General features: G+C 35.9%; 3 protein-coding genes across 3 annotated transcripts; 1 reads left to right on the top strand and 2 right to left on the bottom strand.

The window, feature by feature from the left end:
* Positions 1 to 25,846: 25,846 nt before the first annotated feature.
* Positions 25,847 to 28,457, bottom strand: LOC103446992 (pentatricopeptide repeat-containing protein At5g09450, mitochondrial). The gene is made up of 2 exons (XM_008386165.4): positions 28,037 to 28,457; positions 25,847 to 26,860 (listed from the first exon to the last, which is right to left on the bottom strand). The coding sequence occupies exons 1-2, from the start codon at positions 28,334 to 28,336 to the stop codon at positions 25,958 to 25,960; spliced, it is 1,203 nt and encodes a 400-aa protein (XP_008384387.2). The 5' UTR covers positions 28,337 to 28,457; the 3' UTR covers positions 25,847 to 25,957.
* Positions 28,458 to 29,071: 614 nt separating this feature from the next.
* LOC103446991 (2-oxoglutarate-dependent dioxygenase 19-like) lies at positions 29,072 to 30,943 on the bottom strand. The gene is made up of 2 exons (XM_008386164.4): positions 30,446 to 30,943; positions 29,072 to 30,209 (listed from the first exon to the last, which is right to left on the bottom strand). The coding sequence occupies exons 1-2, from the start codon at positions 30,704 to 30,706 to the stop codon at positions 29,391 to 29,393; spliced, it is 1,080 nt and encodes a 359-aa protein (XP_008384386.2). The 5' UTR covers positions 30,707 to 30,943; the 3' UTR covers positions 29,072 to 29,390.
* Positions 30,944 to 32,834: 1,891 nt separating this feature from the next.
* On the top strand, positions 32,835 to 33,347 carry LOC139188523 (uncharacterized). Its single transcript, XM_070806108.1, has one exon. It carries the CDS (start codon positions 32,835 to 32,837, stop codon positions 33,345 to 33,347), a length of 513 nt encoding a protein of 170 aa, XP_070662209.1.
* Positions 33,348 to 63,004: the final 29,657 nt, after the last annotated feature.

The raw sequence follows: 63,004 nt of genomic DNA, 5'->3' as shown, positions 1-63,004 counted from the left end.
CAATTAACAATTAAAGGCGGAATCATGCTTGCATGCACTCAAAAACAAAACATTACCATGAAATTCAAAGCCTAGTAGATTGGTGAACCAATAATCAACTCGTAACTTAGTGAGTTGAAATTATTACCTTTGTAGATTCCTCTTTGCATAAGCAAAGGCTAATCACCCAAAGAGATAGGGCCTTCATTCCTTGCTTCTTAGATCCATGGATTTGGATGGAAAATTAGGTTTCTCCAAGTTCCCAAAATAGGGAACCTCTAAGTCTCTTCACCAAGGTTTGATTGTAGAAGAAATGAGTGACCTTGGAGTAGTAGGATTGCTAGATGTACCCTCCAAGGTGTTGGCCTCTTTAGAGAGAAAATGGAGAGACAATTCTCACCAATTTTCCCCCAAAATAAACCCTTTTATCACTTAATGAATATTTAGTTATAAAGTCCTTTATATAGTCACTTCTTTAAGTGACCTAAACAACCAAAACCCTAATTCATCACCATATGGCCGGCCACCTAAGGAATTTTGGGCTTTTGGGCTTTAATGAATCTTTATTCATTAAATTGTCATACAACTTAAGTTAATGGGCTTGACGTTCGAAGCCCATTGGGCCTTAAGGTCCAAAACTATCCCGAGGTCTTTAACGAACTTATTCGTTTGATTAATTAACATATTAATTAATCCTTGCCATAAATAAATGATTAAACCATTTAATCATTCTTACTCATTTCCGTTTAATCTTCAATCTCCACCTTTTATGGTGTGCGATCCATTAGGTTCCTTTTAGCGAGGTAGTGGGCGATTAAAACCATTTTACATCGATTGTGAATTGAAACTATTTTCAATTCTCCCTTTAGTGATTACACACGTTTAGGGCTTCCACAAACCATGAGTGACACCTAGCAGCATATCATGGTTACCCAAGCTAATCAGAAGAGGATAGAGAACCTATTCAGTTTGGGATTACAAATGCAATACGGTCCTTCTCTAATCTAATACTCTTGACCACATTGTTTGGTATGATAATTTATTTATTCATGTCTACTATCCAATGTGATTCGTGTGCTTATATGATTTCCTTGAATGTGATTTGGAACGCATTCCCTAATCTCATTCATACTCTGGCCAGAGATTCCAAATCATATCATAGAGTATTCTCCCTCAACTGTTTGAAGGTTAGAGATCCCTTGTTGCGCATTCACTTGTCTCCATAGCTAAGTGGCTTAACCCCAACGATGCCGTGGACACCCCGAGGTGGTGACTTTGACATAATCAAAGATCAAGGACTTAACCACAAGACAACTGTGATGCCTCAGATCAAAGGACTATTTTGCATTATCCCAACCATGAGTTCTCATGTGACATGGAATATAAGAACTCTTCGTTGATCACGTTCAGTGAACTCATTCTCTATTGAGCACCTACGTACTTGTCTTGATGTCACACACACCAATGACTCGAGACTAGTCACTCTCCCTGAGAGAAGACACAGTACGTACCGATCTTAACGGACTGTCAATGCCCAATTGGCAATCCTATGATCAGGAACATTTAGGATGTGTCTACAAAAGAATGGTCTCATTAATCTAACTTCATTAGATTGCATTCTCCCAATCACATATTCCTTGGACTTTATCGTTTAAGCATATAACCTTTATATGAGACGGCTCAAACAATAATCTTTGCCCTTTATATGTAAACTAGATTAGTTTAACATGTGAAATGTCCGTAAAGTATCATCATATGATTGGCTTTAGGGCACATTTCCAACACTAATTCCATTGTTCCAATCTGCTTCTTACTTACGAAGATAATGTATTTTCCTGTATATTGTTTTCCCAAAATTTGGATCAAAGTTATAGAATGCTAGGTTATGAGAATCATCTTTGTTCTCGGGCCGAAAAGATACGAAAAGAAATCAGTTGTTGCTGGGTTTGTGCTGTAGGAGGAGCAAGGGAGTGCAATAAGAGGAATGGGATGGGGAAGATGCTGCAATCAGCAAAGATGGGGAAGAAAAAGGGTTGGCGAGGGTGGGGGAAAGGGAAGGCCTGCATCTCTAGGCCTTTTTTTTATTTGTTTAGTTTTTTAATTTTAATTTTAATTTTAAATTTTTAAATTTTTTTTAATATTTATGTGGGCTCATATTGACACATGGCGTCTAGTCATTGTCCACATGGACACCACGTCATCAGTTAACGACTGACTTAATAGCCAACTTAACAGATGTATGAAACTATCCAAAAATTAAGACTTGAGGTATGACTCTGAGATGAAAAAAACTTAATGTACCAAATATTGAAAACCACGAACCTTCAGGGTAGTAAACTGAGATTAACTCTTTAAAAAATGAATAATACTTGGCTACTCAAATATAAGTAGGAATTCCTACTCAAAATTTCTCAAAATTGTTTGTCGTCAATTTATAGAACTTCGTGTTTATAATCAAAACTATTCATATTATAAATCACTCTATAAAGATCGCTTCTGCAAAAAAAAATCAATAAAACTAAGCTTGTTTAGTCATCAAACTGTTTAAAAACAAATGAACGGAATTGGTAAAAGCATTATGAACCGTCTATGTATTTGGTACTATAGATTGACTAAACGACCTTATTTTTAATTTTTTTTTTGCAAAAATGATGTTTATAATGTGATTCAGAGTATGAACGGTTCTGATCATAAACACAAAGCTATGTGATTAAAATACTAAGAGTTTTGATTAGGAGTTCCTACTCATCTTTGAGTAGCCAAATATTGTTCTTAAAAAATATATTACTTTTGCAATCCCCTCACTTATTGTTAATGTACCTTCACCTGTTCATTCTCATCATTGAAAAATCTTATCGCAAAAATCATTTGATTTGAACATCGTTTATCCATCCATGCGTTGCAAATTCATCTACGGTTTAGCTAACAAGTAACATCCTCATGATATCGTCCATTTGTTTTATGCTCATGAATGCCTAAACACATCTCCAAATTGAATGATTTTTTGCATATTTGATTTCTATAGGATGATAAAGAAAATGAATGGTTCTTATTATAATGTTTTAGGTAAAGATATGTTAATCATAAGTGGGGGGACAAGTAGGTTCCCAATAGAACTTGAGGGGCACACAAGCATTGCCCTTAAAAAAGGGCTTTTGACTACTTTTGATATTTAATTGCTGAAATAATTCGTTTTTAGCAAGTCATTGATATTTCATCATTGTGTCGTTGATACAAGGTCAATATGTTGTCGAAATATAATCGATATGTTGTAGGTATTTGATTTTAATCATTTTAGTAACAAAAAATGTATCTAATTGTAATTGCCCTAAAAATGAGAATTTAGGCTAAAATCAATGAAATCTTGAGTATCCAGGCATATATCAAGAGTCAAATTTTTTCTGGGACCAAGTCAATGGATTATGTTTATTATTTGGGTATAGGTCAACAAGTAATGCCCAATAATTTAAAACTCTTCTCATTAAATGAAAAATAGCTTTGTACTTCAAAGTTTTATCTCTAAACACTCATCTATTTTATTTAAAAGAAAAAAAAAACCTTTTTTTATTTGAGAGAAACAATTATTTATGTTTGGACACCCATAAAATTTTGGAACAAACAACATAATAACCAATTGAAATTACGGTATTACCAATCAAATACGAACATGTAAAGACAAAATAAAAAATCAAATACGAACATGTTGAGGAGTGAGATGTGACCTAACGGGGTAATAAATATTTTATTAATAATTTCAAATAATAACCTTCTCGCCACTTCCTCTCTTTGCTACACGTTCACCAGAAAAAATCATTTCGTCCCTTCCTTCTTCCTCTTCCCTCCCTAGCTATTTCCTTTATTCCGTCTCATCTTCGTCGCTGGCGCTCCACCGGTGACTGATTACTAATCAGAAACTACATCAATCTCATCTTATTCATTCGTTTTTAAAGCCTACTTCATCCCATCAATAAAATTAATATTTATTTGCATAAAAATGAGAATATGACAAGTTAGATTAGAGATATTCTGTTATTATCTCAATAATTTTCGAATGTATGATAGAAATGTAATTTTCTATTGTAATTAGTTCAAGACTTTTACATTATGCTTGAATGAGGGAAATAAACTTGAAATTTAGGTAAAAGTCAGAATTTATAAATTAACATGCACTAATTCCTTTGTTTGGGTTCATAAACATAATAATGTTCTTCTATACTTGTAAGTGAGAGGTCTTAGGTTCGATTATCGCTAAAGGTGAATTTGAACCATAATATTGCTAGTTCATTGTAAAACTAAGCTCACCCCTTTTCTTTTAATGTAGATAATATCGATTGTTCAAAAAACAAATATCTCCATCCAATGTAACGCAAATAGAAATAATACAAGCAAGTATTAAAAATAATACAAGCAAGCAAGTTAGCTGCCGTAAACCATAGTAGGCCTAGGTGTTTGCCCTTTCTCGGTCAAACGTAAAATTCCTTTGGTCTCTCTTTTGTTCTTTCGTCTCTTCTACACTCTTGTCATGGCTTCTTTCAATCGTACTCATGAGCAGCACCATTCCCTGCAGCTTTCTCTTCTGCAGCCTCATGCCCAATGGACCAATTTCCTGCCCTTCTTTCCGCAACAGCAGGCCCCTCCTGCCTCGCGTCCCTCACGGCCCTAACACGTCGCACCACACCACTGCTACTTAAAATGTCGTACCCAGTGCATAAGGCTCTCGCTTTACGCAGGGTCTGGGAGAGGTGAATGTCGGCTAGCCTTACCCCCATTTATGGAGAGGCTGCTCCCAAGTCTCGAACCCGAGACCTACCGTTCATGGGCGAAGGCACTTGCCATCGCACCAAGTGCGACCTCTTACACCACTGCTACTTGCGGGTGTTTAGTGTGCTCATCAATCTGATCCTAATTATTATTTTGATGCTGGTGCCACTCATCATATGACGGACCAATCCTCTACACTTTCTGCTCCTCAATCTTATTGATGTGTGCATATTTTCATATATTTTTATCATATACTTCCTTTGGATTTTGTATATATGAATGGGTTAAATGCACTAATTTATATTGTTTTAATTTATTTGCATTCAATATTTGAAGTTATGCAGAAATGATGTGAAAAATGAGCTTTTTGGGCGTGTAGAGTAATTTCAATGAAGCACGAGGCTAACTAGTTGCTCGAAGACATGTGCATTAGAACAAGAAGATGAAACCGAGCGGTTTTGGAATCAAATAGACATGGGAATGCTATTCAATAGACTTTAAGAAAGAACTTAATTTCTAGTTTTTATTATTTTCGTTTATTTTTCATTTTCTTTAATAAGGTTTTAAAGTCCATTATGCTTAGGAGTTTAGTGGGGTTTTAATTGGATTTCAAATTAGCCTTTAATACCCTTGCCATGGGTTTTATATTAAGGAAAACTAATGAAAAGGGCTTGAAAACTTTGAGTTTTAATAATAAGGACAAAATAAAGGGTAAAGTGAATAGTACCAGGATTGACTTTTTAGTGTAAAAATGTGGTTTTTCGTTAAAGTGAACAGTACCGAGTACTTTTCGTTAAAGTTCCCATATTAAGGAGATCCATTCTCCTTGTGGAGAGTCAGCCAACAACTAGAAAGAAAAAAAAGCACAATTCTACATAGGGGTTGCGGTAAGGAAGGGAAAAAGGAAGAGCTTTTCTAGGGCTACGATGTAGCCTAATCATGAATACTTAATTGCCTTGTGGCATTGTTATTATCAAGTTTTTCATCTTTATTGAGCATCTTTTGCTATTCGTAATGCGCTTATTTTTATTTAGATGCTTGATCACCATCTAGGTTTAAATTATGTTGATTTGATGTAAGCTAGAGTAGATGCCATACTTGACTTGGGTTTAGCTTCTTGCAATTGATACCATAAACACCTATTTATAGATGCCATACAATTATGGTTTGTGTGATTTTCCAATGATTTCCATAGAGCTTAATAGGTTCTTACTTGTTTAAATCCATCTAGATGTCATAGAGGATTAACATGTAAGAATACTTTTGATATAACCAGATGCCATGGCCATCGAATAATTTAGGGAAAATCGATCATCAATATTGGGGAACTACTTGAGTATAACATATTAAGGGAATTAAGTAGAATTGGTTACGGTGAATTCGGATGCCCTAGGTCTTCTTTTCTGATGTTTTCAATTTATAATTTACATGCATTTTATTTTCAAGATTTATTTTATTTTAGTTTAATTTTGAAGTTTCTTATCTTTTCCATTAAAACTTCTCCACTATGCGTTGTTTCAATTTAGTTAGTAAGATTTTAGAATCAATTCGATCTCTGTGGGACGATATCCATGCTTATGAGCTATACTGTCATTTGATTTGTATACTTGCGAGTACTAAAATTCGAGACTTAATGAGTTTGATTTTGGTTATCTAATTTTCGCAAAAAGTTTTTGGCACCGTTGCTGGGGATCAAATTTGATTCTATTCCTTACTTATTTGGATTGTTACATTTTTTTAGTTGGATTAGCTTTAATGTTTTTTTTTAGTTTTTTTTTAATAATAAATTATTTTCCTCAATCTCTTGTTTAGCTTACCCATGATTTTGTATTTTTGCAAAAATTGGAATCACTTAGCTTTGATGCCACTACAAAATTCAAGTTTGGGGGTGGATTCCATGTACATCTTCACTTGCATGTCTCTTTTAAACACAGGAAATTTCTTTGTCCAAGAGCTTTATTGATTAATTTTTCTTTATGTACCTTTGTTGTCTATTTTCTTTACTCTTCTCTTCATTTTTTTAGTCTTCTTCGTTTTAGTTCTAGAAAAATAAAATAAATAAATACATAAAAGATATAAACTTCTGAAAAATCCAAAAACATTTTATTTTTCTTTGAGTCTTGTTCTTGTTGGCTGCTTCCCATTTCATACAGTGATGATATTCAGTTTTTATTTCCTCATAACTTTTAAGACATTTAATGTAACATCCCACATCGCCCAGGGGAGTGGATCATGTAAGCCTTATATGTATATTCTCATCTCTACCTAGCACGAGGCCTTTTGGGAGCTCACTGGCTTCGGGTTCCATCAGAACTCCGAAGTTAAGCGAGTTCGTGCGAGAGCAATCTCATGATGGGTGACCCACTGGGAAGTTCTCGTGTGAGTTCCCAGAAACAAAATCGTGAGGGTGTGGTCGGGGCCCAAAGCAGACAATATCATGCTACGGTGGAGTCGAGCCCGGGATGTGGTGGGAGCCTGGGCTGGGATGTGACAGTTTGGTATCAAAGTCAATCCCTGGCCGGAAGTGTGCTGACGAGGATGTCGGCCCCTGATGCGAGAATTTCTTGACACACAAATTAAACCCTCTTTTTGACAATTGTAGTATAGATGTAAGTAGGGTATCGTTCTAGGCCGGGGATTAGGAGGGATTGCTAATCTATTCTAAATTAATTTAAAAATATTAAATAAGACTCAAGGACACAAAATTAGGCTAAAAACTCTAATAACTCGAAACACACTTAAAATGACTCAAAATAATGAAAACAATTAAATTAAACACTAGGAACTGAAATGGACGGAAATTAAATTAAAAGACTAACAATAAAGAAAACTAACTAAATAATATAATTTAATAATGGATGGGTGTTTGGTTTTGACTAGAAGTAAATTAAACTTAATTAAATTACAGAATTGACAAAAACATAAAATTAAGGTAAAATGATAAATGACGGACTAGCTAGAGGGTTCTTCTCCACACATGACACATATGCAACCTAAATTAATTTTCAGTTGTTCTTTCAATAAATTGTGAATCTCAATACTCCAGATTAACCGTGAACAGCACTTTTTTAATCTTCAAGTTTTCCTTAAGTTATTGAATTGGACGGAAAAACGCATACAACAATTCAAAACATTCTTCAAAAGTCCCCTACGTGAAAAGCACAATAGCGATACAATCAAAGATCATTAAACTTTGTGAAAACTATAAGCATTGACGAGGCATTCGTAACTATGAAAAGCATGATACTCTTGCCAAGAATTTACTTAACGTGATTGTGACTAGCAACCTTTACTACTTGTGAAAATAAGTTCATAACGATTAGGTAAAATTCACTTATATTCTAGCATCAAATTCATGCATGTAAATTAAGCGTGCACTCTCAACCAACATACACAAATCAGTTTTTATACGAACGGATAAGTAAATTGAAATCACAACTTATGAAATCACAACCGAAGTAATCAATTCATATTACAAATATATTCATGGTTTCGAATTAACCTCTAACCAACATAAATTTAATTACACATTATTAAAAACATAAATAAAAGAGAAGTTTGGAAAGATTAAACCGAAAGATGATGATCTGCTGCGTTCGTGCCCACGCTGCCCTTGCTGCAATTTCTTTCCTGTCCGTGGCCTTCTGTTTTTCTCATTGTCGCGCTGCCAAGGGCAGCTGCTTTTATTTTCTTCTCTGGCGCACACGCTGCAAGGGCAGCTTCTCTCTCTCTCGCACCAGCTGCCAAATGGCAGCTCTCCTCCCTGTACGTGTTACTTCTCTCCCCTGCGTCTCTGCGAGCTGCCCAAAGGGCAGCTCCCTCCTCCCGCTCCAAGACCCCCCCCCTTCTGTCCCGTACCTGCCTTCCTCTATTTTATTTTTTTTTCTCTCTTGCAGACTCCTTTTTAGCTTTTCAAATGACGCTGCCTTTCCGTCCCTCCAGCTGCCAAAGGCAGCTATCTTTTTTTTCTTTATTCCCCGCGCCTTCTTTTCTGATCTGCCAGTCTCTCTCCCCTTCTTTGGATTCTTTTTCCGTCCCCAGTGTGGACTCCTCCATTTCCTTTCTTTTTATTTTCTTTCTTTTTCTTTTCTTCTTTGCCGTTCCTTTCTTCTTCTACAAAACATGAATCATGATGATGTTTCAAACATCATCATGACTTGTTATTATTATTATATATATTTTTTTTTTTAATTTTATTTAAAAGCTGATCTACACAGACAGTTTTGACGAATTTATTACATAAAATTTCACTTGTTCTATTTTTATTTTCTTTGCATAACAAATCCTATAAACACAAAAATAACGTAAATAGCTCAAAAATATAAGGAACTAACTAAGAAAAGACGAGTGAATTCGAAGTAAAAATATATATAAATATCATCCGATCAAATACCCCCACACTTAACTTTTGCTAGTCCTCGAGCAAAACAAAGAAAACAAGAACAAGAAGTAACAAGAAAAACATTAGTTTCTCCCTATCTGACCCTCATAGAATTTCATTTAAGAAAACAAATCATCAAGAACCATAGCTAGCATCAAGGAACTAATCCAAGTTCATCTTCCTTATTCAAATATTAGCAGTAGTCTTCAAATCATCCTTGAAGTGTAGTGTGTGAGATAGCCATGCTAATGCAATTTCAAGTTTTTATTTTTAAAATCATCATATGCAAACTAGTGACCTTCTCACGGGATATGCACTCAATCACACATGTGTTTAGTTTTAATGTGTTTCGCTCAAAGAAACAAATGTGAAATTTCTACCATAAGCTTGCATAAAGATCACTTCTCCACAGTCATAATTGCAAAACTTAAATCAAGAGGACTTTTATTGGATGTAATGAGGCTTAGGGATAGGGTTATTGAAATGAAAGAATAGGAAAACACAAGTTCCAAGCTATATTGCAAGCAATTCTTTTGTTTAGATTTATAAGAACTCAATTTTTCCATCGATTCTTCTAGCACCTCCAACCATACCCTTAAAATGAAACTTTTAAAAAAAACTTTTTATTTTCTTCCTTTTTTTTTTCTTCGTATACAATCTTTCTTTTTCTTTTTCTTTTCTCTCTTTTTTTTTTTTTTTTTTTTTTTTTTTTTTTTTTTTTTTTTTAATACAAACATGAAATACCCCCACACTTAATCTTTTGCTAAACATCTTCACAGTACTTCACAAACGTTTCTCATAAAACAATCTCACATTGCTCACTAGCTTGCTTGGAAAGGGTAAGGAAAAATGTTTCAGGTATAAGGGTAGACATATCTGGTGATAAGAAATAAAAGGCTCAACATACATGGCTCAAATTGGCAATCTAATGATATCATTTTTCTTTGGGAAACATGGTTATTTGGGCCATAGTGGTAAACCTAATGCCTCTATCATTTCCAAGTTCATGCAATCAATGACAAACATTTCGAAAGATCGTTACGCAAGTTCTAGAGATGTATCTCACATAAGTTCATCACACATGAAAGAATATGAGTGTATGAAAAATGCACACACTTTCAATAGGCTCAAAAACTCACATAGGAATTATATATGGTCACTAAATTCACATATGAAGCTTTAATTCATACTTTAGTTTCACATCAACAAGGCTATGTGCATTTGGTTTTTCAAAGATGGTCAAACATGTACAAAACTAACAAGAGAATTAGGAATTTCACAAAACACATGTTAACTAAGTTCTTGATGATCATGGTTCAAATTTGATCCAATTATATCATTGGGTCGGGAAACTAACAAAAATCTAATTCAAAACAATAAGGGAAACAAGACAATATTTTTGGATTTTTAAATTTTCCGAAATTTTTTTAATTTAAAATTTTTTTTTTTTTAAAAGAAAACAAAACTAATTAAGAACACAAAAAACAACAACACAGAGACAAATGAAATTCTGGAGATTTCTACCCCCACACTTAAACTTGACATTGTCCCCAATGTCAGAAAACACTATAATGCAAATAAAAATAAAATAAATAAATAATAAGAAACAAAATAAAACAATTGGACTGAAAACTTCCCTAATTTGCAGTAAAATCAAGCGATGACCCCCAAGCTAAAATTCTGCAATCAACTTCAAGGGTGGAAATAACCAAAAGTTCCTGCAAAGAAAAGGAAAAATTCAGTTAAGTACGCAAGAAAATTAATTAAAAAAAAATTGCAAACGAAAAATTGAAAATTAAGATAAAAGATAATGAATAAAACTAATAAGTAATCATTGGTCGTGCTTGTTGACTTTCCACAGCTTTCCTCTTGAACGGGGTGACACTTAGCTTTTTACTATTTGATGATATTGTACGGCGGAGCTTTGCTCTTTGGGAATATTGCAGTTCCTTATTTGTTCTCCAAGCAGATGTGGCAGCTTCTCTTGTTCTTCATCTCAGACTCCTTCTGCTGGGATGATTGTGCAAGCTGCATTCTTCTCTGCTTGTTTCCTCTGCATGGCGGGCAGGCACGAGGGAGAGGTGTTGGTCTGTTTCTTTCTTCAATCTTTCCAAGTGCCCACCTCTTGCTCTCTTTCTCCTTGTCCTTAGTTGAGGATGAATCAGCACGTTGTCTCCACATGCTTCGAGGAATCATCTTCACTTCCCTTATACGTGAGAGACGAAGCGGAAACATAAGATGATGAGTACTCGAGAGCAGGTGCTGGCTGGAGAAAGGACAGGGAGAAAGCATGATATGAGATACTCTTGCTTTCAACCTTCATGATATGAAATACTTTTGCTTTGAATGGGTTGTTCGCAGAAGTATCCCAAGGAATGAGGAACACAGAGTAACTTAGGAGGATTCTTTGGGAATGCATTTTCGGAGATGAAGAAGTGTTGAGAGGGTGTGCTGAGAGAGTGTGCTTTTGCTGTGGAAGGCGAAGGTAGAAACTTATAGGACTTGTCTTCACAACCGGAACTGTTATCTCACTTAGTGTCGGCAGCCGGTGGATGGATGAATAGTACAAATTACGCGCTTTCTGACAAAGCTGCCCGTAATTTCCGCAAAGCAGATTCCTCATTGATATCTGGAATCGGCGCTTCGAGCTCTGAGCAACGTCGATTGTAGAGGTAGCACGTGACACGTGCGGATAAATCTGGAAAAGAAGATTTGCCCGTGGGTTGAAGCCCAGCTTTTGAGAAAGCTAGCGTGTCTTTGACTGTTGAATTTCCCTCTTCGATTTCTGAATTGGTGCTTCGACAAACTGCCCGAGAATTTCGCAAAGCAATTTACGTGTGACAAGTGACGACACGTCTGGACAAATTGATCTTTTGAAATCCGGGGTTCGGCTCGTGGTTTCTGAGCAAGCCTAGCCTTTAAGAAATGAAACGCCTCTTTTGAGAAAAGAATCCGGCTTTTGAGAAAGGAGCCCCGACTCTTCGATTTGCGAGAGGACGCTTCTCTGAGGAGCGCCTCTCCGATTTCTTCTTTTTATAGAGGCGTTAATCTTGTTCCACAACACACTTGATCACCCTCCTGTAAACACTCCCTTCTTGCACTTGTTTAATCTTGATCAGTCCGACTCTTCTTTCTCAACACCTTCAGAAAATGGCAGGCCCTTCTGATCGACGTTTTGACTTGAACATTCGTGAAGAGGCAGCTCCGCCTTCACCAGACAACATATGGCGCCCTTCTTTCATATCCCCTACCGGTCCTCTTACCGTGGGGGATTCGGTGATGAAAAATGACATGACTGCTGCGGTGGTGGCCCGGAACCTTGTCACCCCTAGAGATAACAGACTGCTCGCTAGGCGGTCTGATGAATTGGCGGTTAAGGAGTCTCTGGCTCTTAGCGTGCAGTGTGCCGGTTCCGTGTCCAACATGGCCCAACGCCTATTTGCCCGAACCCGTCATGTTGAATCGTTGGTGGCTGAAATACAGAGTCTCAAAGAGGAGATTAAAGGACTCAAGCATGAAAATAAACAATTGCACAAGCTTGCACACAATTATGCCACTAGCATGAAGAGAAAGATTGACCAGATGCAGGACACCGATGGTCAAATTTTACTTGATCATCGGAGGTTTGTGGGTTTGTTCCAACCGCATCTGCCTTCGTCTTCTGGAGCGGCACCGCGTAGTGAAGCTCCAACTGATCAACCTCTGCCGCCTCCTCCTTCTGTGGCCCCGCCGACTGCTGAAGCCCCGCCTACTACTGAAGCACCACCCGACCAATGAATACTATTAGTTTACATCATTGTAAAATATTTGTACTTTTTTTTTTTTTTTATGTTTTTTTTTTTTTTTTTTTTTTTTTTTTTTTTTTTTTGCATTTATTTTAAATTTTATCTTTTTTTTTTTTTTTTTTTTTTTTTTTAATGTGTAAATTAATGTAAAGAGACTTTGGTTAACCTTCCCCACACTTAAACTAAATAACACAAACTCACAGAAATCAACCAATTAACACAACTAACTAAACAAAACAAAATGAAAGCAGTAAAGATAAGGGTGGAAGAATGCAAAGCTGATTGGGTTAGTGATTCCAAAGTCTCCCTTCGTTGAATGCTTGGGTTGCCTCCCAAGAAGCGCTTGATTTAACGTCTTTAGCCGGACGCATCTTTCCTTTAAATTTCCCTCGGCTCCATTTGAACCTAAAATCAAAGAAAGAAAAATAAATCAAATATCAAAAGTAAAATACACAAACACCAATATAAACATAAACAAAAACAAAAATAAAAGGATTAGCAAAGTTGCTAATCCCCGGCAACGGCGCCAAAATTTGATGCGAGAATTTCTTGACACACAAATTAAACCCTCTTTTTGACAATTGTAGTATAGATGTAAGTAGGGTATCGTTCTAGGCCGGGGATTAGGAGGGATTGCTAATCTATTCTAAATTAATTTAAAAATATTAAATAAGACTCAAGGACACAAAATTAGGCTAAAAACTCTAATAACTCGAAACACACTTAAAATGACTCAAAATAATGAAAACAATTAAATTAAACACTAGGAACTGAAATGGACGGAAATTAAATTAAAAGACTAACAATAAAGAAAACTAACTAAATAATATAATTTAATAATGGATGGGTGTTTGGTTTTGACTAGAAGTAAATTAAACTTAATTAAATTACAGAATTGACAAAAACATAAAATTAAGGTAAAATGATAAATGACGGACTAGCTAGAGGGTTCTTCTCCACACATGACACATATGCAACCTAAATTAATTTTCAGTTGTTCTTTCAATAAATTGTGAATCTCAATACTCCAGATTAACCGTGAACAGCACTTTTTTAATCTTCAAGTTTTCCTTAAGTTATTGAATTGGACGGAAAAACGCATACAACAATTCAAAACATTCTTCAAAAGTCCCCTACGTGAAAAGCACAATAGCGATACAATCAAAGATCATTAAACTTTGTGAAAACTATAAGCATTGACGAGGCATTCGTAACTATGAAAAGCATGATACTCTTGCCAAGAATTTACTTAACGTGATTGTGACTAGCAACCTTTACTACTTGTGAAAATAAGTTCATAACGATTAGGTAAAATTCACTTATATTCTAGCATCAAATTCATGCATGTAAATTAAGCGTGCACTCTCAACCAACATACACAAATCAGTTTTTATACGAACGGATAAGTAAATTGAAATCACAACTTATGAAATCACAACCGAAGTAATCAATTCATATTACAAATATATTCATGGTTTCGAATTAACCTCTAACCAACATAAATTTAATTACACATTATTAAAAACATAAATAAAAGAGAAGTTTGGAAAGATTAAACCGAAAGATGATGATCTGCTGCGTTCGTGCCCACGCTGCCCTTGCTGCAATTTCTTTCCTGTCCGTGGCCTTCTGTTTTTCTCATTGTCGCGCTGCCAAGGGCAGCTGCTTTTATTTTCTTCTCTGGCGCACACGCTGCAAGGGCAGCTTCTCTCTCTCTCGCACCAGCTGCCAAATGGCAGCTCTCCTCCCTGTACGTGTTACTTCTCTCCCCTGCGTCTCTGCGAGCTGCCCAAAGGGCAGCTCCCTCCTCCCGCTCCAAGACCCCCCCCTTCTGTCCCGTACCTGCCTTCCTCTATTTTATTTTTTTTTCTCTCTTGCAGACTCCTTTTTAGCTTTTCAAATGACGCTGCCTTTCCGTCCCTCCAGCTGCCAAAGGCAGCTATCTTTTTTTTCTTTATTCCCCGCGCCTTCTTTTCTGATCTGCCAGTCTCTCTCCCCTTCTTTGGATTCTTTTTCCGTCCCCAGTGTGGACTCCTCCATTTCCTTTCTTTTTATTTTCTTTCTTTTTCTTTTCTTCTTTGCCGTTCCTTTCTTCTTCTACAAAACATGAATCATGATGATGTTTCAAACATCATCATGACTTGTTATTATTATTATATATATATTTTTTTTTAATTTTATTTAAAAGCTGATCTACACAGACAGTTTTGACGAATTTATTACATAAAATTTCACTTGTTCTATTTTTATTTTCTTTGCATAACAAATCCTATAAACACAAAAATAACGTAAATAGCTCAAAAATATAAGGAACTAACTAAGAAAAGACGAGTGAATTCGAAGTAAAAATATATATAAATATCATCCGATCAGCCCCTAATAGGGATGGATTGTAACATCCTACATCGCCTAGGGGAGTGGATCATGTAAGTCTTATATGTATATTTTCATCTCTACCTAACATGAGGCCTTTTGGAAGCTCACTGGCTTCGGGTTCCATCGGAACTCCAAAGTTAAGCAAGTTCGCGCGAGAGCAATCCCATGATGAGTGACTCACTAAGAAGTTCTCGTGTGAGTTCCTAGAAACAAAATCGTGAGGGCGTGGTCGGGGCCCAAAGCAGATAATATAGTGCTACGGCGGAGTCGAGCCCGGGATGTGATGGGGGCTTGGGCCGGGATGTGACATTTAAGTTTGACATTAGTTCTTTACATTATCTTTGTTTTAACCATATTTTTTATGAGCATGTCTTGGAAAATATATAAGCACATAGCCTTGTTGGTGTGAAACTAGAGCATGATTTAAAGTTTCATATGTAAATCTAGTGAGTTTATGTAACCCTTGTGAGCCTATTATAAATTGAACCACTATGCATCAATCTCATTTATTCTTGTGTGTATGATTTCATTTTTACATGTATCTGTAGAACTTGCTTTATACCTCTTGTTGCATTCATCAATTCACATAACAAACTTGGAAGTGATTTAGGCATTTGTTTCTTTCGTTTGAGCCTTTCTAGCCAACCGTTATAATTATTTTTTCTATTTAGCCCGTTGAGCCTTTTCTTGTTCTTTAACCTAAATTGTCCCTATCTAGCTTCAAGAAAAAAAATCATATCCATCTAAAGGCTTGTAGAGTAATTCTTTAAGAGGAGAGAGTTCAAAGTTTTGGGGGCTAAATATTGCTATGGACTAGGAAAAGAACAAAAAATGTTGATGATTGCTGTAAAAGAAGAAAACAGGAAAAAAAGAAAAAACAATCAACTGCTTGTTACGAAAAAAAGGGCGTTCCAAAGATCAAATCAAATGAAAAATATTTCAAGTTTTGTGCCATTTTGATGAGCTTCATGAGTTTAAGCATTAATCTCTCAAATTCAATTCTAAAGCTCTACAAGCTATTTGCACTTTATGTTTTTCCATAACCTTTCTTTCATTAGACTATCATCCTTAATCCCATTACAATCGTAATAAAGTTATTTTGATCCAAGGAATTACTTGATATTGATAGCGAGTTAGGTGGACAAGCAAGCATATGGTGGCATGTTTTGTGAGATCAATTGAGTGAAACACGTTAACCCACAAATATGAGTGATGAGTGTGTATGTCTTGTGAGAAGCTCACTTGTTTGCATATGATGATTTTAAGAAGTTTAGAATTGCATTGGCATGGCTATTACACATACTACACTCCGAGTTGGTTTATTAAAATTTGGTTAACTCTTGGATAATGTCTTGAACTATTATTGTTTATTTCTTGAAAGTTATCTCACGGTGGGGTTTTCTCTAAGATTAAAATTTAGAAGCTAGCTATTAATTTATTTTTTATTTTTTGAGTCTTTGTGTTTTCTTTAGTTTTGCTCGAGGACGAGTAAAGTCTAAGTTTGGGGGTATTTGATGTGTGCATATTTTCACATATTTTTATCATATACTTCCTTTGGATTTTGTATATATCAATGGGCTAAATGCACTAATTTATATTGTTTTAATTTATAGGCATTCAATACTGAAGTTATGCAGAAATGAAGTGAAAAATGAGATTTTTTGGTGTGTAGAGTAATTCCAGTGGAGCACGAGGCTAACTAGCTGCGCGAAGACATATGCATTACAACAAGAAGATGAAACCAAGTGGTTTTGGAATCAAATGGACATGGAAATGCTACTCAATGGACTTTAAGAGAGAACTTGATTTCCAATTTTTATTATTTCCGTTTATTTTTCATCCTTTTCTTTAAGGAGTTTAGTGGGGTTTTAATTGGATTTCAAATTAGCCTTTAATGCCCTTACCGTGAGTTTTATATTAAGGAGATCCATTCTCCTTGTGGAGAGTCAGCCAACAACTAGAAAAAAGAAAGAAAGAAAAAAAGCACAATTCTACATAGGGGCTGCGGCAAGGAACGGAAGAAGGAAGAGCTTTTCTAGTTTCTATTCTTTTCTAGGGCTACATCATGAATACTTAATTGCATTGTGGCATTGTTATTATTAAGTTTTTCATCTTTATTGAGTATTTTTTGTTATTCGTAATGCGCTTATTTTTATTTAGATGCTTGATCACCATCTAGGTTTAAATTATGTTGATTTGATGCAAGTTACAGTTGATGCCACACTTGACTTGAGTTTAGCTTCTTGCAATTGATACCATAAACACCTATTTGTAGGTGCCATACAATTACGGTTTGTGTGATTTTCCAATGATTTCCATAAAGCTTAATGAGTTCTTACTTGTTTAAATTCATCTAGATGCCATAGAGGGTTAACATGTAAGGATACTTTTGATGTAATCAGATGCCATGGCCGTCGAATAATTTAGGGAAAATTGATCATCAATATTGGGGAACTACTTGAGCATAACATATTAAGGGAATTGAGTAGAATTGGTTACGGTGAATTCGGATGCCCTAGGTCTTCTTTTCTTATGCTTTCAATTTTTAATTTACATGCATTTTATTTTCAAGCTTTATTTTATTTTAGTTTAATTTCGAAGTTTCATATATTTTCCATTAAAGCTTCTCTACTATGAGTTGTTTCAATTTAGTTAGTAAGATTTTAGAATAAATTTGATCTCTATGGGAAGATATCCGTGTTTATATGCTATACTGTCATTTGATTTGTATACTTGCGAGCACTAAAATTTGAGACTTAATGAGTTTAATTTTGGTTATCTAATTTTCGCAACACTTATCCCAGTTCAAGTAATTATTATTTGTGTAATGGTGATTTGATGAATATTACCCCCGTTGGTACAATTCCTCTGACTCTTGGTCCTACTAAATTCCATCTCCGTAATGTTTTCCTCATTCTGAACTTCGCAAAAATCTTCTTTCTGTTGGCCTTTAACCCCAAAAAATCTAGTTTTTTCCCTTTTTTTCTTCTAGTTTCTACCAAATTTATGACTTTGATTTCTTATTTTTCAAGGCCGTGTGGATGGATTTTATCCGTTGACCCTGACTTCTACCACCTCCTCCATTCCCAAGCGTTCGCTGCTATCTGTTCTTCCAACTAGCATCAACAGCTCAATCACCCTTCGTCTCCTGTCATGTCTAGTCTATGTTCTAGTCTAGGTTGATGTTAAAGTTGATAAAAATCCTTTTGCAAGGGCTGTGCCCTTAAGAAGTCTACTCAACTTCCGTTTTACTCTAATAATACTCGTTCTTCGTCCTTGTTCTATATTGTTCATTCTAATGTGCGGATATCTCATGTTACTTCTGTTAGTGGGTTTTGGATATATCCTATGAAATGAAAATCTAAAGTGTTCGATCATTTTAAGAGTTATGTTGCTATGGTTTGTAACATTTTTTACCGTAAGATTATGGTTTATCAAAGTGACAATGGTACAGAGTATGTTAATCAATCTTTTTCTAATTTCTATCATGTATTGAGTATTGGACATTACTCTTGCCTTCATACTCCTCAACAAAATGGGCTTATTGAACATAAACATCGTCACATTTCAACATTAATCTAGGTCTTTATTACATAAGGCTGGTCTGCCACACATTTTGTGGGTCGAGACTGCTCTTACATTTATAGGGAAGGTAATCGAGTTACTTGCAAATCATGGTTCCTCTTCTACTGGTCTTGTTTGGTGGGATTCTCCTCCTGATTTTATTTTTCCATATTATCAGCGTGATTATGCAGGGCTTCCATACTACTGCTTTAGATAGATGATCTTTTGTTGGTCCTGTTATATTTTGTGTTGGTTGTTTAAGGTTTTGTTTGTTATGAGTGTTATTATTATCAAAGTTAACTTTATATCCCCCTTGAAGGTTTGTATTTTTCTTCTTTTTTTAATAATGATACATTATTGTTACTTCCCATGATAGCAATATTGAAGTAATATTGACTTTGTGGTTTTAACCGGAAAAATAAAAATAAAAAATCATCCTACCTCTGTTCTTAGTTGGAACCATGGAAGAAAATATCGATAATATCGGCGATATTATCGTTTTTTTCGTGCACCGATATTTTAGGTGGTATCCAAGGGGTTTTCGGCAAAATTTCGCGATATTATCGCGAAATGTCAGAAATGTGCAAGTCGGAGACGAACGCCGGAGCTTCTACAGCTCCGGCCGACTGTAAAACAACCCCCTAGACTCCGATCTAGGTATGAACATGAAATAGAAGACGAGAGGAACGTTTTTATAACGTCCGTTTGCCGTGAAACGGCCGGAGGTGTTCGGAAAGTTCGTCGACACCCACGGCCTCGCCGGAGATGGGTTTCCATGTTCCCGAGTCGAATTCATCCCAAAAACCTTGCAAAAAGAAGAGATAGAACTTCAATTTGACATCTAACCTTCGATCTAGAACATAAAAAGAAAAACCCCAAGCTTACCTAACCGGAGAAATTGAAGGAACTCGCCGGAGCAGGTGCGATGGTGTGCGTGTGGGTGTCGGTGCAGAGAGAAAGGAGAGGTGTATGTGGGTCTCGGTCCAGAGAGAAAGGAGAGGTGTATGTGGGTCTCGGTGCAGAGAGAAAGGAGAGGGAGGAGCAGAAGGCCGTGGTGTGTGTGTGGGTGTCGGTACAGAGAGAAAGGAGAGGTGTATGTGGGTCTCGGTAATATGGAACTCTATTTGCTGAAAGGTAATATGGCATCAAACTTCACTCAACTTTTTCTTTGGTAAATGGCTCTAGTCAACTTTTATTGTGACTTGTGAGGATGGAAGCAATAAAGCAACGATCAGATGTGGGGTGCATTCTTGTCGCTAATTGCAGTGAAAAGTAAAGGGAAATTTGGAAGAACTGTGGTACCTTGGTGGAAAGCGACTAGGATATGGTGCATCAAAGGTGGTAATCAAACATGCAAATTGCAAAGAGTCATGCTCACGTATCATGAAAAAGCTATTTATCATAAGAAAAAATGTGTCCACTTGTGTATTCTTGAATTTTAATAGTAGACTGTAAATGACACAAGAAATCGATATGACAAAGAAATTGACGAACATTATGTTCTAACAAACATTAAAATTTCATCATGACAATCAAATGAGGACTTAAAAAATAAACAGTTCGAATCGTTCAAGTTCACTATATAATGAGTCCCATAACTAGTTTCCTTTCTTTAGGAACCGGATCCCCTTGGGACCCAAATGAACTGAGTCCAAAGATCAAATGATCCGAGCCATTGAAATTCGATCAAACGGCTGCAATTTTTATAACTTTTAGAGGACCCCTTGTTTGTAGTCGTTTGATCAAATTTCAATGACTCGGATCATTTGATGAGTGGGCTCAGTTTCTTTGGATCCCGAAGGGATCTAGTTCCCATTTTTTAAAACATAGAAATCCTTTCGAATTAAGACTCTGATATAAGTGAATTTAAAAGTAAAAACATAGAAATCCTTTCGAATTAAAACATAGAAATCCTTTCGAATTAAGACTCTGATATGAGTGAAGTTTGATGCCATATTACTCTTCACAATACACTCACTCTACACATAGAGATGATGAAGATAGTGAAAATTTTGAACCTCATAGGAACTCTATGTGGTACTAAGTCACTCATGTATCTTATCATTCAATGTATAAAGTGTAAAATATTGTACTAATTCATTATATATAAATGATTATGGTGTGTTTAGACTTCTTTCATTAATTACTACATATTTTCTATACTCACAATGTTTGTCAACTCGCTATATAATCAACTTGATAATGTTAAATCCATCATGCAATGTATTTCCTTCCAATTTTTTTTGATAAACTAATAGATAATTGACTAAATAAACATCTTGCAAAGTTTCAATAAAAATTTCCAAGTTTTTCTTACAATTTCCGTGGTTTCCATGTAATTTTTATCGATATCGATATTATCCCGATATTTCCATCGATATTTCCGTGTTTTCGGACTACCGATATTTCCGATATTACCGATATTTTCTTCCTTGGTTGGAACTCTCTTTATTTCGTCATCTTTGGTCACCCACCTACCTACTCTCATCTTCGTGTCTATGGCTCTGCTTTCCCCACCTTGAACCATATGTCAGCGGCAAACTGATTAGATAGTCGGTCTAAACCGTATCCTTTTAGGTTATAGTCAAGGAAGAAAATATCGGTAATATCGGAAATATCGGTAGTCCGAAAACACGGAAATATCGATGGAAATATCGGGATAATATCGATATCGATAAAAATTACATGGAAACCACGGAAATTGTAAGAAAAACTTGGAAATTTTTATTGAAACTTTGCAGGATGTTTATGTAGTCAATTATCTATTAGTTTATCACAAAAAATTGGAAGGAAATGCATTGCATGATGGATTTAACTGATTTAAGTTGATTATATAGCGAGCTGGCAAACATTGTAAGTGTAGAAAATATGTAGTAATTAATGAAATAAGTTTAAACACACCATAATCATTTATATATAATGAATTAGTACAATATTTTACACTTTATACATTGTATGGTAAGATACATGAGTGACTTAGTATCACATAGAGTGAACGTGGTGAGTAGTTCAAAAGTAGATACTTGAAAAGAAATTAATCAAATTTTAGTATGATGTAATTATTTGGACTTGATTTAAAATAGAAATTTATCATATATAATATATGTAACTGAAAAAAAAATAATCAAATTTTAATATGATGTAATTATTTGGACTTGATTTAAAATAGAAATTTATCATATAGAATATATGTAACTGAAAAAAAAATAATCAAATTTTAATATGATGTAATTATTTGGACTTGATTTAAAATAGAAATTTATCATATAGAATATATGTAACTGAAAAAAAATTAATCAAATTTTAATATGATGTAATTATTTGGACTTGATTTCTCTTTATACATATATTCTTCTTCCTATTTTCTAGTATTTCAGTTTAGTAAGTGATTTTAAATTTCGGAGACGAAATTCTTTTAAGAGGGGTAGATTATTACACCCACCCCAATTTAAATTGTATTTTCACTAAGTTTGAGTTTATCTTGCTTTTAAAATTATTTTTAGATCTTAATAGGTGTGCCCAGGGGGCCCACCTTGCTTATGTGTCCCCGTCTCTCTTTTCTCTCAGATCTCTCTTTTCCCTCACTCTCTCATCTCTACCGTGCTCTCTCTCTGCACTCTCTGCACTCTCTCCTTCTCCCCGTGAACCAACCCACACGCCACACCCTCACTTCCACACCACTTCAACGGCGACACCTCCTTATCGCTCTCTGCACTCTCTGCACTCTCTCCTTCTCCCCGTGAACAACCCTCATTCTCCCTCTTCGCCCTCTCTGCACTCTCTGCACTATCTGCATCTCTGCACTCTCTCCTTCTCCCCGTGAACAACCCACACCCTCACTTCCACACCACATCAACGGCGACACCACCTCATCGCCATCTCCGTCTCTACGTCTCTGTCTCTGCCTCGGTCTCTCCGTCTCCGTCTCTCCGTCTCCGTCTCTGCCTCGGTCTCTCCGTCTCCGTCTCTCCCTCGGTCTCTCTGTCTCCATCTCTGCCTCGGTCTCTCCGTCTCCGTCTCTCCCTCGGTCTCTCCGTCTTCGTCTCTCCCTCGATCTGGATCCTTCTTCTTCGATCTGGTTTATGGATCCTTCTTCTTCGATCTGGTTTCTGGATCCATCTTCTTCGATCTGGTTTCTGGATCCCTTTCTCACCTCCCGGCGGCGGCGACGACGACGAATATCGCGATAATATCGCTAATATCGGTAATATCGCGATATTAGCGATATTATCGCGATATTTTAAAGATATTTTATTTTTACTAAAAAAAATATCGCCGGGTCAAAAAAACCATATTATCGGCGATATTTCGCCGATAATATCGATATTTAATTCCTTGGTTATAGTCCTCAGCACAAGGATTATCGGTGTCTTAGTCCTCAAACAAGTTGTTTCTATGTATCACGTCATATTATTTTTTAATGAAAGTTCTTTTTCTTAATAGTAATTTGCAGGTACTGCGCTCTTCGGAGTGTTGTCAATGATTTGCTATGTGTGCATGGCAACTCTGCTCTTTGATTAGGAAGTCACTTGAAAAGTGGTTCATTTTTTTTCTTCGTGGCCATACATTTTCATCGTTCAATGCATTTTTATTGATTTAGACAAGTTTTGTAACCAATTTATTCTTTTCATCGTAAATATATCATTTTACAAAATACATGTACAATATCTGATGCAAGCTGGCAACTCGATGATAATTAATTAATTGAAGTTGGATCAATCATCATGCATATATTGGAAAAGAGTTACAAAATCTTATTTGTATATATTACAACTGCTGTCTAATATTCTCATTTTAAGGACATTTGAGGCTCTTTTTTATATGAGTCATCAAATTAATTTTATGGTAAATTAAGTTATCAATTTAAATACTTTATGTTATACTGAAACACAATAATTCTACAAAGTGATTAAATTCTTCCTTACCGTCTCTCTCCTCCACATCCCTTTTCTTCTCCATCTCTCTCGATTGTTCACTACCCTGCTCTCCTCCTGAGTTTTTTCTTTTTCCTTTTCTTGTATGAAAAAAAGGAGAGGGATATGTTTCAAAATTTTCACGGTTGTAAAAAAATTTCATACAAAAAAGAGTTCAAGCGTTCAAGAAGAAATGTGATCCCAATATTCGAAACCATAGATTCTCAATTTTTTTAGGTTCTTTGTAACTAACTGGATTTGAATATTATTGATAAAAGATGAAATTAGATGTGTAAAGTTATTAGGGTTTTATGCAATTAAATTTGCTGGATTTAGATATTGATGAAGAGACTAGTTTTTTGTTTTATTTTATTAGTTAGTATTTTGTTTCTGTGTAACATAAATTATTTAAATTGATAGCTTAATTTATCGTACGATTAATATGAGACTCATATGAAAAAAGACATCACAGGTCCTCAAAATGAGGACTTTTGGAGAGCAGCTCTATTGTGTGTGCCACAGAACAAAATATTCATACTATTGAAGCGGTTCGTCTACAACTTGAAAAAACCTTCCTTGAAATGGATTCACCATCTTAAAGTTTTGATCTAGTAAGAACATCACAGGTCCTCAAAATGAATCCATTTCGTACAAGTTGATCTCCTAAAACCTTTCCCATTTTGTTGCGAAAAGATAGCTTGAAGCTCGGAACTCAAAAAGGATGCTACTCTCGCTTCAGTCCCGAGGGCAAAGGCAGCTAAATCTTTGCTAGCAATAGGTAAATGCAATTTTTATATATCATATATCTATATATGGATTAGGATCTGGGACATAAGTTTTTGACGTACATTTGTGAGTCTCACTTCGTAATGTATTTCAATAATTTAACTGTTTATCCTTTATGTCTTACATCGAAGTTCATATCTACAAAAAAATTATTCAAATCTGAAATCATTACTGTAGGATTAAATTTAGTGTTTTTTTGCAGAACCTTATTTGTCTAGGTTTTTCACTACAGTTAAATGTCTTAATGATATTGTATTTGTCTTATTTTTTGGAATGATGATCTATGAATGACATACTCAAATATATACAATCACGATCATTGAAAAACATTACGAAGTGAGTTCTACAAAGTATGTGTCAAAATGTATGCGTCCCCCAACCATATGTATATATATATGGCCAGGATCTGGAGACACAAATTTTTCACACAAAAATGAATAAGTAACACAGCAATTGTCAAAGTATGTGTGCTTGAATTCTGAAATGCATAGCCTCAAACTGGAGTAGACTAACTGTTAACATGATCATAACCAAAATACAGGGCATGTGTTATTTGATTTAAACTTAAGCTGCCTTTCCCACAAGATAGCAGCAACAATATCAAATGGGAAATGATAAAAAGTTCCTAATTCCTTGTAAAAACTAATTATCATATACCTAAAAGTAAGTATTAATTCAAGTAGTCATACTTCAGTATGGCCACTACCAACATCACCGATATTATCTTTACTTAATTACTTATTACTAGGCGTGGAGTTTTATCATAAAAGGGCTCAATGATATTAAGGATCGAATTTCTCATACATTAATTGTATATTTTATTATCATATACCTGATATGAGATTCCATTCTCCAACAATCTACACAAATTGTTTCTTGATCAAGGAGCACATGGATGCAACCACATAATAAGAAGATAGAAAGAAAACACTAGCTGAAACATGAGGTTACTTATGAATGTTTTGTTAATTAACTCTCTACAAGCTGGTACTCTAGAATGGCTTCAAGTGCTACAAACTCACTTTTGTAGGACAACTTTTCCAGTTTTGTACGGCTGTTATTGCTTATGTTCTATAAACATCCGGCATAATTAACACAATGCTTACATCTCTAGGGAATATATGAGAATTAAAAGCATTATATAGATAATATTTAACATATTGATCTTACCTGACTTGCAATGATGTACAAAGAACTCGGTGTGCGCTGCAATGAACGAACGATGGGAAGGATAAACACAAACTTCAATTTTCCATAACACAATATACTTGAGACTAAACATAGAAACAAAACAGCAGAAATATCAACCCAGGTGAATACTGGCATATTATTCAGTCATTTGATAAAATGATCCAGACATCATAAATTGTTGCATATACGTTCCACTATCTCCACCAAAACTCTTTTTTTTCCTACTCTAACGAATTTGCAGGATCACAGTTCTTCTGAATCAGAAGCATCTCGAAGTTGTGGGCCTTTTCAGTCAACCCAATGTCTGTGAAAGCTTTGAAAACCCTACTGCAGGCAGTAACAGAAAAATCTGTAGTAGTTGATTGCCTCCACCGATCAATAACTTCTCCTACTTCTTTTAAGTGGCCAAGCATTAGGTATGAAGAAAGAATGCAAATATAGTTTCTACTTGTCATCTTTTGCCCAGTCATTATCAAGGATTTCCATATCTGATCAATCCTTTCCTTATTTCCTAAACCAGCATGCAGAATAATAAGGAAGTCATACGTGATCCATTCTCTTTGTGTGATTACTTTCTCAGCTTCAACTACTAGAGTGCTGGACTCTGCATTCACAAGATGCCCAACGCTAACATATATATTTGCCAGGTTAATGTATCTCTCCCATCCTTCGCCAAAACCAGGATCATGTCTCATTTCATCTAAAATCTGTCGAAGTTGATCAATCTTTAGAGTTGCAGCACATGAACTAATCCAAAGATTGTATGTGAAGATATCCGGTGCAACCTTGTGGCATTTCAGATCTTCCACAACTATAGAGACCTTCTCTACTTGCCCCACTGACATGTACATAGTCATCATCTCATTGTATGTAAGGGCACTCAGGGACAGGTGAGATTCCTTTATCCTCTCATAGAGGTTCTCAGCCTTTTCAGTCAATTTTGCCCCAGCATATGAGTGGAGGAGAGCAGTACAGGTTTCACTTGTTTTTGCAGTAAGAGGTAGACCTTCAAAGTATCGTTCCGCAGCATCGATGCCAAAAACTTTTGTCATCAAGACAATGCGGACTGCATAGTCAGAATCTGATAGCTCAAATTCATTATGGCTGACCATCCACTCGGATATCTGCAAGCTTGTACAAAACACAAAACAGAATCCACTGAAACAGAGAACTGAAAGAGCCATATGAAGATTACATTTTGTTGTGTTCCCAATTTCATTCTTGTTTTGAAAACAAGAAATATGTTTACTTTTAGACATTTTTAAACCAGAAAAAAAAAGTGAAAACATGCTGGCTCGTTTGGTATGTAAGATTGGATTGGAATGGATAACTCCATAACTTCAAGGTATATTGAGGTGAGAAACGAAAACACTATGACCAACTAGAGGGTAGAAGATGGATTACTCATTAAGCAAACTTATCCATTTCAATTCTCTCCAAAATTGTAGGATTAGAAGGGATGAGTTTTCTTCATGTCTAATCCTCTTCTAATCCCCTCCTAATGAAAAATCATTTAATTCTACCATCAGTATGCCTTAAATGTAAGGGCTTATCCATTCCAATCCAATCCTACATACAAAACGAGCCTACTGGGTACACTTAGAAGCTGTAGAAGGATACCTATTGCAAGTGAAATAAAGTTAAAACCTTAGTAAGCACAAGTCTAGTGCCGACAAGCTCAACTAGAACCAATGAAAAGTTAGTGCACACTGCACATACATTTCATTTTAACATTATAAAAACTTATAGGAATTTAAACGGGTTGGGTTTGCTATCCGTTTTTAAATGCTCATGCACACAATACTTGGATTAAGCAATTTACATGACATCATTTAAACCCTTTGCCAAAAGCCAACCCTTCATATTGCAAAGGTAATATTTATTAGGAATTTACTGAAACGATGAAAATACAAATCCTAATTGCTAAAATGTTCAGTTTTCAGGATTTTGTCAATACGTTGTTAATATTTGATTGGTATGTGGTCATTGTTTGATTTTGATCATTTCAGCAATGGAAACTTGTAAAATCTCCTATTCTATTCCAAGCCTTCGACTTTCCTTCGTTTTCTAGCTAACCAAACACAAAATATCAAACAGTGAAAAAAGGGAAAGGGGGCAATTGGCTCTAATAATCAGAAATCAAACCCCAATTGCTGAACTAAACCAAATATTGACAACATATCGATCAAATATCGGCCACAAAGTAATCACATCATACTGAAAACCCCATCATTTCAGCAATTGCGATTTGAAAAATGAACATTTTGGCCAATTTCCCACATATAAAAAGAGAATCCAACCTCGAGGGCGTGCTTGTAACGGTGAGACTTGCTGAGGTCCTTCGATATCTGGCGGAGGTCCGAAATGGAAATTGGGTTGCCTTCAGAGACCCATCTCTGAAGAACGTTGGTGGCGCTTCGCTTGGGCTGCCTGAGCTTGAAGACTCTGCTCTTCAGGTTGTCACTTTCCTCAGAATCTTGGACAAACTCAGCATTCACAGCACCTGCTCCTCCTGACGACAACAATCTACCAACACCAAGACTAACACTGCTGACACCGCTGCTCCGTCTGAGAGTGCGCAAGAGTGACCGAGACGCCATTGACGCTTGAGCTTCAGCCTACACTCTAGTTTCTGCTAATCAACCTCTCTAGTTCGGCACACACGCACAACACAACTGATTCTTTTCGGCCGAAGATTTTGGGCCTTCCGGGGTGGGCCTCACTATAAACTGGCAACACCTATACTTATATTTGAGTGAATTTCGGTAACAAGAGGCTCATTGTAAAACTTAGCGAGGTGTATTCAATTGAAAATTTGAGAGATTTTAATGGATTTATAAATTCATGAATTTTTATAGAGTTTTATTAATTTGTAGAGATTTCATACGAAATTTTGATTTAATTCCCTCGAAATCTCATGGGGAGAAGTGAGATTTGTAGATGCTTAAAATACACTACGAAATCTCTTCAATTCTCTCTAATTCCTGAACTTTTTCAAATTCTTTAAAATCAATTTTTAATTGAATACACCTAGAATGTTATAAACTTCTTTAAAATCCTAATTGAATACACCCGGATTTCTAAGGATTTTAATAAACAATATTAAAATTCTAATTGAATACATCTTGAATTTCTGAGAATCACTTAAAATCCGGATTGAATACCTAGATTCATTAAAAGAATTAAAATCCCTCAAAATCTCAATTGAATACACTCCCTTAGTTCCACTTCCTCATCTTTTAGTGTAAATACTATCGTTTGTTAAAAAATAAATAAAAAGGACAAGTATTATTCAGAGTGAATACTAAGGACAAATTAAGGGCAAACAAGTGGAATTTCTAAGCTATAAACATATATAAAATCTTATTAAACTCCGGTATATCGTTGGGGTACATAAACGAGACTGATGTATTTTAAGGTCTCACTGATTTACACATTACCTAGCTGGGAATCTTTAGGCTATCAGAAATCAATTAATATGATGAATTTGTAACCGAAACAAGACAAAGACCTGCATAGCAAGAAACGTTGGACAACAACTCTGCAAGCTACCCTGACAGAGAATCAAGGCTCTCACAGGAGCGTATATTATTCTATTCGACAAAAAGAAAAGAGAGAAACGCAGGCAAGCCGGCCGCCATGCATGTACTTTCTTCAATTGTCCTTGACCCGCAGGTGATCCAAGCAAGGCATCATGTAGGCAGCGGGGCTTGCCTGGAGTTCCATGAATTTCTCATATGTCATTCCAATGTACTTCGCTTTTTCGCCTTCCTTTTCTAGCAACTCCGGGATTGGGAGAGCAGGCGTGTCCAGTGCCGGTCCATGTGGTACGGCGATCGATATCCTAGTAGCTGTGTTGTTCACAGTTGCCCGATGCCATATGCTCTTGTACTTGTCGTTCGTCAGAATTTGCATTTGATCACCGACGTTAACAATAAAAGCACCCGGTGCGGCATTCACCAAGACCCACTGATCATTGTGCTTGACTTCAAGGCCACACATATCATTTTGAATCAGCAGCGTCACCAGTCCATGATCTGTATGAGGAGGAATACCGATTGCCAGGTCAGGCTGTGGGCAAGCCGGGTAGTAGTTCGCTGCAAGAATTTGGCAGCCGCGATCCCAGTTCATGGCGTTGGTAATGTAATCGGCCTCCAATCCCAAACTCTCTGATATTCCATTCAATATTTCGGTTGCCACTGCACGGGTTCTTTTGCTGAACTCTAATGAAACTTCACTGTACCCAGCAGGTTTGTAGAGTGAGTTGAATTTGGGGTGTGCGATGACCTTGAGATAATCCCTCCAAAGACGAACTTTGTCAATTGCAACGTTGAAGCTGGTGCCGCACTTGATTGGGTCCAACAGGTTCTTTGTATGGAACTCCTTCTTCTCCTCCTCCGGCAGCTCAAAAAATCTTTGGCACGCGTCGATCATTTCTTTCATCAGGCTCTCTGGTACACCGTGGTTGATCACCTAAAGGACATCAAGCGCATGAAAATATTAATTCATGTTTCACTATTATTAGCAATAACCATATTTTGTTTTTCAAATTTCATTTTTTATAAATTGAAATCTGACAACTTGTATTAACTATTTTAGTTTCTATAACAATAAAAACTACGTAGTAATAGTTATTAAACTACTATTCTAGTAATTAATTTTACACATATTCAGCATACATAATTAATTAATTGCACGTGTGAATATACCTGAAAAAAGCCCCATTCTTGGCAAGCTCTTCCTAGCTTCTGGATCATTTGTGCCCGTTCATCTGGGGAGGCAGAGGTGAGAAGAACAAAATCAATGATGGGGATTGAGTGTTCAGGGTCGTTTGCATCTCCCTTATCGTTGGGATCCATGATGAAGGCGTACTCGGAAGGTACATAAGTGAGAGCATCTGAGTCGGCTAAGGTTTTGATGCTTGCTACCTTGGGTTCTGATGCATCCACTGAAGTCACGGTAGGTGCCATTGGTGGAGGGAGAGAGAAAGAAGCTGAGAATTCTGGACTTTGATTTGTATATCCAGAAGGAAAGTTAATTGTTTGAGTGTTGTGGAGAAATATGGAAAAGGGAGTTGGTATTAATAGAGCAGGATGGCAGGCCCATGAGGTGGAGGTTTTTGAATAAGTTGGTCAGCGCTGACTTAAGTTTCAAATTTGTTGTCCAGCAACAATAAAATATATATTTGTAGTTAAACTTACAAGTATATGCAATAAATTAATTCTAGGAGTGTTGAAAATATTTGTGGGTTAATGAATGCCCACACAGTAGTGTTGAAAATATTTATGGATAGTAGTGTTGAAAATATTTGTGGGTTAATGAATGCACACACAGTAGTGTTGAAAATATTTGTGGACGGTAGTGTTGAAAATATTTGTGGGTGAAATGAAAGTAGTGTTGAAAATATTTGTGGGTGAAAATATTTGTGGGTTAATGAATGCACACACAGTAGTGTTGAAAATATTTGTGGACGGTAGTGTTGAAAATATTTGTGGGTGAAATGAAAGTAGTGTTGAAAATATTTGTGGGTGAAAATATTTGTGGGTTAATGAATGCCCACACAGTAATGTGGACTTGGGAAATGAATGTGGATTGTATGCTGTAAATTTTAAGATATAATTATTATGTTTTTTTTGGAGTTGCTCTATAAATAGATAGCTCTGTGTGCTATCAAAATATACTGAAGAAGAAAAGATCAATAACATCAGTATCTATCCCTCCCTATTTTAATTGTCATCCCCTTGTGTTATAGTTACAGTGTAATATTTTACACTTACTTTGCTCATGTCACTAGTAAAGGTTATCTCTCTAACTTTTGCCTATTTATAACACGTTATTAGCACGACTCTCTAACCATTTCTTATTTCTCTTCGCTGAAAGAAAAAAAAAAGTTTCCTCTAAGGATTTTACTATTCTTCTTCTTCATCTGCCTTAACTACTGGACATACCCTCACGAAGAACTGTTTGCACCATGCCTGCTTCTAGTTCTCAACCTAATAGTTACTAATATCTTGATTTCTTGTTTGGTGTAGCTCCTGACTACTAACCCAGTGTTTATTTATGTTAATTTTACTGCAATCCAAGATGGTGCGGTTCAATCGCCCATCTTGAACTACAAATTTAATCTTACTGCAATTCAAGATCGTGCTGTATCATCGCCTATCTTGGCTGTAGATCTAATTTTACTGCAAATTTTAGATGGAGCGGTATAATCGCTCACCCTACCCTGCATATTTAAATTTACCCGCTGTTTAATTTTATTGCAATTTTAGGTGGTGTGGTATAATCGCCCACCCTGCTCTGCATATTTAAATTTTCCTGCTACTTGAGTGGTGCGGAATAATCGTTCATCCTATGTTATGAGAATGGTGCGGTACAATCGCCTTCCTCATTCATCATGTAAATCTCGAGCCAGAAGTTTCGAGTGTTTATCATTTTGGCCTGAAAATGAAAATGAAAAATTTGTAAGAACCAAAAGTTCTAACACTACATTCCCCCAAATACATATTATTGCAAGCTCTTACACATCTCAGTTTTCTTTTAGAAAAGAAAATTACGAACTTGGCAAAGCTTGATTTTGTTGCTCTGGACATTACTAGGAAGAACTACCTTACCTAGGTAGTGGATATCAAGATCCATTTAGAGGTAGAGAATCTTGGAGAAACAATTAAGGAGGAAAACAATGCATCTTCTCAAGATTGGGTGAAGGCCATGATCTTTATCCGTCGCCACCTTGATGAATGACTAAAGAGCGAATACCTAATGGTTGAAGATCCGTTAGCTCTCTGGAAGGCATTGAGAAACATATATAATCACCAGAAAACATTGATTCTTCCAAAAGCTCGTTATGAGTGGACTCACCTAAGAATCCAGGATTTTAAGACAGTGGCTGAGTACAAGTCTGTGATGTTCAAAATTAGCTCCCAGATGAAACTCTGTGGGGAAACTATCACTGAGGAAGATATGCTAGAAAAGACTTTCAACACCTTTCATGCCTCAAACGTGCTCCTGCAGCAGCAGTATAGAGAGTGAGGCTTCACTGAATACAACCAGCTGATATCTGTGCTCTTGGTAGCTGAACAAAACAATGAGCTCCTGATGAAAAATCATCAGTCCCAACCTACTGGATCTGGACTATTCCCAAAAGTGAATGTTGTTTCCCTCGAAGTGAACGCCACATCCTCTGATGGCAATAATCATAAACGAGGACGTGGCCACAGACGAGGACGATGGAACGGGAAAGGCAAGAATCATGGTGTCCAGTTTCACAACCAGGTTCCAAGGCATAATTTAGGCCCGAGCTTCAAAAACGTAAATCGCCACAAAGGCAAAGCTCATATGAACATTGCTCCCAGAAACTCCGAAGTAGCCTGCCACAGGTGTGGTGGTAATGGGCACTGGGCGCATACTTGTCGTACCCCAAAACATCTGGTGGATCTATATCAAGCCTCCATCAAGGAGAAAGGTGTCGAGACCAATTTTCTCAACCAAGTTAAACCAATGGATATACCTGATCTAGTGTGCGACTTATCAGGGCAGTTGAACACAACTCACCTAGATGTCTCAGACTCCATTGCGGAAATGGGAAATGAAGTGTACCGGTCTGACTGAATCATTTATGTTTGATGTACTAAACTTGTAGTTTAAAACTAGCATTTCAAATTCAATAAAAGTGGCATATAAATTTCCTGTTATAAATTGCTTTTAACCATGATTCCCTTTACTCATAAAGCATGGATAAAAACTATAGTCATTCTCAAAACATGAGAAATGGTGGAGATATTTGTCTTGCAGACAGCGCAACCACACATACAATACTTTGAGATCGAAAGTATTTCTCAAGATTGATGCTTACAAAAGTAAGAGTAACAACAATATCAGGCTAATCAGATGTAATTGAAGGCTCAAAGGCCAGATTATGTTACCAAATGGAGCAATATTGTCCATACAGAATGCGTTGTACGCTACTCGATCTACTCGAAATTTGTTGAGTTTTAAAGACATATGTTTAAATAAATACCACATTGAAACAAAAAGTGCAAAAAATGTGGAGTATTTATGCATTACCTCCAATGATATCCAGAAGTGTATCTTAGAGAAGTTGCATGGTTTGACGAGTGGATTGTATTATACATACATAAGGACAGTTGAATCACATACTATCATGAACCAGAAGTTCATTGATTCAAAAGTTTACATGCTTTGGCATGACCGTCTAGGCCGTCCAGGATCTACCATGATGCATAGAATCATTACCAACTCTAATGGACATCCATTATTGACCAGACATATTGCTATCTCAAATGATAACACATGCAAGGCTTGTTCTCAAGAGAAGTTGGTAATTAGATCATCACAACTAAAGGTTGATGCTGAATCCCCATCATTTCTACAAAGAATCTAAGCGGATACTTGTGGGCCTATTCAACCATCTTGTGGACCATTTCAATATTTTATGGTTTTGGTTGATGCATCTACCTGATGGTCATATATTTGTCTCTTATTTACTTGGAATGTTTCTTTTGTGAGACTCATTGCTTAGATAATTAAGTTGTGAGCACAGTTCCCAGATTACCCTATAAAGTCATTCCAACTTGATAACTCTAGTGAATTTACATCTCAAACCTTTGATGATTACTGCATGACATTAGGCATTGATGTTGAACTCCCTATTCCTCATGTCCATACTCAAAATGGTCTAGTAGAGGCATTTATCAAGCAGCTTCAATTAATAGCTCGCATTCTGCTCATGAAAACAAAATTGCTAGTTTCTGCATGGGGACATGCCATCTTACATGTTGCATCATTGGTTCGATTGAGGCTTATAGCCAACCACCAATACTCCTCAGTACAACTCGTGTTTGGGTATCAGCCAAACATTTCACATTTACGAGTTTTTGGTTGTGCTGTTTATGTGCCTATTGCACCACCACAACGCACTAAAATGGGACCTCAGCGCAGACTGGGAATTTATGTGGGTTTTGATTCACCGTCTATCTTTAGATATTTGGAACCCTTGACAAGTGATATGTTTACATCTCGTTTTGCTGATTATCACTTTGATGAGACAGTCTTCCCGCCGTTAAAGGGAGAAAAGACTGTTCCAGAAGAACAGCAAGAGTTGACATGGGATGTTCCCATCTTATCTCATTTTGATCCATGTAGCACTCAATGTGAAAATGAAGTGAAAAACATCGTTCATCTTCAAAGTATTGCCAATCAAATGCTAGATGCATTTAATGATGCTATGAAAGCGACAAAATCACATATACCAGCTACAAATGCACCTGCAAGAATTGATGTCCCAGTTGAACAAAATAAAGTGGCAGTGAATTATTCATCTGGTGCACGCTTGAAGCATGGTAGACCCCCAGGTTCAAAAGATTTTGCCCCTCGAAAGAGAAAGACGAGGGCATAACTGAATCCAAATGAAATCATTCAATAAGAAAAAATGAATGACAAATCCACAATTCATGATTATGTACTTTCAGAAAAAGAAAATATCCTTGATGAGACACATGTACCTGAAGAAACAGAGGTACATGAAAGCAAAGAAATCTCCATAAATTATGCTTGTACTAATGAATTGTGGGATCAAAATGAAATAATCATTGACGACATGTTCGCATTTGCAGTAGCCACTGAAATCATATTAAGTGATGATATTGAGCCCCGCTCTGTTGACGAATGCAAATAGAGACATGATTAGCCTAAGTGGAAAGATGCAATCCAGGCAGAATTAAATTCCTTAGAAAGGCGAAATGTTTTGGACCAGTAGTCTAAACCCCGCCTGGTGTAAACCCCGTGGGGTATAAATGGGTATTCACAAGGAAACGCAATGAGAAAAATGAGACTGCAAGATATAAAGCACAACTCGTTGCACAAAGCTTTTCGCAAAGACCTAAAATTGATTATAAGGAGACATACTCTCCTGTAATGGATGCAATTATGTTCCGTTACTTAATAAGTTTAGTGGTTTCAGAAAAACTTGACACGCGACTTATGGATGTTATCACCGCGTATCTATATGGAGAATTAGATATTGACATATATATATGAAAGTCATAGAATGACTTAAGTTGCCTGAAACAACTAACAAACACGAGGTATGTTCTCGATCAAAATAAGGCGATCATTGTATGGACTGAAACAATCTGGACGAATGTGGTATAATCGTCTCAGTGAGTATTTGATCAAAGAAGGGTATACCAACAATGTCATTTGTCCTTGTGTGTTCATTAAGAAATCCAACTCTGGATTTGCTATAGTGACAATATATGTCGATGAAATGAACCTAGTTAGAACCTCTGAAGAACTCAATAAAACTGCTGAATATCTGAAAAGCGAATTTAAAATGAAAGACCTTGGAAAAACAAAATATTTTCTCGACCTGCAGATCAAGTATTGTGCAAGTGGAATTTTGGTCCACCAATCAGCTTACATTGAAAAACTCTTGAAGCGATTTGGCATGGACAAGGCTTAGCCATTAAGCACGCCAATGGTCGTTCATTCTTTGGACGTTAAGAAAGATCCATTTCGTCCAAAAGAAGATGATGAATTGGTCATTGGTCCAAAAGTACCATATTTGAGTGCAATAGGTGCTTTATTGTATTTAGCACAATGTACTAGACCAAATATAGCTTTTTTAGTCAACTTGTTAGCAAGGTATAGCTCTGCTCCAACAATTCGTCATTAGAAGGGAGTCAAAGATGTATTGCGATACCTCATGGGACAACTGACATGGGTCTCTTCTAGTCAATGAAATCCACAAATGACCAGGTCCTTGTTGGATATGCAGATGCCGGTTTTCTCTCTGATCCACATAAAACTCGCTCACAAATTGGATATGTGTTCAAGAATGGAGATACAACAATCTCTTGGTGCTCAACAAAGCAAACATTAGTTGCTACATCTTCAAATCACCCATAAATACTTGCTTTACATGAAGCAAGTCGTGAATGATCTATCATATCCGGAATTCATGTGGTCTACCTTCAAAGACAGACACTCTAACTGTCATCCATGAAGATAATGCAGCCATTGTTGCCCAAATGAAGGAAGGATTCATCAAGGGTGATAAGACTAAACACATATCCCCAAAGTTTTTCAGTGCACATGAGCTTCAGAAGGCTAAAGTTATTAAAGTCAGACAAATATGTTCAATGAAAATCTGGCAAACCTGTTCACCAAATCTTTACCAAAGTGCACGTTTCGGAAGTTAGTGCAAAGTATCGGATTACGTCGACTTACCAATCAGATAAATTTGGAGAATGCAGAATCAGGAGGAGATATATATCAAGGGGAGCATCCATGATACATGCATGTTGTACTCTTTTTCCTTCAATTAGGATTTTTCCCACTGGGTTTTTCCTATCAAGGTTTTAACGAGGCAACATAAGCATACTTAACACTATATCAACAATCCAGGTAAAGTTGTACTATTTTTCCTTCGCTATGGATTTTTCCCACTGGGTTTTTTTCGAGCAAGGTTTTAACAAGGCAACTGATGTTGATATGTAGGCATCCAAAGGGAATGTTGAAAATATTTGTGGATTAATGAATGCCCACACAGTAGTGTTGAAAATATTTGTGGGTTAATGAATGCCCACACAGTAATGTGGACTTGGGAAATGAATGTGGATTGTATTGTCAAAAGGTGATTGCTGTAAATTTCAAGGTGTAATTATTACGTTTGTTTGGAGTTACTCTATAAATAAAGCACTCTGTGTGCTATCAAAATATACTGAAGAAGAAAAGATCAATAACATCAGTTTCTATCACTCCCTCTTTTATCTGTCATCCCCTTGTGTTATAGTTACAGTGTAATATTTTACACTTGCTTCGCTCCTGTCACTAGATAATGTTATCTCTCTAACTTTTGCCTATTTATAACAAGGAGACCATTATAAACATGAAATTTCTACAACGAATAACAGAAGAACATGCGTACAAAATAAATTTGTATTAATAAATATTTGGGATTATGAGTTTGGCTTGTGACATGTAGAATATTGGCTTGTGGGGTGATGGAGTAAATGGCTGGTGTTTGGTGGTTCTTCACAAGAGTGACGAAAAATGTAGAAAGTTTTCTGAGTCTTCTTAGTTTGTAATATGTTTGAAAGTCCGTTCTGTTTTTTTTGGAGTCTCGTAATTCTAGGTCTTTTAATGATCTCCTTGACATATCCTAATTTTAAACCACTTCCAGAAGGAGTTTGATTTGGTGCCAATTTTATCTGCTGACCAAACAAATTGGCTGGTCAAATCCCTTAATTTGGCCTATTTAGTCATACTCAATTAGGCCGATTTAGTCATACCTAATTTGAACCAAATAGATTGGATGACTGACCAAGTAAAATTGGCCAATTTCAGTTAGGGAGTCAATTGTCTGATCAAGTAAATTAGCCTATCAATCTCCTTTGCTGACCATTTCTCTTAATTGATATTAATTAATTTGTTTAATTTAAATAAAAGTTAATTAAAACCCTTTGAATGGGAATGTGAACGTATCTTAATTGGATTCTTAAAATTTCATTTCCAACAATAAATAATACCTTAAAATAATATTTTGGAGACTAGGGTTTCATAGTTTGAAAAACACATGTGAAAATCCTACAAATTAGTTCTACATTCAAGCACCACACGTCCGTATAAATTTAAACGTAACTCTGACTTTCTCTTTTGTTCAAAAGAAGTAATCCCTTCCCGAAGGTAATCCTACCCTAGTTAAAATAAAATGATATCATTTGAACAAGGTATAAAATATCGATGATATCGGAAATATCGATAGTCCAAAAACACGAAAATTTCGATGAAAATATCGGGATATTATCGATATCGATACAAATTGAATAAAAACTACGGAAATTGTAAGAAAAACTTGTAAATTTTTATTGAAACTTTGTAGGATGTTTATTTAGTCAATTATCTATTAGTTTATTGAAGGAAATGCATTGCATGATAGATATAACTGATTTAAGTTGATTATATAGCGAGCTGGCAAACATTGTGAGTGTAGAAAATATGTAGTAATTAATGAAATAAGTTTAAACACATCATAATCATTTATATATAATGAATTAGTACAATATTTTACACTTTATACATTGCATGGTAAAATATATGAGTAACTTAGCAAGGTCTAAAATATCGATGATATCGGAAATATCGATAGTCCAAAAACACGAAAATTTCAATGAAAATATCATAATATTGTAAATATTTTAGACCATGATTTGAATCCATTTCTCTATGTAGGAATGTGATCCTACCTTTTAACTTTGACTCCTCTTGGTCTGTGTGTGGTTGACGGGAACATGAATATGCAAGTCAATCGTACTACCGCATGAATACTATTTGCGTTTAGAATATGCACATAGGGGTGTGTTATCCACACACATTTTTTTACTTCTTACATATCTCTTGTTAATTTTTGTCCGTTGATATTCTTTAATTCATCTGATCCGACGGTCGAAAACCGAAAAGGTGTGGGAGAAGTAAAAAGGGGTGTGTGGATATCACACCCCATGCACATATTCTACATTTGGCAAATAATATAAATTCATTATATAAATTTTATAAGGCTTATTATATTAATACTCCACAAATTGTTGAATAAATCTCACATACTTAATACACCCCACACTTACTTTTTCAATTAAAAATTATCTTTATACACCCCACATACCTCTCCATAATACCCTCACACCCCACATTCTCAAAACACACATTATATTTCTATATACACCCCAATTTCTTCAAATTTTATAATACTCATTTTTAATTTTGATGGATTGAATCTAGATACATTGTTGTTCCCAGGCTAATTACTTATGTGATTGGCTTGTTTTTCGTTTCCAGCTTGAGAGCATATTATCATTAACTGATTTCGACGCTAACACTTATCTTAATTTTTATTATCTTTGTTCAAATTGGAAAATCTTATGTCATTTCCAAATTCAAGAATTATCCAAACTCAAGATCTTATGTAACTTTTCTATAACAACAGAAATAAAAAATAAAAAAGAATTATTGAAAGTTTCAAGCTATTGGCATTGCAATTCACAGAGCCGGTTCAAAGGCATAAGTTCTGAAGTTTTTTGACATAGTAAATGCCGGGATGTGATAAAATTGTGCGGTTGGAGAGAAAATAATTTCTTGCAGTCACAATAATCAATAGCATTGGCATATTCATAGAAATTTTGTTAGGGTTTTCTCAATCAATGTGTTTGTAGTTTCATTAGTTAAGATTTTGTTCAACAATGGAGGGTGGAAGGGTTTTGATAATTGAAGAAGATAAATAATACGTTAAAAGTGATGTGGGGTGTATTTGGAATTTTTTTTTTTTAACTTAATAAGGTCGAAATTGTCATTGCATAGTAGAATAAATAAGTAATTTAATATTGAATTTTTTGTGGGGTGCATTCAACAATATGTGGGGTGCTAATAAAAAAAAGCCATTTTATAATCGAAACCGTTCAATTTTTTAATCTTCATTCGAATATTATATCTACGAAAAAATTATTAGAATTAGAGATCATTTAGTCATTATATTCTATGAATAAATTGACAGTTCATCATGAATATATATTATTTGATATTCACGCTGTCGATTTTTTTCCATATATTTAGATGATTAAACAATCTCCGATTTGAATGATTTTTTGTAAAAGTGATATTGAAACAAAGATTAAAAAAAATTAAATAGTTCAACTAATAAAATTCATATGGTAAATATACGTTATTTAAAGGAAGTGGGACATGTGCATTCCCACACTCATGTATTATCCCAATTCCCAACTACATTTACTTGGAAAAGAAAAAAATTTGAGAGACAATTTAGTAGATCATATTTGTAACACCTTTTATAAAGACATGATATTTGTGTTGATGGGTCCTACTTTATTAGAGTGATGGTATGCTAACACCTGATGAACTTTCTCTAATTATAAGGAAGTATCATGATTAATTTAAAGTTTGAGCATGATAGCAATATCGTAATAAAGTTAAATTTGAATTTTGGTTGCACCGATAACTGTTTATTTATAATAAAAAACTTATGAAGAAATTGTTGTCAATGACACTAAACTTTGATATTTGTTGTCAGGAAATTTCAAAATTTGTTTGTGGGATTAGATATTTGTTCGGTATCTTCCCAAAAACGAAGCAACACCACCATTAGATATTTGTCAAAATTGGGTTTGTGACGCGGGTAGTAACCTGACTGCTTACTCGGTTGCTTCGTTTATTGCCAAACATAGTGGTCCATTTGTTTGAAACGAGATAGGTCTTAAGTTTTTATTTAATATTCTTGTTATGGATGAAAACATTTCGATTAGATTATAAATAAAGTTTATCTTTTAACAAAAAATAAAAAATAAATAAATTTAAAAAAAAAAAAAAAATATATATATATATATATATATATATATATATATATATATATATATATAACCACTAAATTATATGGTACCCTAATTAGTATGTCCCTTGCTTTGGATCTATATTGGGATGTCCCTTAGTTATGGTGTTCCATGCTAAAGCCAGAGCAGTCACCTCGAGTGTTCCCACCGCGCCTTTTTTTCCTAGAAAAATTAAAAAGGTATAAAACAAAATTTGTGGGTGGTAAAGCAAATTAGAAGACTAATTTTTTTGAGATGATTAGAAGACTAATTAAATTTGAGATATATAATTAACTAGTTTTTTAAGCAATTATCTAGAAGCATTGCCGAGCGATGCAAATTTGACTCATCCATCAGTCAGCCTTGCTTTCCGGTCTTTTATTTATTTAGATATATTCTTCTCTTTATTTAAATATTTCTTTTATATATCTTGTCACATGACCATTAGATCAATAAGGTATAGATATGTGCTCACTCTCGTATTTTTGTAGTTGTCTATGTCATTTGTCATATAAAATAGTATCCTAATGTGATAAATACGTAGTATTCCTTGTTCGTGACAGATCATAGCATATTGTTATGGTTAAGGAAGAGAATTTAGTTGTTAAATGGAACCAAGAAAAGAAGAATATACATTGAGATGGAGTTGAAAACGACTTGCGAAAGAAAATAAGATAAATAGAAGAAGAAATTATTAATATTACTGGTTCTATTTACACTTAATGTTTTGTTTGTGGTCGCCCTTATTTTTCTAGACACTCATTTTACTCGCATATTTTTTTGACACCAAAAGTAACTTACTGAACTTCGGAGAATACCCTTCTTTTGTTTTTTATAAATTCATTTTTCTCTAAACACCGATTGCTTAATTTCTTTGGACCCTATTTTTCTTGTATTAATTAATTAATTATTTAGTAATAGGTGGTTAAGTTTAGTCATTTGCCTCATGTTTGATATATAAACACACAATGTAACAACCCTTCTCTAATTTTACGATTTTATTAATTTTAAAGGAGTGATATAACAAAAATGCCCCTTGAGACGAGATTGTTGACTGTCAATTTATGATGCGAACGAGCTACTATTTTACCGTATTCTCAAAGTACTTGACGGTGCGAACGCATAGGCGCAAATGGAATCGAATTCGGAGTTACAACGAAGATTTTACGAAACTACGAATCTAAAAAAACTTTTGTAAAAATTATTATTTTATATTTTAAATATTTTTTTATAATTATTAATATTATTTTGGGTGGGTGGGTGTAGACGCCCAAATTTTTTTTTTTTAGTTTTTATTATTTTTTTTTATTTTTTAATATCCACATGGCACCCAGTCATTATCCATGTGGATGCCACGTCATCAGTTAACTGCAAACTTAACAACAACCTTAACGGATGTATGAAAGTATCTCAAAATTATAACTTGATGTACCACTCTGGGATGAAAAAAACTTCATGTACCAAATGTTGAAAACCAAGAAACTTTATGTACCTATTATTTTAATATTTTCTAAATAGATATTTTAATTATTTTAATAATATTTTTGGCCCATAGGGCCCATACCACACACAAACTCTCCTCTCATTTTGTGCCACGTGTCACTCATCCCGGACTCTCTCTTTCTCTCTAACTCTCCCGGCTCTCTCTCACTATAACCTTCTCGCTCTCTCTCACTCTAACCCTCTCGCTCTCTCATTTTCTCTTCTCTGCAACCACCGAGGCACCACTTTGCCTCGCCAACTCCGGCGTCGAGTTCCTTCTTCCTTGTGAAACAGCACCACCGTCGTCACCTTCTTCCTTGTCTCGAACCCAGACCAAAACCTTAGAACCCCGACAATGACAGAGGCCACTGTACATTATTCCTTTGACGAAACACCAACGAACTCTTGACGATTCTGACTAAGATTAGTTAGGGAGAAACTCTCCCTAGTTTTTTGGCAAAAACCCAATGATTTTTTAGCCATTTTCTTGCCAACTCCGGCACGGCAGGACTTCGTGCTGATATATTTCTCTTCCTCTCCTTTTAAGCTTCATTTTGATAAGAATAGTGTGAAAAATGGTTGAGTTTTGAGCTCGTTTGGAGCTCTGGAATCGCTGCTCAAATTCCCGCGACGAAACCCGTGACTAAGACTGGGTCGACCCGAGATTTTAGAGGGGAATATTTCGTTAAGTTTCTTGTTAACTTTAACATAATATTCCGTTAAAGTTAACAGTTGACCGTTAGTTGACTTTTTGTTGACTTTTTCAAAATTTTCTCGAAAACCTTCATGGACTAATTTCGACTCCTTTAGTCCATTTTTAGCATCTATTTAGTGAAATTCTAAATTTTTAACGTAGTTGACTACCTCAGCGGCTCGGTTGACTTTTTAGGATTGATCGTTGATTTTTAAAAAAATCAGCCTGAGACCCTTCTTAGTATATTTCGACGCGCTGATTCCAAATCTGTCGTTCGTTTCTCCAAATTTAATTGTTTTAGTTGAGTTTTGCTAACTGGTCTCAATATTATGCTTAGGTGCGATTACTATTGAAGACTCCGGTTTCCTAGTTCAAACGACTACGACCTCGCCAATATCTGTGAGTGAGTCTTTTCTTTTATATAGTATAAATATTTGTTTAGTTTCCATTTATATATTTGATAAAGAACTTTCCATATTACGCTTAGATTAGATTAATGTTTATAAGAATTAGTGTATTAACATAATTTATGAAATTATGCTACGTCTTACGGGATGCACAAGTATGTGTATTATTCTTGATGCCTTAATTGGATTTACGATCATGAATAGCATTGCATTGATTAGAATTATCGAATTATCAATTTACAGTGGCATGGCATATTTACATTATATGTTCATCGTTGCTGCACCGTCTGCTCATCATTGCTGCACCGTCTACTCATCGTTGCTACACCGGTGTTAATACTCGTCCGGGGCCAAGACTAGTCTTTCACATGTATGTTCACATCGCACCGTACACTCACTTTGGATCCATTGTAGGTGCATGTCCTGTCCTAGATTGCTATAGGCAATTAGGACTCGTATGTGATGTGCATAACGCCAGTCTTCACGTGATTGTAGTATCGTACATTATTATTACACCCAGTCTTGTTCATGTCAGAATAACTCTGCATGAACTCATGTGTTAGCATTTGTGGAAGAGCACTTGATATGATATGTTTGTTATGTGAGATTATGTGATTACCGAACATTAGATGATTATTCGCGAAATGTTGTGATGTATTGAATTTTGGAGATATTGTAGGCTATGGTAAGTATTTTCTTACTATATGTAATATGTATATTTTTGAAACTATACTTCTTTTATGGCGAGGGTTATTATGTTTCGAAAAAGTTTTTACAAACCTTTATTTTTAGGCCCCTTACCCTTGTTTTTCGCCCCTCCAGGTTTTAGTAGCTGTGCTTTCGTATCGACGAGGATTCTTAGCAAATCTTGGTATTGGAGATTACCTTCGATGGTATAATTCTCATCATACCTCATATGTGCTTTACTTATGCTCTGCATCACGTGCGAATTGGGTTCAAGCCCGCTCACATGAGCACTCTTATATTTAGTCCCTTTTACTCACATTTCCAACTCATTACACTTTATGACTTCGTCATCTTCCTGGTGTAGGCCAGCACAGCTCGATTCGGAGTCCAAATGGACATTCCGGGTTGAGGTGTGTCAATTTGGTATCAAAGCATAAGTTTGGGAAATATTACATTCATCACATGCGTGAAGTAAGCATTCTTGGTTATGGAGCCTAATTTTCAAATCTTGCCACCTTGTTGAGCATGAAAAATGTATTAGCTTTTTCTAAGTTATGGGTTACTTAGACGACTTATCAACCTTCTAGAAGAACACTATAATGACTACAAGAAAGTTATGCTTATCTAGAGTGTCACACTATAAAGAGATTTTACTACATATTTTAATAGAAAATGATGCTAGTGGGATTAATTTGGTAGACCACATTTGTACCATCTTCCTAATAAATGTAAAATACACCAGTATAAGTAGGTCGAGGGCAAGACAGTGAAATTGTCTTTACCATTCACTCTAAATAGTAATTGCCTTTGTGCAAGTCCACCCGTTTGAGAATAAGAAAGGCAAGGCCAAGGACGATTACTATTCACATATATATTTTGTGGGGTTTTTGACCATTAGTCTTTAAAAAAGATTGAAATCTATAAACAAAAAAAAAAAAAAAAAAAAAAAAAAAAAAAAAAAAAACTAGTGTTGTTGTAGTCCTATAAGGAAAGTGATTATGTATATTCTATTATATTTAGGATATCTTTAGTAGACTATTGGGGAAGAAATTTACCTTTCTTACTACTATAAATAGAGGAACAATGAGGTGGAATACTACACACCTCACAATTATACATCTCTCTTCTCTCTCTGTGTCGCCGGCCTCCTCATTCTCTATCCTCAATAATTATTCAGTAAATTAGACCTAAAACACGCTATCAGCAAACTTTTGCCAAAAGCTAAGAAATTGAAGGTTCGTGGAGAAAACTCTTCTACAAATTCAAAGGCTTTTGTTGTTTTCTGCCAATCAGATACGCTTAAAATAAATAAAAATATTTGAAATGACCATAAAGTATGAAAACATTCCCTATGATGCATGAGTCCCCTGCATTTACATTTACCTTTCGATATATATATATATATATATATATATATATATATATATATATATTACACGTTCATGCATTACGCAAATTTTGTTATGAATTTGTGAGTCAAAGCATCGAAAGAAATTAGAAGCAATTAGGTTTTTCAAACCCTAGAATCAGAAGAAAAAAATATGGGATTTTTTAACAGCTCAACCGTGGCTCCACGCCGCGCTGCCCTGGCACCATCACACACCAGCTGGCTTGCAGCCAAGCTGCACCGAACAACACCTGGATCGACATTAGTATCCTTGTCTGCTTGTTGCATATACACTGACAACTAGGCCTTTGGCCTGCGTAGGATTTTTCACATGTCTGAAGCCCCCAACCCACTCCAGTAGGCCTGCAGTTTTTGTTGGGCTTGTTGCATGCACCTCGGCCCACTTCCAGCAAGTCTGATGCTTGTTAAGCCCTGTCCTCACACCCTTGGTCTACACCAACAAGTCTGCTGCTTGCTAGGCTTGTCCCTACGTCTCGGCCCGCCTGCAACAGCCTCTGTGCTACTAGGCTTGCTATGTTGTGGCCCAAAACCCGATGCCAAAGCACTCTAGGCTTCGTCGTACAACAACCCAAGCCAGCGCAAGTTGGGCTTGCTGCCCCTAAGCTTTTTGTCCACCTCCATCAGCCTTGCGTTGCTGGGCTTCGTCCCAGACCTACGACCTAAAGACCTGCAAACTTCTTATGGCCCAATGGTCTGCAGCCGCGTAACAGGGCCTTGCCCTGTGCACTGCAGCTAGCCTAACCAAGTTGGGCAACGTTATTTTTTAACTCGATGCCACATTTTGGCATCCCCTCTTCATAACCACACCCATATATTTTAGGGGACATTTTTAGTTAACGTTAATTAAGCTATAATTTCCTTGTCAGTTAGCTCGTAGCCAATCAAAGCCAGTATGACCCGAGTGTCATTACTTTGCTTCCACGATCGACCCTGAATGGTCTCAATCTATTGAATTAATTAAAACCAACCAGCAGTCCATTAATCTGACAAGACATCCAAAATTATAGGCATGAAGCTCACTTTTGGTCATTAACGATTCAATAGTTTATTTTTCTTCTTTGAACCGTTGACACTCTTTCATTGTCCCGAATCTCTCACACTTAAGTTCTTAAAGAAACATAAATATACTCCACTTAAATTGTACCTTGTATTCTGTGTTCATGCATGTGCATCATTTTTATGAACTAAATGTTCATAACTAAATTGAACTTTTAGTTTCGAATTTAGTGCCTTTGAAACCCGAAGTTTTCATTCAAAACTTACACCATGAAACCCAAAGCTTTCATGTTTAAATTAAACCTATACAGGTCTATAGAACCTAAATGTTTTAAATTGTATGTTTATGGCTTCTTATATGACTAACGACATTTTTTTACCCTCTATTTTAGGGATAGGTCAAACTTAAACAAACTCGATTTCACTGCTTTGGAAGTATTTGGAAAAAAAAAAAAAAAAAAACTACCTGAAGTGGGTTGAGGATGTGAAGCTCCATTTCACCGTTAAAAGTCTACGAGCCACCTTCAAAGAAGCTACGGACATCCCGATTGACGAAGCTAACAAACCTACCATTCAATCGGATTCCACTAAATTGGACATGTGTTACCGTTGTGGATCAATGGACCATTGGTCACGTGTATGCCGAGCTACTTCTGAGGCTATAGCCAAGTATCATTCTCGTCATGAGTCAAACTTTGCACATATAGAACATCCTGAAGATACTACAACAACTATAGAGGTTTTAGATTTTCAAGAAGCATATGCTCTTATGGAAGAATAAAGTTTACTTTTCTAAAACATGTTTGGGTGGTTTTTACCCCTAGTGCCTGAACCCATTAGGTGTGGCCGAACCTTCCCTTAATTTTTTAGGCTTATGATTTAATTTTCCAGACAATTTTTCTAAGTTTTTGTAATAATTTCTTTGGTCTGGTTTGTTTTGAATTATGGATAATTATTTATTGATATTATTTGTCAATTGATTAATTGAATGAATGGAATTTTATTTATGCATGTGACCAATTCAATTCATTTATTTCTAGGTATGACTAGTGGATAGTTAGTTGTTTGGCTGATAGTGCTACCACACACACCATCTTGAGTGAGCAACACTATTTTACTAACTTTGTACCTAAAAATGCACCTCTAACAACCCTCTCAGGCTCATTCAACCTGATTAAAGGATACGGAAATGCCCGTATAATGTTGTCTAATGGTACTGAATTAACCATTAAAGTGTCATTTATTCTCCTCGTTCTGGAAGAACTTTGATGAGCATTAGAGATATTCAAAATATAAATATCATATTGAAACCATTGAAGAGAATGGTTCTGAATTTCTTTGTATCACTTCTTACGAATATGGCCATAAGCATATTCACGAGAAGCTGGACCTTCTTCCGTATGGGTTGTACATCACAACCATTCGAGCCGTAAAGACCCACCACGTGGCCCGTCCTGAGTTTGGGTTTCAGAACATTTTGTTACTTTGGCATGACATGATGGGACATCCTGGACGAGATTTGATACGTCGTATCTTTAAATCTTCACACGAACATCATATAACCTAGTATATCGGACTCCTGACTTGCAAAGCATGTCATTTGAGGAAAATTAAACACTCAACCCTTATCTACACAGTTTAATCAGAACCCTTCCAAGTTTCTTCAAAGGATTCAAGGGGATATTTGTGGACCTATCCAACCAACATATGGACTATTTAGATACTTCATGGTGTTAGTTGATGCATCGACACATTGGTCACATGTCTGCTTATTGTCCACATGGAATGCTGCTTTTACAAAACTCCTAGCTCAAATCAGTAAGCTTAGGGCTCACCACCCTGATTATCTAATTAGGTCAATTCGACTGGATAATGCTGGAGAGTTCACGTCATTGTTTTTTTTACGATTATTACATGTCAGTTGGGATTGAAGCTGAACATCTTGTACCCCTTGTTCATACCCAAAACGGCTTAGCAGAAGCTTTCATAAACCATCTTTAAGCGATAGCTCAGACTTTGGTCATACGTACCAAATTACCGATATCTGCTTAGGGCCTTGCAATATTGCATGCAGCCATGTTGGTCTGCTTGAGACCAACTGCTACCCAATCTCATTCACCATAACAGTTGGTTATTGGATACGAGTTTGATGTCTCATATTTACCTATGTTTGGGTGCATAGTTTTTGTGCCAACAGCACCGCTACTATGTACCAAAATGGGTCCTCAGAGAAAAATGAGAAACTATGTCAGTTATGATGCCATCCATTATTTAATTATTGACACCTTAAAAATTTTATTGTGCATTTTTTATAAGTTTTTTTTTTTACAAGTAATATTTTACAGTAATTCATATTCTATGATCTCATGTTTGTTTGCACAATGACTTGTTAATATTACCACAAGAAATGACGTTAAATGTGAGGTGACAAAAAATGACACACCCCGATCCTAGAATCAAGGCGTGCTGGCCGTCACACCTTGATTCTAGGATCGGGGTGTGTCAGTTTGGTATTAGAGCCTAGGTTGCAGTCCTGTATAAATTGTTAATGTTCTAATGATCTTTTGGTGTCTTCTGTCAGAACTATGCCGCCTCGTAGGGAATCACGCCGTGCTTCTGAGTCTAATTTCCCTGATATAGCTCAATTAGGGGAAGCGATGGCCCATGTCTTTCAGAATGCAATCTGTCATCCTCCTCCTCAGAGAACACCCCTGGAGACTATGTATAATCTGAAATTGGACCGTTTCATTGGTAATGAGGGTCATGAAGGGGCAGAAAAGTGGTTAGACCATATTGAGAAGACTTTCCAGGTGATGCAGAGTCAAGGGAACCTTTCTGCTAATAGATGGGTGGAGACCACTACTTGATTTTTAGGATGAGAGCCAGCAGGTTGGTGGATAAATCAGATTAAGTTTATGTCACCTGAGATGGTAGCTGACTGGGAAGTATTTAAAGAGCATTTTATGAAAAGATTTGTTCCACTGGAGTACATTGATCGTAAGAAGCAGGAGTTTACTCATCTGAAGCAAAAGGATATGTCGGTGCATGAGTATTACAGGAAATTTACAGACTTATCTCGTTATGATCCTGATACAGCTGGTAATCAGGCAGAGATGCTTCGCCGTTTTAAGTTGGGAACTAAGAAGAAATGGCAGACTTTTGCTAGTGTGCTTCCTTGCACCGATTATCATGAGTTTTTTGAGATTTTGGTTCGGATGGAGGATTCCAACAACCTTCCTAGTAATAGTGAGGATGATGAAGATAAGAATGCTAACAGAAGAAAGATGATAGGGGTAAAGGTATCTCCACTCAGGGACCTCCTAAGACACATAATTTCAAGAAAAGTGGAGCGAGCTCGAGTTCTTCTGGTGGAGAATTTAGTGTCACAGGCCCGATGAGAGGTGGAAGATTTGCTGGGGGACGCAGGTTTCAGAGACAGAGAGATTTTGGTGGTGCTGGTGGTTCTGGTGCTCCGTTGTGCCGCCGTTGTAACTTTAGACATCATGGAGAGTGTAGGAGAAGTGGTGGTGCCTGCTACACTTGTGGACAGATAGGACATAGGGCTGCCCAGTGTCCTCAGAGTCAGCAGAGATCTCAGCAGTCTACTATGCCACCTCCAGCGCCGACTCAGCAGAACTTCAGGTCAGGCAGTTATGGTCAGACGGGTCGTGGTGGTACTTACCACTACCAGGGTGATACTACTCCCTATGCTTCCGGATAGTATCAGTATTCCCATGATCCTTATTCTCAGACTGGGTATTCCCAAGACCCTGGAGGTTATACTTCTTATTCTTCCATCTCAGCTAGTGGATCTCAGTGGCATCAGGGAGGTCAGCCCCGACAGGGAGAGGTTGCTGCTAGCAGTGCAGGACCACCTAGGCAGTTTATTCAGTCAGGACAGAGACGTACTTCTCAGGGGTGAGGTAACCAAGGCAACATAGGTCGTGGTGGACGACAGCAAGCTCAGGGACGTGTTAATCACATCTCACTGCAAGATGCTCAGAATCATCCGGACTTGATTATGGGTACGTTAAATATCCTTGGTCACTTTGCTAGAGTTTTGATTGATTGTGGTGCTACACATTTTGTGATTTCTCAAACGTTTACTCAAATGACTCAACCTCACTCTACACCTCTAGGATTTGATTTAGAGTTTGCTATGCCTAGAGGGGACAAATGTTATGTTGATAGTGTTTATCCAAGGTGTCCAGTGATGGTAGATGGTGTAGTTATGCAAGCTAATCTTATCCCGTTAGATATTATGGATATTGATGTGATTCTAGGGGCAGATTGGTTGCATTTTAATCGTGCCCATATAGATTGTTACGGGAAATATGTTACCTTTTATCGTCCTGGATTACCAGAGGTTACTTTTGTGGGTGAAAGAAGTAGGGTGAGACATGGTGTTATTTCTGCCATGAGAGCAAAGAAGTTGTTATCGAAAGGTTGTCAAGGATACTTAACACATGTGGTGTTAAATGATGTTGTTCCTAGCAGTGTGGAGGAAGTTGGAGTAGTCAGGTGTTATCCTGATGTATTCCCAGATGATTTACCTGGATTGCCGCCAGACAGAGATGTGGAGTTTTCTATCGATTTGCTTCCAGGTACGTATCCTATATCTTTGACTCCATATAGAATGGCTCTAGTTGAATTGAGAGAGTTGAAAATTCAATTACAAGAACTAACTAATAAAGGTTTCATTCAACCTAGTACTTCACCTTGGGGAGCTCCGGTGTTGTTTGTGAGAAAGAAAGATGGAACTTTGAGATTATGTATTGATTACAGGCAATTGAACCAGGTAACGATTAAAAACCGTTATCCCTTGCCTCGTATTGATGATTTGTTTGATCAGCTTAAGGGTGCATGTGTGTTCTCTAAGATTGATTTGAGGTCTGGTTATTATCAGTTGAAGATTAAAGAAGATGATGTACCTAAGACGGCTTTCAGGACTCGTTATAGACATTATGAGTTTTTGGTGATGCCATTTGGATTGACTAACGCACCTACAACTTTCATGAGGCTAATGAATGAGGTATTCCAGCAATATCTTGATAGATTTGTCATTGTTTTTATCGATGATATTCTGGTATACTCTAAGTCTAAAGTAGATCATATTCGACATCTTAACTTGGTATTAAAGAAATTGAGGGAACATCAGTTGTATGCCAAGTTCAGTAAATGTCAGTTTTGGTTGAATGAAGTGGCATTTTTGGGGCATGTAGTATCGGCACAAGGAATTCAAGTAGATCCTCAAAAGATAGCAACAGTGGAGAATTGGGAACAACCACGAACAGTCACTGAGGTACGGAGTTTTCTGGGTCTAGCAGGTTATTATCGACGGTTTGTTTAAGATTTGTCTATGATTGCTTTGCCACTAACGAAGTTAACCAGGAAGGATGTTAAGTTTGATTGGGATGAGAATTGTGAGGTTTAAGAGGTTCTCACGAAGCTCGGGGACGTTCGTTTGAAAGTTTTGGACGTCGGAATCACAAGGTTCGAAGGTGGCCGGTTTTGGTGAAATTTCCCGACGTGATTTCGAAGGGTTTGGAGGTTTTTAAAGGTATAGCATTCTTCCTCTCGTAAATCGTGAAGTTTTGGTGAAAATTTAATGGAAAATGGTTAAGAATCGAGTGAGAAAAGACCGATAACAGGTCTGCCCAGTTTCTGGCGCCGGCGAGTTTTCCCGGCGATTGGAGGTAGTGGATGATGCGAGTGGGGAGCGCGTGGACCCGTGCTTGTCCCGGCGCGTGGGGGCACGTGACAAGCCCAAAAATTATTTTAAAAATATGTCGACGTCCGTGACGTCGAGTAGGTCACTGTGGTATATTCATATACCCAAATTGAGCATCGTATGAGAAGTTATTACGAATTGTCGGTTATGTGCTTTAAATAACGTTGTTTTAATTGTTTCGCATATAGGTGATACCTATCCCAAGGACGAGCACATCTAGGGACGTCACGGGGGTTACGACCCTTCGACTTATCAGTGAGTGGGCAGTATTTCTGTTTATACTTATATACTATTGATATTTTTCCCAGAAATTGAGTTTAAATGAAAGTACGTTTTAAAATTCCATGCATGCATATTATGAGATATATGAATTGATAATTGATGCATATATATATGTGAATTGGTGCTTTGGACGCACATGTGAGTATCAAGTGAGTTTTATGTTATTTATGTGAATCATTGATGATGTGAATTGTGTTGAGAGCTCATAACTTGCACCCCTGGTGTTTGTGCTTATAGTATTCACCGCACCGCACGCTCACCTTGGATCCAAGTAGGTGCATGTCGTACAGACCATGAGAGGGTTTCGACATGCTAGTCGTACAGATCACTAGAGGTGGTTCCGACTGGTAGGTGACCTTAGATTATGCGTGCAGATGATTGATGAGAGAAGCACTAGAGCGTATTCTTACACCTTTCTTGTCGTACAGACTACTTTAGGTAGTTCCGATTTATGTGCAGAGTAGTGCCGTACAGGTCACCGTGGTGACTCCGGCTGTGTTGGATATTGAGCTATAGAATTAACCGTACAGGACCAACTGCGGGGTCTCCGGTTGTTTCATTATGTCACCTGTTATATTGATACATCCATATTCTGTCATTGAAATTTATAGCATGGCATACTTGCTGGATTTTGATAAAGATTGATGTTTTGAGAGATATGAACAAATATTATGCTATTATGTTATTTTCTGGGAAAATATACAGGTTTTACAGTGAGGGGTTAGAAATGTTTTAAATGAAATGTTTTGGAAAACTTTGGTTTTACTGACCCACTCAATTTTGTTTTGCGCCCCTCCAGGTTCTAGATAGCAGCGTTGGTGGCCTACGAGGATTCCCACGGCGTACTAACAGACTACATAAATGTAGGACTCACCTGCGGGTGTTGTAACTTAGTTATGGTCCTAATTGACTGCACCTAATATTTATGCTCTGAATTTGTGTGTTTTACTCTTAAACTCACTCTAGCATGCTAGTTGGATATTATTGCTAGTAGTTGGTTTTTTTGTATTCCTTCGTATTTCTCATATCTTTTGCTTCCGCATTGCACTTTTGGTTACGTCACGCTCACGTGACGGCCAGCACGTCTTGATTCTAGGATCGGGATGTGTCAAAAAATCTATAAAAAATCTCATTTTGAAAGGGTTTGTTTAACATTTCTCTCTAAATTAATTACCCCTAGGCCTTGGGAGTTTGTGCCATTTGGATGCTCACCAGTAGGAAAATGATTCTTTATGTGCCAACCCTAATATTAGAGTCCCGTTTTATGAAACATCTATCATTGGTGTATTTATTGACACCTTAAAAATTTTATTGTACATTTTTTATAAGTTTTTTTTTTTTTGTACAAGTAATATTTTACAGTAATTCATATTAAAGGGAAAAGTTTGAACCTAGAATGAAATTGGTTGAAGTTTTGAAGAGGAAGACCTAACAATTAAGGCAATGCATCACTTGCAAGTGTATTTTTTTTTAATAAATGAAAGTTTGGAGTGGACCATAAATTTTTCAATATGCCAACAACAACACCCAATCAATTTTCGTGATCCAATTAGCCAACCATTAACACGTATTAGTTGGCTTGGTTTTCAAGATGGCGTATCTCCAAATTTCAACTATACTATGATTCTCCAATTGTTTTTATTTTGAATAACGCTAAAGAGATTACACTTTTACACTATATTTAGGGTATCATCTTATATGATAAGTGATGTATACAACAAATATCCAATGAGATAATCATATATTGACATGAAGCATGCACATTACTTGCCACATGAGATGATATCCTAATGTGGTATAAAAATAGTCTCCTATCATTTTCCTTTTGTTTTTATTTCTTTTACTATTTATTGAAAGATGCAAAGGATACCACATTTTTGTATCATATTGGTAAACCAAAGGCAGCAATCTGTACAAGTCATGTCCATTAAAATTTTTATTTCTTTATGTCAGTTATTTGTCACATCATGTGATACACCAATATAATACAAAATTTTAATCTTCATAGTATTGTTGTTGGATCAAATTTCATAACAATCTTATCAAACAAAAGAAAATCTCTAAAATATTGAAAAGAAAAGAAAAAAAAGAAAAGAAAAAAAACTTAACTAGCGCACATGAGGCATGCAAGAGAGCTTTTACAAATTTTAATGTCTCGAACCTTAAACATTGAAGATAATGATGCAATTGATATCACTATGATTTTATTTTGTGAACCATATATGCCTAAAACCTTTTGAACGGGAATGTGTACATATATTAATTGGACTCTTGGAAGGATTTTATTTCCCACAATAAACAATAAAATAATATTTTGGAGACTTGGGTTTAATAGTTTGGAAAATAATATGGCATAAAAATGTAATCTTCCTAGCATTACTGATATACCAATTTCATAACATTCTTATCAAATAAAAGAAAATTTCTAAAATATTGAATAAAAAAAATTAATGAATGCGCAAGGCATGGCAAGAGAGCTTTTACATATTTTACTTTCTCGAACATTAAACATTGAAGAGAATAATGCTTTTGTTTGGTGAACCATATATATGCCTAAAACCTTTTGAATGGGAGTGTGTACATATATTAATTAGATCTTGAAAGAATTTCATTTCCCACAATATATTTGGAGAGTATGCTTACATAGTTTGAAACATAACATATATTTATCGCATAAATTTTATAATCAAAATAAGATTGTTAACTTTTAGTTAAAGATCATAGTAATTCGAATTGGAGATTGTTAAGTCATTCAAATGTATCAAATAAATACATGTTTCATCATGCATATGTTATTGAGAGCTTTAATAAAAAGGACTTGAGCTAACCTTATTTTAACCAAAAAATCATCCTAAACTAATATTCCTTAAACTTTAATCAAAATGATTTAAACTTTAATAAAAATGACAAAAATTTAATATAATAAAAAATAAAGTTAAAAAAACACACTATTTTTGAAACGGAACACTAATTATCTTTGAGACTAAACACGAATACTACACTATTTCTGAAGATGAGCACGGATACTACATTATTTATGAAACTAAACACGAACACTATTTTTGAAACTGAACACAGGTTGGCATGCACTAACTATTTCTTAAACTGAATATGATATCTCTCCAGGAAATCTAATGACCATTCTTTTATGTACTCTTCTTGAATTTTGTCAGCACTTTCTCACCTTCCAAACATCTTTTCTTCTTCTAATTTTTTTCAATTCTCATCAAATTTTCTCTGAATCTCTTCTTTTAGCATTGTAAACCCAACGGAGTTCTACATGCAGGACACTTTCGATGACGGATCTCTAGATTTTTCTGAACACAAGAAGATGATAGCACTTCACAACTACCACTGCCAATCAAATAACTAAAACCAACATCCATCAGTTCATCAGAAAATTTAGGATATGATAATAAATATGTATATCAACACTGGTTAGACGAGGCAATTATCTTCCTTACCTCCTTTGGCCTATCAGTACAAACACTGCGCTGCAAAATATTCTTGCAGAATTTAATTTATGTTTGGAGTTTCTGTATTGCAGCCTCTCCAGTTTAGGTTTTTTATTTTATTTTATTTATCTTGCACGCGCTTTCAGTTGGTTATTTTTTCTTTTTCTTTTTTATATATTTTTCTATTGTTTGTCCTTATCATTAAAAAAAGTTTTTTTTAGGCCAAATCGGATAAATGATCTATGTGATCATAAGGTAGATAGCTCATGTGCTAAAAAAACTTGGATTTAAACCCTGTGGTGTACTCCGTTAGTAAATTTAGTCCAAAAGTGATTTTTCCGTTAACTATCTGTTAATACATGGGTAAATTGTACTTTGACATGAATTGAATGCGGCAAAATAAAAGATGATACAAAAGAGAAGAACAAGTGTTGATGCAGTTGCAGGCGGCGGTGATGGTGGTGGTAGAAGAAGCGAAGGAAGAAGAAGAAGTGAGAGACAGGGCATTTCTTGAGATGCGAGTTGATTCTGACAGAAAGGGAACCTTCTCTGTACTCCTCCTTTTCCTCCTTTTGATCCTCATTCTTCCCAGCATTTAATTTCTTCAATCTCTCTCTGGTTCTTCTTCATCTGCTTTTGCTTTGCTTATACGCCATCATATTGTCCTCTTCATCTCGTTCTATGCTACCATTGGCTTCCATATCTCTTGGATTTCTCATGGTTTTTCAATCTGCTTAGACTCGTGGACTTGAATCACCGGGATATACTCCAATCGATCGCTGGATGCATTCTTGAAGGCTCTGGAATCGGTTAGGGTTTCTTTAGTGTTTAAGTTTTTTTCGAGTTGTTGCTGCTGCTTAATTTTTAAGCACTTTCGTTGGTAATATTAATTTGGCTATAAATATTGTCAGAATTTGTGCATCCTGAGCCTTCTGATTTCCTCCTATGATATTGTTTTGTGTGATTCTTGGAGGAAGAAGAGGAGGAGGAGGAGGATTTGCCTTCTGTTTTCGTTCCAAAGTTTTGCAAAAAGAGGAAACAAGAGAAAAGGGAAACCAAAATCATATAAAAAGAAAGAAAATAAATACCTTTTATTTCAATTCACCCACCATTTTTATTGTGGGAGATTTTATTTTTATTTGTTGATTATACTGAAATTTAGAAGAAGAAAAAGAATTTAGCTTTGAGGAGGAGGAGGAAGAGCTGCGGCTTCCTAGTTCTTTGTTGGGTTGTTACCATTCCATGGGAATACCTGATTGTTCACTGCTAGATCTAATAGACAAACTCATGTCTTGGATTTCTGGAGGATCAAGCGTTTTGCGGATGTTGTGAAAGTACAAATTACAGACCTTGTTCTTATACATTGGACCGTATAAAGACGAGGAAGAAGAAGGTGCACACATCAAAGTACAATTTTACCCATGTATTAACAGATAGTTAACGAAAAAAATCACTTTTGGACTAAGTTTGCTAACGGAGTAAACACATGGGGTTTAAATTTGAGTTTTTTTTAGCACAGAGGTTATCTTCCGAATACCTTATGACCATAGGGATCATTAATCTGATTTGGCCTTGTTTTAATAATCATTAAATAAAATTATTAGGTGGCTTTTAGTTAAGATTCAAAGTTTTGAAGCTTTTTCATTAGTTTTTCTTATATTATTTAGTACTCACATTGTCAATTTGTTTTATATATTTAAATGACTAAATGATCTCTGATTCAGATGATTTTTTATAAAAATGATCTTCAAATGAAGATTCAAAAAGTGAATGATTCAAATTATGAAATTTATATGTCGAATATACGTTATTTGAAAGAAGTAGGATATGTGCATTCCCCATGGGGAACGCAAGTCTCATCCCATCCACGTTTACTAGGAAAAAAAAAAGTATTGGTAGACCACATTTAGCACATCATATTTGTACACATTTTTGAAAAAGATAGAAACGAAAATACCTAACGAACTTTTTTTTGAATTACAAGGCAATATCGTGATTAAGTTAAAGTTTGTGTGCGGTAGTAGTATCGTAATTAAGTTGAATATTGGTGGCACCGACAACTATTTCTTCATATGCGAAAATTTATAAAGAAACAATTGTCAATGCACCGGAATAGAATCCTCTTTGTGGGGATCCGGATGATCAATCAATTGTGTCTATTCATTATACATCATGCAGTTAGAAATCATTTTAAACTTATAATTTAAAATTGAATATAAATAATACCTAACGAAAACTGATCACACAATGTACGATGAACAGACACGATTGATTGATCCCTAGATTTCCGCAAAAATCATTGTCCAGTGCCACCAAACTTCAACTTAGTTATGATACTACCATCACTTTTTTGTTTTTGTCCTTATTATTAATAAAGTCCATTTATATATTAAAAAAAAATTAATGAAAAGAGTTTCACAAAACAAATGTTAATGAAAACACTTAATTATTTCTAAATATTCATTCAAGGGTTAAAAAGGAAATTTCAAAATTTGTTAGTTGGGGAATAGATATCCGTTGGGTATTTACCCAAAAATGAAGCAACACCACCATCAGATATTTTACATAAATTAAAATAAAACCACTAAATATATGGTACCCTAATCAGTCTGTCCTTTGCTTTTGGATCTACATTGGGATGTCCTTTAGTTATGGACCTTATGGTGTTATGTACTAGAGAAGTCACCTCGAGTCTTCCTCCAGCGCCCTTTTTACCCTAGAAAAAAGGGGGGAAAAATCTGTGGGTGGTAAAGCAGATTAGAAGACTAATTAAGTTTGCAGATAAATGTTTAATAATTGTTTAAATATTAACTAATTTTTAAGCAATTAGCCACATGGTCAAGGCCATTCCGGGCAAATGACCTAGTGATGGAAGTTTGACACATTCATCGGTCAGACAGTATTGCTTTCCGATCTTCTGTTTATCTATATATATATATATATATATATATATATATATATATTATATATTATTTATCATAACTTATCATATCAAATGGTATACTATTATAAAAATCTCTGACTAGTCACTGCCTAGGCACTAGACGGCTGACCACTACTCGAATAATCTTTAGGCATTGAATATTAAGAAATGACGCATAGATCTGCTTTGGCGTCTGCCTAGGCACCGGGCTAGATCACGACTCTCACCTAGACAGAAAATAGATAACTTTCAATTTTTATTTTATTTTTATTTTTCAATAAATTGTAAGGGACTTATTGAATACTTGGATAAACATTCATCATATGCTTGCTCTCCATGTTTTCAATATGTTCTAATACTTTATAATTTATGTCATTTTATTTTGTAATTTATTTATCACAATACAATTATGTATTTTTTTTAAGTATAAATAGACACTTATGTATACGAGCTATAATAAATTTACTTAATCCGCCTAGTTCGCCTAAGCCCCCACCTAAGCGCCTAGGCACTAGGTCTTAGTCCATCGCTGACTAGCATCTAGCGTCTCTTAAAATCTTGATAAATATGTGCTCTCTAGTATTTTTCTAGTTGTATAGGTCATTTGTCATATTTCCTAATGTCATATAAATACATACTATTTCTTGTTCGTGACATAGCATAGCTTATTGTTATGGTTACGGAAGAGAATTTAGTTGTTAATTGGAGCCAAGAAATGAAGAATGTACATTGAGATGGAGTAGAAAAAGGAAAAGTTCTTAAACTCATTAAAAATGTTAATTTATCTTTTAAAATATATCAAATACAAATCACATGACTTAAATTAACGAAAAAATAAATAGAATAATTTGAATCAATAATAAAAATGAATTTGATAATTTTTAATGAATTTAAAAACTGAATTTTCACGTGTAAGAATTCATGGACCAAATTAGCAAATCTCTATATTTTTTTTGGCAATATATGGTGGCCTTTTCAGCAGTCAATGATAGGGTGCGGTTGCGCTACGCTGGCTAACAAAAAGTTCTAATTCCAATGACAGTTTCAATGCATGGAGTTAGGGAAACATTCGTTTTTTTTTTTCTTCTTTTTTTTGGTTTTTATACTACCGTACTCAAGCATTTGTTACATGTGGAGAGTGGCAGAAATTTGACCCAACATGATTGAGAAGCTGTATATTGTTAACTTGTTCACAGTAGCATGCTACACCGTTTCAACTTCTTCCTCGTTACTTACATGTGTCATTATTACACTGGAATACAAAGGTCATCTCTAACCGAGAGCTGGCCAGAGGGCTTCGTTTTAGCCTTCTAACCCTCTAAGATATTAATATTTTAATGAATAGTACAAGGACATATTTGCCTTTGTCTCCAACCGAGAGCCAAATGGCCATATGGCTCGTTTTAGCCCTGTCACAAAAAACAGTCTCCAACCGAGGGCTAAAGAGTCATAGAGCCAAACATAATTTATTATTTAAATTTAAAAACTACAACAACTTAAATTCAAATCCAACAACAACTTAAATTTAAAAACTACAACTTATATTTAAAAACTACAAAGGTAACTGGCCCAAAAAATCAAAAAAATTAGAACTTAAATTTAATGAATGGTTTAGGTATTTATAGGAAAAAAAATAGAATTTTTCCGTGGGGCCCACGAGCCCTCTAGCCTAACCCTCAATTGGAGATGGTTTTCGGGCTATTTTCGGCCTTCTGACCTTCTGGACCCTTTGGTTGGAGATGACCTAATATTAAAAAGTTCCTAGAACTAGAAACCTAACGCCATCATGAGTAATTCTACTATTATTAAATATTCGTACCATCATCTTTCCTTAATATTTCGCCAGACTAAACTTTTTACAACAAAATTAAAAAGACTCTCTCTCGAAAACCCTAGTCGCCTACCACTTCCCCCCTCGCCGCCGGTCTCTGGCTATGGCTGGAGGCCGGTGGCAGGCCATCTTTTCCTCTTCCTAGCTCTCCCTTCCCCGCTCTTCCCCATCCCAACCTTCCCTCTTCGCCTTTTTTTTCGAAATTTTTCCACCTTTCTCTCCACCCTCTTCCCTTGTTTCCCCCTTCCCCAATGTCTTAACCTCTCACCTTACCCCGTGCGTCCTTTCCCCCGACCCTTTTCCCTTTCCGGTTTATCCTTTCCTTTCCCTGCGCCAACCCCGCTGCCCATTTTTTCTTCATTCCCTGTTTTCTCCTCCACCTTTTGCACGCCTGTCCCGTGATTTCAGGTCTCCTTCCCAAATTTGGGTTACCCTTCTCAAGGTTCTCTTGATTTGGGTATGATGGGGTTTCCATATCTGGTTGTGGCTCCCTTCGGCTTATGCGGTTTGGTTTTCGGTGTGTAGATGCCGGCATCCCACTGGCCGGATGCATCAGATGTTGGTCCCTTCTCAATTTATTTCCCTTCGGTTCTCCTTGGGTGAGGTTTATGTAATTTTAGTTTTATTTAGTTTTCATAGATTAGTCCTGGTCTTCTTAGGAAAATTGCTCTCTAGGGTTCGAAGGTCTCTTTAGGTTCTCCAGGAGAGCGCCTAGCCGAAGATTGATTATGGCGTTTGGCGTCGAGTTTCCTCCAATTTGTTGGAGACATTTCAGTTGGTGGTTCAGGCTGGTTTTGCAGCTTGTGGAAAGGACTATAGAAGCCATGGTTGCATGCTTTGCCGCACGATTGACGCTCACAGCACAACAATGGTTATGCGCTACATGTTTGGTGGGTGGAAGATTCCCCTGATTTTCTTAGGATATCTTGTAATTTGATTATGCATTGACATTTGGGGATAGGTCTTTTCGTAGTGCGAGACGCTCTTTTTCCTTAGACCAGATTGAAAGCTCCAACAAAGTTTTATCGATGCTCAATATGCACACTATTCTCAGTTTGTTGTCAGTTTGTACTTGTATTACTTTGTTTGCAATGAATATCAAATATTGTATTTCTCTCCAAAAAAAATATTTGTACCATCATTGGTACCATTTCACTAATAAAATTAGGCCTCACTGTCATATATAGGTCTCATCTCTGTTAGAGAGATGATACAAATAATGGTGCAAATATATGGTTAAAGTACCATTTTTACACCACATAACATTGTTAGATGGGCGACGTCATTAATATAGTATATCAAAATTCCAATAGTATGACGGTTTCACACTCGAAGAAATACAATGAAACATCTTATTGACCTTAAGACCAAATTTTTATTTTGTCAATGACAAATTTTGTTAGGTTAGATGTTAAATTAGCCACTGACAAAGTTCGAATCTACATCGTCATGCAAGAGCTCAACTCTTTTCCACTACTATGGTAAATCAAATTATTTTTATTATTATAAAGACGTTATACTTAATAGAGATGTAATTACTTAAATTATTTATTGACTTAGTCACTTTTAATGGAAAATCTTTGGATAAAAAATAGGGAGTTTTAACGAAAAGCTCACGATACTGTTCACTTTAACGAAAAACCACATTTTTACACTAAAAAGGCAAACCTGGTACTATTCACTTTACCATTTATTTTGTCCTTATCATTAAAACTCAAAGTTTTCAAGCCCTTTTCATTAGTTTTCCTTAAAAAATATTACATCAATAGTGGAGCATATTAGTTTTTTTTTTAATTAGTACTATTAAGGCGAGGTGAAGAATAAAAATTTGTGTGGAGCTTAACTTGCCTCTAGACTATGCTGATTGGCAGTGCCAGACATATCATAGCTTGCCATGCGTTAGCTTTAAATATAATTTTTATATTTAAAGCTTTATAAGTAAAACCAAAAACAAAAATAAATAAAATCAAAAAA

The sequence above is a fragment of the Malus domestica genome, chromosome 10, assembly GCF_042453785.1.
Source record: "Malus domestica chromosome 10, GDT2T_hap1".
NCBI lineage: Eukaryota > Viridiplantae > Streptophyta > Magnoliopsida > Rosales > Rosaceae > Malus > Malus domestica.
Note: the sequence above shows the minus strand (reverse complement) of the source record. Positions and strands in the feature narration are given on the sequence as shown.

What these genes read in the sequence shown, in the direction of transcription:
- LOC103446991 (XM_008386164.4), bottom strand. Translation starts at nt 30,706, where the DNA reads ATGGCACCTACCGTGACTTCAGTGGATGCATCAGAACCCAAGGTAGCA. An exon ending in AAGAATGGGGCTTTTTTCAG is followed by an intron (nt 30,210 to 30,445) that starts GTATATTCACAC and finishes GATGTCCTTTAG; the next exon opens with GTGATCAACCACGGTGTACC.
- LOC139188523 (XM_070806108.1), top strand. Translation starts at nt 32,835, where the DNA reads ATGAAAAATCATCAGTCCCAACCTACTGGATCTGGACTATTCCCAAAA.
- LOC103446992 (XM_008386165.4), bottom strand. Translation starts at nt 28,336, where the DNA reads ATGGCGTCTCGGTCACTCTTGCGCACTCTCAGACGGAGCAGCGGTGTC. An exon ending in GTTACAAGCACGCCCTCGAG is followed by an intron (nt 26,861 to 28,036) that starts GTTGGATTCTCT and finishes ACAAGCTTGCAG; the next exon opens with ATATCCGAGTGGATGGTCAG.